Raw genomic sequence first — 65,155 nt, forward strand, 5'->3', positions numbered from 1 at the left:
TATTTCTATATTTTCTTCTAAGAGTGTTTTAGTTTTAGCTTTTACATTTTAATCTATGACTCACTTTGAGTTAATTTTGTGTATGGTGTGAGGTACCTTATTTGACTACTGACACTGGAATTCTTCTCACCTACTTCATTTATTGCACGTTGATATCCAGGTGTCCCACCACCTTTTGTTGAAACAACTAACTATTCTTTCCCCCATTGAATTATCTTGGCTTCTTTGTCAAAAATCAATTGGCCATGAAACGCAGGGTTTATTTCTGGACTCCTATTTCCATTCCACTGATTTATATGTCTATTCTCAAATGTCTTATTTCAGAAAAATATTTATTAACTATTATATACATATAGAAAAGAACATATATTGAAATGTATAATTTTTGCAAGTGAACACAATTGTGTAGCCAGCACTCAGATTTAGAAATATAACATAACTAGCACCCCACAGCCCCCCCTTGGACCCTTCCTAGTCGCTGGCCCCCAAAGGTAACCACTCTCCAGCCTGTATCACCACAGATTAGTTTTGTCTGTTTTTGAACTATTTGTAAATGGAATCATATAGTGTGCACTATTTCCTATCTGATTTTTTTCCTTCAACACTATGTGTGTGAGATTCATCTATGTTGTAGCATGTAGCAATAGTTTATTAGTAACTAATGTGATTTCTTGAAATTATATTATAAAATATGACATTTAATGATCTTCATAATTTAACAAACCAATAATTTTCAAATGACTAATGCATGGGAAAGATTCATTTAAAGTGCAAAATACACCAGTGGATTTTAATGTAACAATCTGAAAAGTTCATTGATATGGTTTCAGTTTCCACATTGCAACTAACCTTTAAGACATGACTACTTGTAGAGTTTTGTAGTACCAAAAAAGAATAGCCCCAAAGCTATTCAATTTCTCCATCCTTTTCCAGCTAGATATGTATGTCAGGAGAATTTTATCTTCATGTATTTCAACTGAAAACATATCACAACAGATTGAATGTAGAGGCAGATAAGAGGATATTGCCGGCTCATATTAAGTTGGCCATTAAACAGATTTATAGAAATGTAAAATAATGCCACTCTTTTCACTAATTTTTTTCCCTTGGAAAATATAGTGTTTTTGTTTTATAAAATACAATTTACGCTAATATTTAGGTAATAGGTTTTATTATTGTTATTTTAAGTGAATTACTAAATATTTAAACAGTTTCAGATTTAATTTCTAATAGAATAAATATTAATAGCCATAACTCAGAAAAACAAAAGCTCTTTGGGGTCATTCATGATTACTGAGAACATAACGGGGTGCTGAGACCAAGCAGTTTGAGAACCATTTGGTTTAGTGGGTAGTTAGGCATTTAACACAATAGCCTACAGGTAAGTACATAATTGTAAACCATGGTAAGTAATGTAAAAGAGAACAAGGTACTATGAGAGAGAACCAGGGAGACCTATTGGACGGGGAATGGTGTCAGAGAAGGCCCCTCTGAGGAAGTGGTTTTTAAGCAGAGATCTGAACAAGATAGGGGTGAAAATTATTGTGGGCAGAAGGAACAGTTTGTGTAAAGCCCCTGAACTGGGGATGTTTTGCCTTGGGGGGACCACAGAGATGAGAAGGAGGGTGACATGAGATGGATCTGGCACAAGATGAGTCAGGAACTGAATCTGATAGGTTCTTGTAAATCATGTCAAGATTTTGGCATTTGGTGTAAAGTGCATAAAAAAGTGCAGTGTGTGATATAAATTACTATAGTATGATCAGATTCAAAATTTTAAAGATAACTGATTGTTGCACTGAAAAAGGATTGGAAGGGGACAGAGAGAAGGTACGGGGAGCACGTGGATGGCTAATTTAAAAGTCCTGGTGAGAGATAGTGGTGCTTGCATCGGGAGGGTGGTGGTGCAGATGGAGCTATTTGGAGTTAACATTTCCAGTTCTTGCTGCCCCACTGGAGTGGAAGAGAGAGTAAGACTCCTGGGTTAGATCAATCCAACCCTCCATGCTTAGTAACAGCAATACTAATCATCCAAAGATTAAATATCCATTCCATCAATTTTATAATTGTTTACTTTTTCTGTGTGTTGTGAGTAAATTGCCCATATTTTCTTTGATAATTATGTTGGATAATGAGATTGAAAGAAGTCACTCTAATACCACCACCTTGTGGACAGTAGTGAAAAGATTTTTGTTTTTAATTGGGTTCAATAACTGAAAAAAAGAGAGGACCTTTCCCAGAAGGTTTACCAGTTATCAGCCGTCCCAAGTCCTTCTTGGAAGGAGATGGGATATGAATATATTCAACCGAATTAAAGTTAACCAGGATATCCTGAAAATAACTAGCTGGATTGAATAAATAAATAAACTTGATCTTCTCTGGTTGATTTTAACATAAAGAGTCATTGACTGAAAATATCATTCATTCATTCACCCATTCATTCATTCTAAAGAGACTCCCACAAGTGACAGAAGGTCTGGGCCTCACACAACCAGGAGCTTGAAAATGCCTTTTATTTAGATATCACCTGATGTCCACCTGCTGTATCTCTGGCTGCTCCTTCTCTGCCTCTTTTTCAGGCTCATCATATCTTACTTGACTGCTAACACTAGAATTCCCCAGGGCTCAGTTTCAGGCCCAGCTTTCTTCTTGCTTCGTACCTTCCTCAGACAATTTTATTCTAGACCATCGTGTTACTTAGCGTTAGTGAATCCCACACTTATTTCTCTGGTCCAGACCTCTCCTCTGAGCCCCAGATCCTTATTTCTAATCCACTGTTCTACCTCTCCATGTGAATGTTCATGTTGAAGACTGAACTTGTGATTTTCTTCCCTCCAAATCAGCCGTTCTTTAGTGTTTCCAAGTTCGGTGGAGGCACAACCTTCCACCAGTTTTCAAACCAGAAACTTGGAAGTCATTCCCGAGTCTCCCTTCCTCATCTCCCTCTTCCTACAATCAAACTCTTGCCCTTGTGTATGAGTATTTACCCCCCCAAGTGGCCCACTTTGGTCAACTTTCATTGCTACCGCTCTGTTCTGGTCCTCTCTTGCCTAGACCCCTGCTGTCGCCTTCTAACTAGTCTCAGCATCCGCTCTGGGCTCTCTGCACTGAGCCACATTTTTTTCCACAATGTAAACCTTACCAGGTGACTTAAAACATCCTAAGGTTGCCCACAGCTCCTCATCCACGCTGCCTTGTGGTGGGTCCTTACCTGCCCCTCCAGTTGCCTCTCGGCCACTCTCCACTTTGCTCTTTGCACTGCCGTCCACTGGCTTCTTTGTTCCTCAGGCTCATTCACCACAGGAATTTTCAGCGTCTCATCCTTCTTCGCCTCTCCTAGTGATCTCTCCTCAGCCTTCCTACCTCAGCTGAACAGTCTGTTCCTCAGAGATGCCTTTTCCTAAACTTCCCGGCCTTTATTAGCAGATATTAAACACCAGAAATCCCTCCCCTCTGAACACTTACCTCAGTTTGCAAGTTTATATTCATTAAAGTGGCTTTTTTGGTGAATGTCATTTCAGAAGAGCCTAAGCTCCATGAGAGTAGAGGGGCTATGGCTGGTTCTGTTCTCTGTATTTCTCCATCCGCGGCACAGTGCCTGGCACATAGGAGAGGTTTAAAAGTTCCATGACTGAATGAATGAATGAATGAATGAATGAATGAATGAACAGTGTGTCTCTAAAGCCCTGACAAAGCAATTACAACAGTCGACACTATATAGCCATAGTTTGTATTACTCACTTATAAATAAAGCCAGGTCCAGGTGTGACTGCAGGTTGCACGTAACCTGGGTAGTGTAATGCCAAACCCAGCCAGTGTGAGGTGAAAGGACTCTCAGGCCTGCCTGCTGCATGGCCTTGTCCCGCCTGGTCTTCTAACACTGATGAGCATGTACTTGAAAAATGTTACACACATCCTCTTTAAGAACAAACACAAATTTTGAGGGACAAACAAGTTCAAGTCAATCATTGAAAAAAAGAAAAGTATTTGCCATCTCCTCAAGGGCCTAGTGCCACTAAAGACATAGTCAGGTTAGGTAACTATTCAGAAAAATTATCTCTATCCTAAAGCAAATGCCTTTCTCCTGCTCTATGTTTCAGAAGCTTAAAGGACAATTAAAGTAATTTTTCTCAAAACACAGAAAGTTCAAAAGTGAACTGATGGTCCCAGGAATTTCTAGCTACTTTTAAATAATATGTTTTCACCTTAAAAACAAAACAAAACAAAACAAAAAAACTCAAGTATTACTGGGTGCTCTGTTTGTAAGATAAAATAAAAACTTATTTTCACTGAATATTGGCATACGAAGTGATTAATGCCTTTATATATCAAAATTATTATACCTTTATATATAAAGCATAAATAATCTTTCCTCTATTATTCTACTTATTTATAGATTTGTTCCAGGATTAACTTAAGACAGATTACAACAACCTATAAAATATGGCAAAATAATATAACATAAATAATTTAAAAATTCAAAGGAAAAACAAGGTAGGGACAGGAAATAAATTTAAAAATGAGGTCAGTTAAAAAAATGCCTTTGTAAGAACTAATCCACTGCCAGACAATGCTGCTGGTTGTCTACACAAGTCATCTTGCCCTTTTTCTTTCTACAGGGTCACATGTCCTGTGCTCAGTGATGACTGATCTAAGAGCGTCATGGACCCCTAGCTGGACCATCCCTAGTAGAAAGGGATGTCCTTGTGTGGGACATTTGCAGTGAGATCTCTCACTTGTGGCCGGGAGCTTTCTGGCTAAGGCACTTGCTATGGTTTCTCATGGGGCTCTGCGCTTCCCAGCAGTTCACTCCAAAAGAAACACTCAGATAGAAATAACTCAGTGCCCGTAAAACGAAAAACAGGGCGGCACCTCAGGAAAAGCACAATATTGCCAAGACTAAGACCAAATGAGATGAGGGTCTGTAGGGAGCCACTCATTTGTCCAATGTGTTTAAAATCCCGAATGAAAACACCAGTAATAAAGACACTGGAATCAGCGATCCAAGCCAAATTGGCTTTCTCTTTTGACATAATTTATTGTTCACCTTGAGGTTTCATTTTCTGTGTGCTCCTTATTAAAACAGTTTTCCTTGAGCCAAATGAAAATGCATTAACAAATTAACTTAGAAAATGGGTGCAGAAAAGTTGTTCTTTGTAAACTAAACTTTGGCTTGTGAAGACAAAGTTCTAAGTATGTGTGTTGGCAGACCAATGGGGCAGGGAGAAAAAAGGGTCTAGGTGGTTCCCATGTGCTTCTTTAGAAAGACTATATGTCTTCCTCTGTGTATTTGCTCAGCAAAAGTGGAGGCATTCAACAGGACAGGGAAAGATCACATTCTAAAAAGAATTGTTTCCCCTTTGAACAATGACATAAGCAATTTTATTTTTATATGTAATGTAGTTTTATCTAGGAATCAGACTCCTTTCTCAGTTTATCTGTCTACGTATTTATATCCAGCTTATAAAGAAAAGAAACAAACATAATAGCACTGCTATGACTACTTGAACCCACAATTCAGCTGCTAGAGCTGCCAGCCTACCAGGAATAGCCCCCGCTTCCATCCCAAACCTGAAGAAGCCCATTTACTATTTTAATGACAAGAACGTGCTAATGTGGGCACATGAAATGTGACCTTGGAAAGGAATGCTCTCCATACCAGGAAGTCTTTGAGAAGGCTTGAGTTCTTGCCATAACTAAAAATCTGATGATACATTAGCGATGACTTCATCCCCAAATGAAAGCCAGCTGCCCTCTTCCGTAATCCTCAGGGAGAATCACACCTAGAAAAGACTACTTTGGAAATAACATGCAGGAAAGAGACTTCCTTTTCTCTTTTGGATAAAATGAAGGAACCAGTCTATATGAGTACAGAGGGTATACCTTGCAGACCCTACTGGAAGGGCCTATGCTTCTCCACTGAAAGCAACTGCAGAGGGCTTAACAGAGACAAGTAAAAACAACAGGAACAGTAAAAAGGAGAAAAAATGGCTAATGGGGTTTTTCTGTGGGGCTCATGAATGACGAGTGTAGCGGTGACATGGTCTCCCCCAATGTAAGCTTTGCATTCCAGCAGTTCTGATCCTTCAGTCTTCATTGCACATCCTGGCTTTCTCTTTAGAAAAATGGGACGGTTCCATTCCAGTTGATGGAGGCCTCTCTCCACTTGGTTCTGATTACCATCTCCACTGGAGAGAACCACCTTCCTGGTCTGTGTTCGTCGGCACGTTGATTCCTTTCCCAGTGATGGGAGTGAGTATCTGAGGGAGGAACAGCTGGCATTTAGACCCCAGCCTGTGTACACCATCCCAGAGGAAGCCAGGAAGGAAGGTAAACAGGATGGGTGGGCAGGAGTTGGGCTTCGCAAGCTGTGTTCCTAGAACTGGTTAAGCAGAGAGGGATGGGATATAGAAACGGCCCATACAAAACAAATGTGTGGTAAGCTGGGTCTTTGTGTATTTTGGAACATGAATATTGATAAGTCATGTTCAGTATTATAATGCACGGTCCAACAGCATAACGTAACACATAGTGCCAGGTGTAGGTCACTGGATGATGGTGTCAGGAAAAACAGGAGAAGGGGGGAGCTATCACCTCTCAATGCTTCTAAAGGTACATTTGCATTTTGGGGTGAAGGGTGAGGTATTCTAGTGAGGTAGTCAAGAACTGGGGTCAAGGCCCGTACTTGTTCCAATATGATGTGTGATAAGGTACTTAACATCTCTCAGCCTCATTTACTTAATTAGTAACGAGTTACTGGCCACCTGAGTTTCCTCTATGTAAAAGTAGATATCATAGTATCTATCTCATGACTGTTGGGAGAATGTAATGAGATAATATATGCAAAGCTTTCAAAACAGCGCCCAGAACAGAATGTTTGGGATGCATGTAACCTAATTAAACAATGATGCTTTCCTCAAAGAAGACAGTCAAGTAGAAATGATAATATATTTTAAAGAACATATTGTCAATGTCCCACTAAATTAAATTTCCTAATATATAGTTCTCATTATTAAAGAAAAAGAATTAGGAGCTTCATAGATAAAACAGTCACTAAGCTACTTTTCCAGATTTAGTCAGAATAATGAAAAAGGCTTAATGCCAGGACTGGGATGCTAAATGCAGAGTCACACATCAAATCAACAAGGCTCCGTCGGTGAAGCCAAGGTATGGAGACAGACTTCCGGTCTCATCACTCTTGTTCCCTTGTCCAAAGGGCCAGTGTTTAAAGACCTCTTAAGGTTAGTCTTTTCTCCTTATGAGTTAAAAAATAAATGTGGTTGAAATTGAAATGAAATGACCCCTGTAGTTGTCTGCTTTTCCCATTGGACTGGACCCTCCTAAGGTTTGTAGGGACTGTGCCTTAGTTCATTGCTTTCTTGGTGTCAGGCACAGCGCCTGGCACTTAGTAGGCCCTCATAAATGCTTTTTGAACTAATCTGAACAGAAATGCACCATCAGTTTAGTTACTTATGTCAATGGATGATCATCTAATGTTCGATTGTGGGATTGAATTGGCCACTTGAAACCCCCTTTTCCCCAACCCCGTTTGTTTTTCCAGTTATTTCCTTAGGAATTAAATGCCTTGTGCTCAAAAATAAAAGACCCTGGAGAAGGCTTTTTGGAAATTTGACTACACCGTGTAGTTTTTCTCTAACCTAGAGGTTGTTTGTTCCTGTGTGCTACTTCTAATCCTCTGCTTTTATTTGCAGCACGTTTGGAATTCCCAGGTTACAGTCCTGGGGTTTTGACCCATGGGGTTCCTGAGTTGGTTTCATTTCAGAAATGAAGCCTAAGCATTTTCCTGCAGACCGAGCATGAATACCCACACAGCTGTTAAACGTCGCAGCCCATCTCTTGGAGCACCTTAAAGCACACAGCCCTCAGAGGCTGAAACGCTCACCTATTGTAAGATGCGCAGGCTTCTTCTGTGAGGGCTGGCCGCTGTAAAAGCACAGATCAAAGAGACGCTCCATTTTCCAGTCTGATAAGAGCTCCCTGTTTGTGCTAAAAAGGACACTGTAATTTCCACTGATGTTGCACAGCCAGATGGGTAATTTGGGAGTCTTCAGCCTGCTGCCCACCTGGCAGGGGGGAAAGGAGTGCAGGTGAACATACAGATGTCACCACATCACGGTAGATGCTGACACGTCATCATGATCACAGAGCAGCTCTGAGGCGTCTTGTTGCACTCATAGCCTGCAGAGCACTGTGTGTACAGTAAGATTTGAAACGAGAGCTTCATCGTGAATGAATTTACATTTATGAATGGGTGGTGTGGTGGTGATGCCGCATTTTTTCTCTTAATAGATTTTATTTAAAACATTTTTTTGAGGGTAGCCTCATGGAGAAGGTGGAACCACTTTCAGTTTGGCTTTGAACCAAGGTAGAGAATACATAGATAAACTGAAATATAAGTGGAGGGATGGAATAAGGGAACTTTAATTTCTCTTTTTTATAGACCAGTGTAATTCCCACTAGTATTGTGTACTATTTCCAAGATAGGACAATATTTTATTCAGCAGGTGTTTAGACTTCTGATAACACTAACCGTTTAGAATATAGAAAAAAGAATATTTAGGATATAGAAAAATGCAATATTTTGAATATAGGAAAAAGCTTCAGGGAAATGAGGGGAACACACATACACATATGTTCACATATCCTCATGTTAACATGTAGATCAATTGTGGAGATATACAAGATGTGATCAAAAAATACAGTGAATGTTTAAATTAAAAAAATTTATTACAGTAAAAGACACATTGCCATGAATCCCTCTCAAAATACTCTCCCTCGCTTTGAACACACTTATCCCATTGTTCTTGCCACTTTCTGAAGCAGCTCTGGAAGTCCTCTTTCGTGAGTGTCTTTAGTTGCACTTTCATGGCTGCCTCAATGTCCTAAGTCGATTCAAAACATTTACCTTTCACAGTCATTTTGACTTTGGGGAAGAGCCAGAAGTCGCACAGTGCCAGATCCAGTGAATAAAATGGATGAGAACACTCTGTAATGTTTTTATTTGACAGAAATTGCCGTACCAGAAGTGATGTGTGACACGGAGCCTTTCCACTGTGACCGAGAACTGTGGTGAATGCTGGTGCCGAGCGTCATCCAACGGAAAGGCAGGGATCTTCAATAAAGGAAAGGGTGCATCGAGCCTTAGTAACAGTGTGTGACAAGTTTCAACTTGTTTGGTGCAGTCAGTTGGGTGTGAGCTACGTTGAGAGAAGGTGTGTTTTAAAGTGTGCCGTAAATCATCCTCCATTATGACAATGCTCCGTGTCACACATCGCTTCTGGTACAGAAATTTCTGCCAAATAAAAACATTATGGTGTGTCCTCATCCACCTTATTCACCAGATCTGGCACCATGCAACTTCTGGCTCTTCCCCAAAGTCAAAATGATTCAGGACATTGAGGCAGCCATGACAGCACAATTAAAGACACTCACAAAAGAGGACTTCCAGAACTGCTTCAGAAAGTGGCAAGAACGATGGGATAAGTGTGTTCAAAGTGAGGGGAAGTATTTTGAGGGGGATTAATGACAATGTGTCTTTCACTGTAATACATTTCTTTTGTTTAAACATTCACCATATTGTTTGGTCATACCTCATACTTAGAGCCGAGTGTACCAGTTTCATATTACATATAATATTAAGTTTACTATTTTAACCAGCTGTTTTCTGCTTTTTTTCCAGGCAACTGTCAATGTGGCCTTGAATTATCATAGCTAGTGGATTAGCTTCACAAAAGCACCACTCTGGGAGGCTCTGAAGTAAAAGGGTTCTGCATACTTCAGTAGCCCCCAAGGGTATTATGGTATTATAGCACATTTCTATTAAAAATATCTACCACTTTGTTTAAAGAAGCAGAGAAACACATATTTTTTTAAACGATTGTCATCAGAACTCATTAATGTTAAAACCAATTTTTTCTACTTAAACAGATAAACATGAGCTACATGGGAAAAAACCCCATCATTTCCACTTGATGCCTGGGAGAGCAACTAGACTCTTCGCCTTGGTGTGTCTTACCATAATGGTAGGATCCCATTTTGTCTCTTTTCTTCTCGGTCCTCAGAGTTGTACTCTGGGTTCAGGAACAAATTTCTGTCTTATGGAAAATCCAGCTTTGAAAAATTATCACGCGTTTTGTAAATCCAAGCATGACAGGCTAACTTGACATTTTTATTTCTCAATAGTTCTCTTCAAATCTTGTTTTTATTTAGTTTAAATTCTTTGGTTATGGGTGAATCAGAGATGCTTTTGTCTTTAAGCTTTTCAGTTTTCACTACCATAGAAAAATTATATTATTGTGTTTGAAAGAAATGACCTCAGTTTTGGTTGATAGTTTAAAAAGATGTATGAGCCTAGCACCCCAACCTGCACTAGCTGACAGTGGGTGCAGGATTTTCTCATCTACTCACACTACAGTTAACCTCTCTGGCCTGAGTATAACATGAGCCTCTCACAAATCAAACGTGGGGCAAGTCGCCCACTGGCTGCATCTGAAATAAAACACAGAGGATGTGCCACTGAAGCAGCCGCATGTGCTTACGTTCCAGAATCCACCCCCAAGTTCAAAATAACATTGTAACCATGCATTAGTTATAACATAAGTGCTTCCTTAGGCCTTCTTGGATGGCATCTTCTATACTAAAATTATAGGTTCTCAAAATATGACATGGAATTATTAGGGTTGGAAAACTTGGATTAACTAATTGGAAATTGAGGGTGGTTTGTAGTAAAATGCCACTCATTTTAAGCTTCAGGTAGATATTCTGGCTGCTTTTAAACCAATGAAAGTTCCTGTAAAGTATGTCGAGGTTGAGGTAATAGAATATAGACACATATGATATTGTTTTACACACAATCTTTGTAATGCAGGCAAAATTCAACTGGCGCTCTGATAATATACTCTGCAAGGTGTGACACCACACTATTGTTACTATGCAACAGTTTTCTTTCCTGAACTCAAAGCTATTCCAGAATTTACTAGAATAGCAGGAAAATAAAGTACAGTCGACCCTCGTACAACACTGGGCAATTGATAATCCCTGTGTAATTTCTGACTTCCTCCAAACTTAAGTTGTCCCTCCGTATCTGTTGGGGATTGCTTCCAGGAACCCTGTGGGTACCAAAATTCACTGCTGCTTAGTCCCCTGTATAAAATAGTGTCGATTAATGCCTACTCAGCCCTCCACATCTGTGGACTCCCACCCGCAGATCGAAAACAGTACAGATATTTATTGAAAAATATCCACGCATGAGTGGACTGCACTGTTGAAACCAGTGTTGTTCGAGGGTCAACTGTCGTTACAAATACCACCACCTCCAACCCCCAGAGTGACCATCCAGAGACCCCACACTGAGCAGGCGGAGCCTCGCTGGCTTTGAGAGATTCTGGTGAAAAGGAAAATGTCATGCATGACTGTCCTGGTACTTTGGGCATTAAATCTCAGAGGAGAGCCTTATGATGATAGCTGAGAACACAGCAGGGTTAAAGTGAATCCTACAAAAAACAAACAAAGAACCCCACCCCATTGAATCCAGCCAAATATTGCACCTCCTTCTTTTCTTGGCAGACCACATAATCTGTTTGATTGGAATTTTTAGTTAAGAATTTGTATTGCTTTCAGGTAGACAGAGTTTATCAGCTATCTCCCCACCCCAGCAGGATTCTAAATATGTTTTATTGGTGAGATTCCACCAATGCAGAATTTGTTCATGCTGCCTCATGTTGCCATGGCAAAAAGGAAATTAAATTGTGATACAGTGGTGCTATAAATAAAATACCTTTCTTCTTAAGTTCACTCATTGTAATAAGCCCAGTAGGTTCGCATTACATGCAGCAATCAAATCTTTCATAACATGTATCATTTAAGCCAATGTATAGCTCCAAGGACAGGAAGAAGGATGGACAAATTCTAAACTCTGGAGAGCAAGAATTGAGTCCATGTAATTCCTTTTTTTTGATGCCATCTAGAACAATGGTGCTTAGAATGTGCCTTTGCGCAATGAGCTTGATATTGCAAGTCCCAAGGCCCCAGTCTGGTAATCTGCAAAGGAGGAAGGGGGTGGGAAACTTGTACTTTGTTTGCTGATTCCTGGAGATGATTTGCGTGCATAACTGTCAGTGGTCTGGTTCTCATCTCTGCCGCCTGGAACACAGAGTTGATGTAACTTCTCTCAGACAGTTTGCAGGTATGTTGGCATGTTTGCAGGATGCTCCCTCAGTGACTTACTGGGAGAGGGCTGTGGGTGCAGCTTCGCTTGGAACTTTCATGGTTGGCTTTCTTTCTAACGGTCTCTTTAAAGGGAACATGTAAAGAGGGAAGAGGGTACGACTGGTATACTCTGCCAGGGCTGCTGGGGGAGTAATTCCAGCAAGACTTAAATGGCTTTAGTCCCTTCTCAAAATCAGAGTTGATTTTTCTTCTCTGTGGCAGGTGTGAAGATAATGTGAACCTCCTCAGGCTTTCCAGATGGTGTTAGACTCAAACTGCTTTATGTTTTCACTTAGGTATGAGAACCTCACACTCAAACCTGTATCTTCAAATAGAAAAGTGACAGGAGGCTCCAAAAGACTGCCTCATCCTGTGGGTAGCTGGCCGTGTCCCGCAGGCACCGTCAGTCTGGTGGGCTCTGGGGGGCTTACTATGTCATCTAATGAGAACTCCATTTAAGAAAAAAAAATCTGCCCCACTGGGCTGTGACATTGGGACTGAAAGACGTGTGTTTTTGCAATCTCTGCAATTTTTATCCCAGAGTAAAAAGAGATGTACTTTGGAAAGACAGACAGCATTACACAATGAGTTTCACCTCAGCAGATTCTGTCAGGGAACATATTGGTTTTCTTTTCAGCTCAGCAACCTTTCTTATGTTAGGTTTTAATTGTCAGTGCATACATTTAGTCTTCCAATGTATAACAGGCATCCTAGGCAGGAGCCCCGAAATACCCATAACATGCTTATATATGCAGTTGGCATATTCATAGTTCGTATATGGAGTCCCCATGCCTTGGAGTAGAGAGGAAGAGAGTGACTGGGGTCTTCAACTCAGTGATACTTAAAATTATATCTGGCTCTCTTCTGAGCATGATTCTGCTCTGCCTGGTATTTCAGTTCTGTCATAAATTATTGTGAAATATTAGACTTCTGCATACACTGTAGTCCGATGGGTTCTGGTTAGCACATCTCTGAGTGCAACTGAGCTTGCCGCCTGGCAGACACCTGACAGATGCAGTCTGCCAAGCCAGCAGGTGAAGGAGGGAAGACACTTTAGAGAGTGTGTGCCCCAGGGACCTGCAGTTCACAATAAATTCAGACTCACAATTGCTCAAACCTAAAAGTCAATGGATAAGTCTCTAGCTTGTCGAGCACAGCTGTCATCCATTCTAAAGCCCAGAAATGATTCTGCCACCACCAAAATGTCATAGTGCAGCATCAGTGTATTTATTAGATTGGTGCAAAAGTCACTGTGGTTTAAAAGGTTAAAAAATAATAGCAAAAACCGCAATGACTTTTGCGCCAACCTAATATAATAGCTATTCAATTTTATAGAATGCAAGTCTACATCTATAAATGAATATTCAGATATGATAGATTATAAAAGCAACTCCAAGAATGGATGTTTGGTGTTTACCACGTTATCAGAAAACAAGCAACAATGACAATGACAGGCAGCATGGGTTTGAATGTAGACAGCTCTGGCTCATAACCCTGGCTCCGACACTTGGGCAAGGTGCCTACACTTTTCTCAAGTCTGGAATTTCTCCGCGCGAAATGAATGAGCAGACAGCAGACACTGGACTTAAACTAACACTGGTTATGACTTGGAGTGGAAGTGAGCCTTAAATGAGATAGGATATCATTGCAGGTGTCTCAGAGAGAGGCTGGCACGCAGCGCATACTCGCACACGTGGTGCTAGCATGACAGTGAATAAGGAAGCTTCACATACACTGTAAGACCCTATTTAACGCCGTCAGTAGGTTCTGAGACTTGAAGCAAAACGACATAGAATGCAACCAATTTTACCATGGACTAGTTGATATAAAACAAGGTATCCTATGGTATCTCATCAACATTGTAACAAAACGACGTTGAATGACATGATATTATCCGAGGGCCTGCTATACTTTCTTTAATTACCATTTTTAACAATGTTGAAAAAGTATAAAATTATACATATATACAGAGGGTGCCCAAAAAAATGTACACACATTTTAAGAAAGGAAAAAATGGTATTAAAATGAAGCTGATGGTAATCACTTTTAGCACCTCTTGTAATTGCGGAAGTCAAATGTGACTTGTATGCGTCTTTTGTTATCGGTATATATTATTACAATTTTAATATAGTTTTTTTCCTTTCTTAAAATGTGTGTACATTTTTTTGGCACTCTCTGTCTATATCGATTTTTAATAATATAGATGAGTTATGGATTGCTTTTTTCCCTAAAATAATGAGCTGATATAGAAAGAATAAAAAAGCACCTTCAGATAAAATAAACTTTATATGGATACATGTATACGTCTAACATATTCATCTATCTCAGCAGTTCAGTAAGAAAACTAACCGCCAGCCTATATTTGCTCTTTAATACATTTGTTCTGAAACCAAACTCCAGGCGCATGACAGAGACAACATAATGAACATTCTCAGGGTTTCAAACCATTAGTGCACAATTTCAGACAATTTTCTCTGAGGGCAGGATTCACAGGAGTCTCCCTGGGGATAGAACAGTGCGTCCAAGAAGGAAGGATGAAAAGCCACATTAGTCACTTTTCAAAAAGATAGAAGCATTGTGGATTTGATTTCTATGTCGATTTTAAAGCTAACCCGAGCAATTTGCATCCTTTGCCCTACTTTAACTTTGTGGGCAAGCATTACAGGGTGGTCCTGTTTTCTGGTACATTTTGTCCTCTTCCCAGCAGGAAAGCTCTTATTTTTTACCTTATGCCTCAGCCTCTTGACTGACTTAAAGCTCCTGGCAAACATCCACTTTGTTATTGGAGAATATTTTAAGATCTTCAGATAATTTTTGTTAGAGCATGATTTAGCAGCCCTATTGGTCTGAGCCGACTTGAGTAGAAAGAAATGTGATCTAGAGAAAATGATAGCACTGGATGCCTCTCAGGTTATTGCTCTCTCTCTCTCTCTCTCTCTCTCTCTCTCTCTCTCTCTCTCTCTCTCTCTCTCCCCGTCCTTTCCTCCCTCCCCACTCCCTCGCTCTCTTTTTGTGTGTGTGTGTGGCATAGTCTGTGATACAATCCCTTTTCTCAGAGCAACTTAGTAGCTATTTAGCAAACACCTGTTTAATTTTAATCTAAGGTAAATTCTGAAACTTGCCCCCAAAGCCTTGCACATGTTACAAAGGAACAGAAAGCTGTCAACCTTTCTGATAGTGAAAGAAGATACCCTTTCTTGTAATGTCAGTTGAAATAGCTAGTTTTCCAGTTCCACACAAAATGGATTTAACCATCCAAGCCTGACCAGATTGTTTCCCCTCTTTTTTTAGAGCAGTGGTTCAACCAGGGGCAATTTTGTCCCCCAGGACACATTTGGCAGTGTCTGGAGACGTTTTTGGTTGTCACACTAAGGGGCGGTCCTAGTGAGTGGAGGCCAGGGATGCTGCTACATGTCCCACAGTGCGCAGGACAGCCCCCACCACAAAGAATTATCCAGTCCAAATGTCAGTCGTGCTGAGGTTAAGCAGAAATTTCTAACCCTGGCTGCACATTACAGTCACTTGTGGGCTTTTAAAACTTCGGACGCCCAGGTGCTCCCCAGACCAAACAGAGTCATTGGGTAGGACTAGCTATACAATTTGTGAGGCCCAGTGCAAAATGAAAATGCAGGGGCTGTTGTTCAAAAACTATTAAGAATTTTAAGACAGCAAAGCAGAGCATTAAAGCGAGTGCAGGGCCTTCTAAGTGTGGGCCCTTTGGGGCCCAGGTCCTACATACAGGAGTTGGACACTATCCTGGGGGAGACCCGGGCATTGATAGTTTTAAAAGCTCTCCAAACGGGCCAAAGACTTTAACAAACACTTCACCAAAGGAGATATAGAGACGGCAAATAAGCATATGAAAAGATGTTCCACATCCTGTGCTATCAGGGAAACGCAAGTGAAACGACATTGACATGCCATGACACACCTATTAGGATGGCCCCAATCCAGAACTCTGACAACAGCACATGCTGGTGAGGATGTGAAGCAACAGGAACTCTCATCCATTCCCGGGGGGAACGAACGCAACGTGGTGCCGCCACTTTGGAAAGCCATTTGGCAGTTTCTTGCAAACTAAACACATTCTTAACATAGGATCCAGCAGTTATCCTCACCTCTTTTCACCAAAGGAGGTGAAAACTTATGTCCACACAAAAACCCGCACAAGAATGTTTGTAGCAGCTTTATTCACAATTGCCAAAACCTGGAGAAAACCAAGATGCCCTTTGTAGGTGAATGGCTAAATAAACCGTGGTACATCAATGGAATGTTATTTAGTCAATGGAATATTGTTCACAATATTCCAGGGCTATGGAATATTATTCAGGGCTATAAAGAAATGAGCCATTGAGTGTAAAAACACATGGAGGAAACTCAAATGCATATTACTAAGAGAAAGAAGCCAACCTGAGAAGTCTGCATACGATGCATAATATACATAGTATGTATAGCATACTATGTACATAGTATGATTCCAACCACATGACATTCTGGAAAAGGCACAACTATGGAGACAGTAAGAAGATTGGTGGTCGCCCAGGGTTGCGGGGAGGGAGGATTCAACAGGTGGGGCACAGAGGACTTTTAGGCAGTGAAACTACTCTGTATGTTGCTATAAATGTGGATACGTGTCATTATACATTAGAATGTACAACATAAAAGGTACGACACCGAGAGTGACCTATAATGTAAACAATGGGCCTTGGATAATAATGCTGTGTCAGCTGTCACAGGTGTACCATCTCGATGAGGGATGTTAATGACAGGGGGAGGGGTTCTACGGGAAATCTTTGTATCTCCCCTCAATTTTACAGTGAACTTAAAACTGCTCTAAAGAACAAAATCGACTAAGAGAACAAAACTCTCCTGGTGATTTCAATGTGCAGTCAGTATGGAGGTCACCGTTCTCTAGCATGTGCTGCCTGCATCTTTCCTAGAGCACTCAGTGTACGTGGCGGATTGGCCCATGGACTCGTCTGGCTCGTCTTTGTGTCGGACACAGAGCCTCACCATTAGGAGCTGCCAGATGAGTGTGGCTGAGTGAAGAAGCACTTTACCCTTATGCCAGGTCATCTATTATAAAGCCTTGTGTGTATAGGTCCCGTTTGCTTGCCAACAGGCTTCAGTGCTCATGACTTTGTTTGCTCTGCACGTCAGTCCCGTGGCTGCAAGACAGGTGTCAGGACGCTAATCAGTAGAGATGAGGAAACAGGCTCAGAGAGGGTCTGTGATTGGGCCAAGTCACACCTCTGTGAGTGGCGGGGCGAGGCCTCCTCACAAGTCTCCCGCTGTTCAGGCCAGGGCTGTTTCTAACATGCTACAGGAACGTCCTCCCTTTTATACCAAAGTGTGCCCAAGGGTGGCATGTGGCATGAAAGGCATCAGTGGCCCAAAGGGTGAACTTTATTTATTTAAATATGTATGAGGAAAAAACTAAATAGCATGTCAAGTCCAAGGCTTGTATTACTGCTGCAGAAAAGGTTAGATTCAAATTTTAAAAGTGAGTTGATTTAAAGAAACATATTAAGCAACTAATAGCAGAGGTGCTGTGGAGATATGACAAAGCTTGTGAATTACCTACTCAAATGACTGAAATATGAGAAACACTGTTTTAAATCTTTGTAGTTTATAATGAGGATATAGTGAAATAATATCGTGAAAGAGCTTTGTAATAGTAGACAAAGCACTAAAATTATTGTTGTGGTTTTTGTGTCCCCACTCCTTACCAATTGCCCCCAGTATATCCTGCCATTTTTCTCCAAACTGAGTCTTGGCACATTGCTGGGCTCTGATAGATACAGAATGCTAGACTGTGGACACCTACTGACCAGACATGGTGGAAAGAAAAGAAACATCTGTAAAACAAAATCTATAAATTTCCTATTTCTGACTTAGTTTTCCTTGTCATTATATGTATCAGATTCTAAGATGAATTCCCAAATTATCTGGAGTGATTAGGAACTTGATAGTAACGAATCCCAGTCTCTGTCCAGGGTATATTCAAAGTATTTCACATTTATACAGTAGAACTCTTTGCATCCATTAAATATGATGAAGGATATATAAATATATTTGTGTTTAATGAGAAAAGCAGGCTTCAGAAGAGTAAAACAAAACATATGTGTATTTGTATGAGAAAGAAAAGAAAAAGAGAAGGAGGCATTTTTAAAAGAATTAACCTGTGGGTAATGGAATTGGTGATGGGATCATTTTTTTACTTTTAGCTTATCTGTCACTTCTCATTTTTCTGTGACAGACCTAGATTTCAAACTCGAGGAATAACAAGCAAACTTTTAAGATACGTGTGCACACAAAATATTCAAATTCTAGCATAGAAACACACTATTGTCCGGATGCCATCACATGCATGATTTGTATGTATTGTGAGATGCTGATTGCATATAACACATTGTAGCTGGAGCCAACAGTAGGAGGAAAGATGGGTGAAACTATGGATGTAAAAGGACCTTGTAAATTGTGAAGCCCTGTGTACACAAAAGGAAGTTTGAGCTGGAGCAAGGAGAGGGAAGGCTAGGACAGGTGCTGAGCAGCAGGGGACTCGTTTGGTGTTGGTGGCTGGGAGAGGTTGCGAACCGAGAGGCCTGGAGGTTTTTGTCACCAAGGCCTCAAGGCCACTCCAGAGAAGTAGTTACTTTTCACAGAATCTACCTTGCCTTCCTGAGCTTTAGGATGAAAATTTTGGGAAATTTGACAGAAGCATTTTTGATTTGTGGTTTGAGATGAATACATTTGCTTCTTCATTCTCTCTCCTGTTTGTTTTTTTCCAGAATCTCATCTTACTTAATTCTCTGGTTGTGCTTTTCAACAGCACATTCTGCATTCTGGTTGTCAGAGGTTGTAAATCCCCTGAGCTGGAAAACTTTTTCAGAGGAGTTTCATGAGTGGGCTCCCCTTTTTTTTTCAGTGATTTTTTAAAAAAGTCTTTGGGTAATAGATGGACTATGTGCGTTCATTTGCATAAAGGATTGGGAAGATACCCACCAGCCGCTGACAGTGCTGATTTCTGAGAAGGGGGGGTCTGGAGCTGAGGGATAAAGGGACTTCCCCTTTATCTATATAGTTCAAGTTTTTTAAAAAAATTATTTGCACACTACAAGTGTTACCTGTACTCTACATAAAAACATATACAATAAAATATGAAGCAAGTAGAGTTGGCTATTTCAATTTAGACCTGAAAGTCTCCATGTACACATGTGTTTGGGGTGGGACGTGGGGAGGGTATGCAGGAAAGCAGTAAAGGCAAGCTCATATTTGAACTACCTGAATATAGAGACTTAAAAAAAAATGTCAAAATATTGACAGTCTGGTGGTGTGGTTGAGAATCAGAGCACACTCACCTGTGAAAGCCTGTCATCCTCGGAGGTGTCCTTACTCCACTGCAAATAGCCTATGTCACTGCGGGCCAGGACTCCGTGCAATAGTTCCTGAGACTTTCCGTTTTGACAGCCATTAAAGACATTTGGACTTGCTCTTCCAGTTAAAATCATGTTCACAACCGCCTAGATAACATATTTTTACAAATGTTTACATTTTAGGTAGCAATGACACAAGGACTTAATTTCTTTTTTCTTTTAATAATCATTTTAAAATGACCATTTCTACTGAAAAGAATGAAATCACACAATATATAATTCTGGAAAACATATGTCTTGAACATTTGGTAGTGTTAAAACAATAATTGATTGACTTCTTTTCTTGAGCCGCTCCCCATAACTTCCCACGTGTCCCACTGTGATCCTATTGCCTTTACATTCTTTTAAACTCTTTTAAACTTTGGTTTCCATAGTTGTGATTTAAGAAGCATGAAGCTAAGATGATTTTATGTACTTTTCTTTTAGCTATTAGGGATTTCTGCTGGGTCTTGGCAAGATGTTCCCTAATGTTTCTAGAACCTCAGGGATGTAGGGTCTCAGAGGTAAACTAGAAAGGACTGTAATGGAAATTGGAAGGTAGAAACTGATAACAAACTCAGGGTAGCATCTTAGTCTTTCACTTAAGATATAATGTATTTAATTAAAAAAAAAACAAAACTTAATTCAGATTCTACAATACAAAGTCAGTTGTCCAACCTACCTGCCTGCACAGAAAGCCTCCAGCGTTTGGTTGTAACAGATGAGCGGTGGAGACATCTAGGTCATTCTGAAGCCTGCAGAATGGGAGAAGCCATCAATATTTGGTCAGAGACCATGATGGCACCAGGAACCTGCAGCCTCTCCTCCCCTCAACCCCCGACACAAAGCAGCAGTCACATGGGCTCCCTCGCCACTGTCCCTCCCAAGTGCCTTGCGTGTTTCCTTCTCTCACTGGGGAAAGCTCGTGGGACTGGGGCTACATAGGTGACTGGGAAAGCTATGGACACAGTTGGGGGAAGCCTGTGATAAGTGGTGAGGGAGAAGGGAGAAGCTGCAGAACTCCCACATCAGAATTCTTGTGTGTGTGTGCTCTGATGCTGAGCTCAGGAGAGAAACTGCTCAGAGTGACAAGGGATGCTTGGCTTAGGGTGGTGACACATGGCCACTCCAGAGGGTGCTGGCTCAAGGCAAAGTTGAACAGACATTCAAACGGAAAATGCCAGCTTGGGGGTTAAGCCCATGTCTTGGCTATGGAAAGGCATCCTCTTCTGTTTCATCAGAGATCAGGGGGTGCGTTTCTACCCTGGCCAATATTAAAGTCAGATGAAATGTGGCTTCTGCTGTCACCCAGAGAAAGGTGCTGAGTGCTGCTATGAGAGCTGTGTTCTTGAAAGAACCTATTCACAGGACTGGAGGTCATCCTTTCTGTGATTAAGACTGAAAGACTTGGGTCAAACTGGGTGAGTTCCTTGGAGGCATCGGATAGAATTCAGGGCAGTGTTCCCTAAAGTATGGCATGACTCGAGGTGGTATAGAGAGGAGCATTTAAAATGTTTATAGAGATGTACTTAATACATGTTTTCTTTAGCACAGCAAATACACGATATAAAGGATATTAATGTTTAGGAAGAAGTTGATGTTTGAATGTGGGTTAATTTACAGAAAACTTGAGCAAATAATAATGTAGACCATAAAAATGTGATGGTGATATACAAAAGACAAGTTTCAGAAACATGGCTTTAGGGCTTCTAATTCTTCCCTTCTGGGGGCTCTCTATCTTTCTCTGATTCTCAAAAGCTGACTTTTCTTTCAGAGCCCAGAAGAAAGTCCATTTCCTCTAAGAAGCCTTCCTTGACTACCCTATCTGCTGGGGACCCTTCCCCCTCTGGAATCTGCTAAGTCTCATTGTCTTTATACCTCATTTGGTACATCAAGTACCACCTAGGACTCACCCCCTAGCTCTGTGTGCACCTCTTGTCTTTCTCAGATTAGAACCTGCAGGAGGTCATAGAACCTGCATATCTTCTTTTATTTGTGTTTCCCACAGTGCCAAGGACAGAGCTTTATACATCACAGAGACAAAATAAGTATTTGTGGATGTATTTTATTGTGCATGTAAATAGTAAAATATTTTATCTGAAAATTGTACCAATAAGCTTTGCTGTTGTTTGCCAATATTTATAACTACAAGAAGAAGAAACCGACTACTGGAACAAAAAGGCAGATTCAAACTTTCTTGATGACACCTATTACTATGGCCAAACTGACTACAGAAAAAGATGTATCAACAGCAGAGCATCCACTAGGACAAAAAGTGCACTCATGCTTCCAATAGGACATTAAAATATTTCCCAACGTGGTTTATGTGACCCAGAGCTATAGGAAATACATGCCCAAATATTTATAGAATTTACCTTTCAAATGTTCTGGAGAAGATCAGGCTGTAAAGAAACAGGATGACGCCATGGCTTGCTTCCCCTTTGAACTGTATGGAAAACAAAAGAAAAGCATGTTTGCCTGAAAGCAGTGCAGCTATGCATGAATTCAAGGATTTGCAGCCTGAGAGGTTTATTTTCCAGCTGCTGGAAGGACAGCTGGAGCTGTCTCTGTTTCCTTAGATCTAGCTTCACTCAAATGCATTCTCCTTCCCTATTTCAGGCCTGCCACTGGTATCACCATTCTCTTGATTCTCAACCTATGTTTCTTTCCTCCACGTCTATCTATCTATCTCTGACTTCTCTTCCACTCATGGCTAAGACATGGTGTATCTTTCCTCTTCATTTTTCCGGCATCTATCCTAGCCCAGACCCCACTGCTGCTCTTGGCTGGGCCCCCTTACTCAGCCTCTCCTCAGTCAGTGCGTTCTTCCTGGTTGGCCCATTAAACTTAGGGGGCGCAGAGACGCTTTCTAGAAATAGCTTTGGAGTCATACAGACCTAGGTTCCGAACCAGTTCTACTGCTTATTAACTCTTATCGACTGTCTTCTTTGAGTTTCAATCTCCTCATCTGCAATTGCAGGTAATACCCTTTCCCCAGGTTGATTGCAAAAGTGGAATGACACCGTGCACAATACCTACCTGGGTTCTTGGAACAGGCTAGATCCTCAGTAAAATTAGTATCTGTCCCTCTCTGAGGTACTTCTCCTCTGTTTTCTTGGTTAGGTTACTTTTCTACTCAGAACTTTCTGAAGGTGCCCTGGGATCTCCAGGATTAAATCCAAATTAACCAACAACCATTCAGGGCTTCGCATTGGTTTGCCTTATCTTAGTTTTCTGTCAGTACTCTACCTGCTGAAAGGAAGCTCCTTGGTTGACTTTCAAGGTGCCCAGGGCTAACACCTCTCCTCTAGGAGCATTGTATCAGGAAAGATGCTAAAATGCATTTATGGATTCATTTGTCCTCTTTGCTATCTCTGACGTGGCAGGAGCAGGACTCTCAGGTGGGAAACCAAATTCCTATGCCATAGGAACCAGTGCCAGACAAATTCCAGTGCCATAGGAGCCAGACAGGAGCCCAAACAGGTGTACTGCAGGGTGTGAGAGAAATGGGAAGAGCTAGGACCTGAGGCAAACTGAAAAACTCTTGTGTATTAGTGTCCTGTCACTGCAGTAGCAAATTACCAGAGACTTGGGAGCTTAAAACAACATGGTTTCATTATCCTGCAGTTCTGGAGGTTACAAGTCCACCATGGGTGTCGCTGGGCTTAATCCAAACTGCTGGCAAGTGTGTGTTCCTTCTGGAGTCTTTATAGGACGCTCTGTTTCCTTGCCTTTTCCAGCTACTATTAGGTTGGTGCAAAAGTAATTGCGGTTTTTGCAGTAGTTTTAATCTTTTAAACCACAATTATTTTTGCACCAACCTAATAGAAGCTGTCCTCGTTCCTTGGCGTGTGATCCCACATCACAAAGCCTCTTCTCCCCCTGCTTCCGGTATCTCGTCTCTTTCTGACTCTCCCGCCATCCTATTTCCCTTAGAAAGCCCCTATGATTAGTCGAGCCCACCAGGATAATCTCCCCACGTCAAAATCTTTAACTTAATCACATCTGCCAAGTCCCTTTGACCAGTTAGGTGCCATCACTCAGCCTGTCTGTCACAAGTTGTCTAATGGGAATCACTTTCAGCTAGTTGAGGACACGCCAAGTTATATATAGGTCTAGGGCAGCCAGCTTTTCTCATTTTGAGGGGAAAAGCTAAATATCCAGGTTTTTATGTGGAATTTCCTGATTGGTTTTGACTGTCACAGACTCAAAAACAAACAAACAAACAAACACCGTGTGGGTCGTAGGCTGCTGTAACAAATTACCAGAAATTTGAATGGCTTAAAACAACAGGAATTTATTGTCTCACAGTTCTGGGGGCCAGCGGTCTGAAATCAAGGTGTCAGAAGAGGGCCGTGCTCTCCCTGCAGCCCCTAGGGCAGTGTCTTTCCTTGACCTTCTGAGCTTTTGGTGGCTGCCGGCAATCCCTGGGGACCCTTGGTTTGGGAGCTGCATCGCCCCAGTCTCTGCCTTCATTGTCACATGCTGTTCTTCCTGCAGGTCTGGGTCTCTGTCCAAGTTTCCTCCCTCTTATGAGAATACCAGGCACTGGATTAGGACACACCCAAACCAGCATGACTTTATCTTAACTTGATTGCTTCTGCAACGAGCCTATTTCCAAGTCAGAGCACATTCACAGGTGCTGGGGGTTAGAACTTGAAGATATCTTTTTGGGGGGATGCAATTTGATCTATAACAGTAGGTCGACTGCTTACATATAGCAGCCCTCTGACCTCTACCTTGAGACCTCTGCTTTAAGATGGGACACAGGACTGGTACATTCTGATGGTGAATGGGGTTTGGGAAAGGTCTGAACCAGAGCTGATCACAGTGTGCAACCCCTGGTCGGGCAGTGCCCTTTATGATGTGTATGCATCGAGTCCCCCGTCGTTCAGGAAACGGTGCCAATCCTTCCCCAGTGTGGCTACGGTCCAGGTCAGCGTGGGTCTACTCGACACAGGTAGCTCTTGGGCCAAACCCACATGTGCTGTCCATCTGCTTCTGCTTAGGGCCTTTCTGACTTCTGCTAACTCTCCTCTTAGTCTTTGACGGGGGAAGCATGTGTGTAGATTCCCCTCTGATCCTCTGATTCTCAACTTTTAAGAATCCCTTACAGATGTGAGGGTCCTTCCTATTGAATCGGACTCTCCCAGGTCTGAGTTGAAGAGATGGAAGACAGAGAGGGAAGGGTTTGCCTCTTTTAGCTGGAAGGGTCATTTCTTCCATGGTTCCTCTCTATCTGTGTAACCTCATTAAACATCTCCCACACACAGCAAAGAGTCTGTGAGCAGGCTTCTAGCGTAACATTTCATCACCAGTATGTAAAATCTGTCATACAGGTTTTATTAGTTTCATATTACTGTTATAACAAATTGCCATAAATTCAGTAGCTTAAGTAATACAGACTTATTATCTCATAGTTCTGGAGATCAGAAGTCTGCGAGAGGACTTACTGGGCTAAAATCAAGATGTCAGCAGACCTGCCTTCCTTCTGGAGGCTTTAGGGGAGAATCTTTTCCTTTCTCTTTCCAGTTTCTTGTGGCCCTGCCCACATTCCTTGGTTCATGGATCTCCATCTTCAAAGCCATAACAGTGGTGACACTCTTCTCACATCATATCCCTCTTCCCCTCTCTTCCGCCTTCCTCTTCCACATTTAAGGACCCTTGTGATTACATTGGGCCACCTGCATGATCCAACATCATCTGCTTAGCAACGTTAAGCCATGAATGTAACACTCACAGGTTCCATGGGGTAAGGTATGGACAGCTTTGGGGGGATGGTTCTTTTGCCTATGACATTGGCCCATGAGATGATGGGAGAGGCAGGCCAAGGGAACCAAGTTTAACCAAGAATATACAGTCAGTGTGGCTGAGGACTCATGGCCAAGTTTTCTGCCTCTGTGGCCTTTGAAAGGAATGGAGCACTGAGTTTCATGGATCACATTTCCCCTTCCATATAATCCAAAATTGTATGGCTTCATGGTTACCCTGCTACTTATCCTCTACTTTCACATTGTAGAGTCCTGATTCTTTAGAAAATCAATTTTCATTCTTTTCTCCACAGAGGAATCTCTAAAAAAGCACTTTCCATTTTCAACCATTACTGTGCACTACTTAGTCCCCTCCCCACCTGGGGGTGGGGAAGAATCACTTCAGGGGAAGACATTGTGTGGAAGGTGCTGGTAGAAGAGGTGAAACAGAGCCACCTTTTTCAGACCGGAAATCATTTCATTAGAGTCAGTGTGAATGGTCATTTTGGCAATTTAGACTACTGCCTTAGTTGTCTACCATTTTTGTGTTTCATGCATTAGATAAGGGCAAACTTCCTTAACATTTTCTCTTCCCACAAAAGAAATCTTGGTATGTGACCTCTATAGTATTATTCCCTGGGTTTGATTAGCCAGGAAGAAGGCAGCATTTGTGAGTAGAGAGGGAGAGGCGGGCTTCTCTTTCTCTCGTTCTGCCCTTTCTTCGCCCTCAAAATGACCTGGTTTTCTTAACAAGCATCATGAAAAATACACCTTATAAAAGAAAGGCGATTCCTGTAAGATCAGTTCAACATAAAGGAATTATCTCAACACTTAAACACTTACACATTGTAAATGATCATAGATGAATTTCTCAGTGGCTTCTTTCTTTAAAAATTCAAACAGCTGGAGCTATAAATCAGGCATAGAAGATAAAAATGAAAAGGAAGATGAAAGTTACATCTATAAGATGTCAACTCACTGTTACCACCTCAAGGAAGATTTTTTTGTTTCATTGCAAAATCACATGGCTCAATACGGACGTATTATCTTACCCAAGGCCATGTAAAACATACGTGGTAAAACTGGGTGGCGCTCAGCCTCACTTTTAAATCAATACGATATCTTGAGCGGTAAAAACCATAAACAGGTTGTTTTTTCCAGAATAGGTAGAATTTAGCTATGTTTAAGACAGTGGGCATGGAAATGCAGTTTATGATTAGTTCAGGTATGAGATATTCTTGATCATGGTCAATTTTGGGAGGAGACATTTGTAGTAGGATTTTCCATTTTGGCTGCTTGGATCACTTCCAGCCCTTGGTTCTCGCCTCTTTGGAAGGTGCCTTTGATCACATTAGATCCTTACAGGACCACTGATAGGGCTTCCCCTCCAGTTAGTGCTCACTCGGGCTTCATCGGCCCTTTATTGGGCAAGATGTGTAGGAATGCACTCACCCGCTCCGTGAAATCGTCTCTAGAGTGGTCAGGAGTCGAGGCGACGTAAGTCTCCTCAGTGACGAGACAGAGGGTGGCCTTCTGAGCTTCTCCTGCAGCCCACAGGATGTCAGCGAGCACGGCAGCGAGGGCCCTCTCCTGCTCTTGCTTGCTTATCGCAACTAAACTACAAAGCAGGACATGGGAGAACAACATTGGAATAGACTGTCATCTAGCCGAATGCTGGGGCCTCCACTTTTATGACTCCTTCTGAACACACGGTTCCTTCCTCAACCTACCCTGTGAGAATGTTATGGGGGCCTTGCCCTCTCTGCTGTCCCTGGACCTGGCATCCTTACAGCAGTGTATGATTTTCTTGGTGATCTCAGCCATTCCTACTCTGTGGATTATATTAATGTCCCCATTGAGTCCCACCCCTGCCCCCTTCCCTGAATGTCAGCAGGGATTGATCCAAGCTCTTTAACCCAATCACACAGGCCCTTTCCACGTGCAACCCCGAACAATCCTTCCAGTTTTATCTCCCTGGTTTCCGTTTTGCAAACCCTCTGCCCCAGATTGACCAGTCAGTCCCTTGAACTTATTTTCCACATTCTACCTCCATGCCTTTTCTCATGCACTTGTCCGTCTGTCCTGTGCACGTCACACCTGTCTTTTCTGGCTGATGGCATCCCGGCATCACTGGGGCCCTACTTCAAGGTGACCTTCCTCACCTGTAGCCTACACTCCCCGGCACGCACTACGCCCGGCCTTCTCCTGAGAGCTTCACACATCTCCGCTCTTCCATCCTCACAACAGCCTGTGAGCTAGATGCTCTTATCACTCCCATTTTAAAGTGAAGAAAGTAAGACAGACAAGTTGAATAATTTGCTGCTGGTCATTCATCTTTAAAGTGACAGAGCAGGGATTTGAATGCAGGCAGCCTAGCTCGTGAGTCCCTAAGCTTACGCGGCACACTCTCCTCGGGCGATAATCCCAGTCGGTCATTGCGCCCAGGAAATGGGAACCAGTCTTTATGTGGTAGACCTTCACTGTGCTTGTTTTCCCTGTATTTAGCATTGACACATTGATTTGTAGAATCCATCTAATTCCGTGGGGATACAGAAATGAGTATCAAGGAGCCTCATACTCCAAGACCTTAGTACAAGGCAGATGAGAATAAATCAAAGTGCTGTGAGAATAGAGAGAGAACTTGCGGCTGGGAATGTTCCGGAAGGCTTCAGAGGGCAGGTCTATCACAGCGGTTACTCACTACCATGTATTTAGTATTTGCCACATGCCAGGGACTGTGCTGAATGCTTTACATTCTTGTAGCAAATACTGTATGTGTTCCATCTCCATTCCCAGGGATCCCTTTTCTTTGCTGGTGGACGTGTCCCCTGGCTGCTTCAGGTACTGCTGCTACTGGCTCCTACTTTTCAGTTTTCTCTGAAGAACTGGAGCCAACTGGTCCAGAAGTCACTAGGACTTATGTCCCTTCCTGAAGGACGGCCTGCAGCCATGCCTGACCCAGGTGGGAGGTACTAAGGCCTTGCTCCCTTGTTGGAAGATGGGGTAATGACACCCCCGAGTTCCCCCAGATCTGGCTGAGGCTAGCCTTCTCCAAAACCCACTTTCTTCCTTAGCTTCTCTTTCTCTATCCTGCTTCCCTCACTCTCTCACAGGTTTCTCCTGGGGGCATTCTCCTCACAAACCACTTGTGTAAAGAATTCCCATCTCTGGCTCTACTTCTGAGGAAACTGGCAATTCATGATCTTAGAATATATTATACGTTTAGATTCAGTTTGGGGTGATAACTTATCCTGCCTGAGGGCAGACAGATGCCTTTTACTTATTTATATTTTCTCTAATACCAAGCATAGAGTTTTGCACAGGGGTTTGTTAACATCTAAGATTAAAGTAATTTGAACTGATTTTTCAAGTAGATAACTACCAAATACTGTACTTTTGTTAGCCTCATGAAATAGAAAGATTAATCCTTCATTTAGCAGGTTTTTCATCTCCCTTTTGTTCCTCCATGGAATTGCTAGGTTGGGGCTTCCCATAAAATATTGTCAAGAGAGCCCCCCGAGACCTGTTTCTTAATTTTCCCTGACAGGGTGGTCTGCAGCAGAGCATAAAAACCGTCAACATTATTCTGCAACTGAACTTTGAGAGTGAGTCCAGGAGAGCCGTCCTCAGTCACGAAATCCAGCCCGTCTGGGAAAACAATACCCACTTCTACCTTATGAACAAGTCCCCTTCCTGAGGAGATCCGAGGGATTCTCCCTTGTAATTATTTAGCATATAAAGGTTCTCATGAAATGAATAGCTCTTTCTCTGAGGCCTCTTACCGGTGGAAGTTACAGTCTTTTCCCTCCCTTGTAAACAACAAGTATTTGATGATGAATCCTTGTACAGCCATCTGGATACTTCGGGCACCTCCCTGAAAAGGGAAAGATGAATGGTGAGGCAGGAAAAGGCTGGGAGCAGGGCTTACGATTGCAATGGAACCTCTCGGGGCTAACATTACACAAGAGAACTCCTGCAAATGGATGTCATGATCTATTCTTCTCTGCAGTCTTTTCAACTCCCCCGCCCCCACCTCGTACAGCATATGAGGCTCAGCAAGGGACACTGAGCTGCACACGTGCCATCCCTCCCTGTGGGCCCTGGCTGGCTAGAACCTGCAGTGACCAGCTTCTTGTGGAGCCCCGAGACTGGCACCTGGGGGTACCTGTCCTCCTCCACCATGCCCTGGCTTCATATCGAACGTTCAGATTTGCAGGAGGTAAGAAACTAGATGGCTAGCTCTCGAAATTCTGTGTGACTGGTGATCAATGACATGAATTATTGAGGTTTTAAACACACTAGAAGAAACTCTTAGATCTTCTCCTGCCTCTAAATCCTCAGGGATATTTAGGACTTGGAGAGAAGAGCCAGGAAAACTAGCATTTAGAAGGTGGGGGTGGGGCAGGAGGAGAAAAAGGAGTTTGAGTCTTTGTTGCAACCCTGACAGTATGTTATAAACACTCTGTTGTCATTTAAGGGTAAATTTTAAATTACCAAGATGTTTCTACAAGTGCTTATAATGAAAACGTACATTCACATGGATGAGGACGGAAGGAAACATGGGTAGAGAATATGGGATTAGGATTTTTAAAAATTATCGCCTGCTGTTACCTTTCCCACTTCCAAAGCGAAAGCCAGGTCAGAAAAAGGATCATGGAACCTGAAACAGGCCTTTTTCCATTCCTGGCTGAAGACATGGACAGTATTTCCAAAGAGGCTCTCCCGCAGCTTCTGCAGAGGGGACATAAAATAGACAGTTCAAACGAAGACCACTCTTCCTGCACACCTTCCGCATTAAGCAACCTGCAGTAAGGTGGTGAAATGATGCAGGCGGCCTGTGCTCTTCCCCCACGCAGGTTTATGTGCGATTCCATGTCACTCCTTTACTGGTAACGGCTTGTGCAAAAGAGTCACATCGGCTCCCTAGGGTATTTTATTGCGAAGGCTGAGTGTCAGCCCCACGCCTTGTCCCTATCTGATTTTTGTCCCTTGTTGTCTAGCTCACCTTTCATTGCTAGCCATCTCCTTTACTCCCCTGTAGCCCACGACGGCTGCTACTCTGTCCCTATTTCCATGACGTGCTCCGGAAAAAAGGAATAGACTCGACTGGGTATAGGAGTGGTTTAACTGATATTAAACAAGCATTCTCTATTCTCTTACCGCAGAATCTTGAAGGTTTTCTGGGATACTCTACAACGTGTTGAGATTGGAGACAATCTTTTAGAGTTTCTTAGAAAAATGGGAACGAGTCTTTAAAAATCAAACTCATCAATAGTAACGAATCCATTCATAATCAGAGACGTATTTAATCATTCAGCATGTGCTAGGTCCTGTGTGGGATATAGGTATGTAGAAAGTCAAATACCCCACAACTATGTGCAAGAAGAATGTGTGAAGTGCTATAATTCAAGGACAAAGCGCTGTGAGAGAACAGAGGAAGGAGAGAGAACTTTTGACTGAAGGATTCAGGAAGGCTTCATGGAAAAAGTGGCATTTGAACTAGGCTGGCAAATGGCATAGCGTTTATTGAGCATTTGCTATGCCCCAGGCACTGGGCTAAGTGGTTTACGTTCATTATGTAACTGTAATTCTTTGAGGCCGGTACTGTTATTGTCCTCCTTTTACAGAGAGGTGTTTGCCTAAGGTCGCCCGGCTAGTGGAAGCTCAGCGGGGATTTGTGCCCGTTCCAGCACCCCTGCTCTGCCTCCCCAGCTCCAAGCCTGTATGTGCCATCCTATGACTGCTGTCATCTTTATGTGCCAATCATTATTTAATTAATGTTTTTCAGGAGCTTGGGCCACTCTTTTGTAACTTAGAAAACATTTATTTGAAAGGGACATTTCATATCACCTCCCTAAATGGGAATCAAAACCACCTGCCACACATGATTTAAAAAATAATGGAAATAAAATGATGCTGTTGAATTATGGCTAGATACTGTTGCTGGTAAAATTCTGAGTGCGCTCACACGCTTTTGAATTAAGACAGGAGGTGAGAAGTGTTAAAGAGGTGTGAACGCGTTCTACCCGGAGTCTTTCTCCCTGGCATGCCAGACTGGATAAGGGGCTAACTTTCCCAGGGGGTGACTCAGGTGATTTATTAAGTTACTTAGCAACATGTCCCTAAAAGCACCCCCATGCTCTAGCAGAGGCACATATCCCACTCTCTGGGACAGAGCACAGAGGGCCTACTGCCGGTCAGTCATGCAAAGAGAAAGATTTAGGGTGCCCAGGGACGGGGAGCAGCTCAGTGGGCCTGGAACACTGTGTGTGTGTGTGTGTGTGTACACGCGCATGCGCGCGCACGCTGGGGCCATGGAGCAGGAAGAAAATGGAATCTGGGACTGGAAAGTGCCTTGGGACTGATCCTACCATGTGGAGCCAGCAGAAGCGTGTAGACAAAAGGAACATGGAGTCCAATTGCTCCGGTGCCATGGTACCTCCTCCCAGCTGTGGACGGAGCGGGCCCTTGTGTTTCTAAGGACAGATGCGTTCCCTGGTGGTCTAGTGGTCAGGATTCGGCGCTCTCTCTAAGGACAGATGCAGGAGAAGCATGCTTCTGGAATTGTCTTCCCCTCATCGGACCAGGGTCTGGTTCCATAGCTGGAGTTTATTTACTGGCCATCTCTGCTCCCACCCTCAAAAGAGAAGATTGGCTTTACAGGAAATAGAAGAAGGTGCATTTCATTGTGAACAAGGGCCCGGAATTGGACCTGTCCGGAGGGAAAATGACCTGTCTGGAGTCTTAGGGCAATGACAAATCAGGAGAGGGAGCAGACAGGCACAGAGGCTGCTCTCGGAAAACAGACGTGGTGTGTACCATGGCCACCACCCAGGACATCCCCAGGAGAGGACTGAAAATGACAGAAAGCGTTTCCCTGACATCAAGGCTGCCCAGCACAGAAGAAAGGCTGAACACTCCCGACTCCAGTGTTGAGAAGCTCCAGTGATTATCCTTTTTAACCACATGAACCTGAGCAGCTTGCCCAGCCTCTCTAAGACGTTATTTGCTTATCCTTCAAGGGGGAGAATCCTTGCTCGGTCCACATCATGGCTATCCTGGAAAGAGAAGTACGGAAAAGGGCTTTGGGACCATTTGGTAAATGCTGCATAAATGCAGAGTGTTATTGCCTTTTTGAAAACACAGCCTGTCTACACTGGCACATCTTGTGTTGTAGGGGAAGAAAAACCTAACACAGATGGGAAGAGACCAGAGATGGGCAGGAAAAAGGGAGGAGAAGCCGCGCATGAAGGAGAGATTAAGACGGCTGAGATTGAGAAGACAGCATACAAATTCAATCAGAAAAATTCTGCAAGCAAATATCCCATCTCCTGTTTGTGTTGCCGACAGCCACCTCCAACCAAGGGAGTGTCACCATCCAGATGCACCTCAGGGAGGCCTAGCACAGAGGGGCGGCAGGCCCCACCGGCCAATGTGACAGCAAAGATGACTCATCTTACTATGTGACCTTGACTTTCAGATCGCATAGAACGTGTAACAAGATTGACCTGACACATTCAATGATTAGCATATGTTGTTGTGCTGCCTGGTAACTAGACACAAATGGTAAATGGTCCTAATAAATGACTGTAATGATCGTTATTATTTAATACAATCAAGCACGGTTTATAATTTTTCTCTTTTCACTTTGTTAGTTTTCCAGGATTATAATGACTACCTCTTTTCTGGTTGCTGTGATGATAATAATGATGACAATTACACAAACACAGACACACAACTGAGGTCCTGGGTCATTCTTCCCAACAGGGGTAATTACCTTACCCCACCTGCTTTGTCTCTTGTCCCTGCGCTTAGCGTTTCCCGGTGACCACATGGCCCATCCAGCACTCTTCTACCCCACCCTCACCACCTAGCTTGAAGTATAATAGTTCCCTTTGAAGTGTCTTCCTTAATCTTTTCTTGCCTTAAAAATTAGTGGACCATCATGGAATCAGAGATTTAGAATTGTGAGCCCTGAGAAGACATTTCTCTCCTAGCCCATCAAGTAGAGAGGTAGGCTCTTGGCTGGAGTGTGGTCACCATGGATTTGTCAGCTTCTGGAGTGGTGCCTGGTACATAGCAGCTCGCAATAAGTATTTGTTGAATTTAAAAAAGAAAATCTAATTCAGCCCTTCAATCTTACAGCTAAAGGACTTGAAGCCCAGAGCAGTTAAGTGGTAAGTCCAAGGTCACGTACTTAGTAAATGGCAGTGCCAGGACCCAAATCAACTTGCACTGGTCAGGATCCCAGCAGGACATGGGTGGCACTCTCAAGTCAGGATAAATAACTTAAGGAAAGTTTACTACAAGGACTGTTTACCAAGATGTGGGCTATATATGGGGAACCACAATTGCTACAGCCAGAAGTTGTCATGTCTCCTAGACCTGAAAGGGCGGGGAAGGTGTGGTGACCTGAACCAGGAAGGAGAAAGTCCTGGGGAAAGGACTGCATCAGAGAGGGATCCAGCCAGCTATGCACAACCTGACTTCATTGCCTTCCCTTTCTCCAGTCTCCCGCCAGGGTTCCCATTGGTCAGACTCAATAGGAAGCCAGAGGAGGAGGGAGCCCTATTGATGGAGTCCCCCCAGGTCAGTCTCCTGGGCAGAAAGCAGGGTGGAGAAGGTAGAGGGCATATCTGAAAGGGCACACGAGTGATATCCACTACCCCATACTAAGTTGCCTCTCTAGGGATTGCCTGGAGCAGTGTATTAATGAACTAAGTAAACATCTCCTGAGGCTCATCTATCAGCCAGACCTTAAGCTGGGGATACCGGGATGTGCTTCCTGCTCCCCGGAGCCACCCCATTGCCTGTTATCCTCTATTACAGCTTCATAGGGGTCTCCCCCAGAATATTTGGATCTCCCAGTTTTACATTGTTAATATGATCATGCTGAGTGGTATTGCAAATACCCCAGGGATTTGTTTATTGGTTGCTGATGAAAGAGGATCTGGGACTACAGGGGTGTGTTCCGGGCTGGTCCTGGAGAAGGACAACGGGAAACTGCCGCTGGAGGGAGGGAAGACACCTGGGTGAGGCTGGTGGAAGAGCACAGAATCTGACACTCACCTGGTCCAGTCTCACCTGGGCCAGCAGCCTTGACGGCACACATTATAAGATGTTAGCTTGTGGGGAGGAAGAAGTCTAGTATTGGAAATAGGGCAACAAAAAGGTGAGAAGCAGGAGAGCTGGGGAGAGCAAGGGTATGTGGGGTGCTTCACCTGTCCCCTACTTTCTCAGCAGATTCCCAGCAAAAGGTGTGTGCCAATGTCAGGAAATCCGTCCCATCTCTATTTCAAACAGAAAGGGGGAAGAGAACAGCGGAATAACAAAATACATTTGTGAGTATTAGGATGCAATAGCTCTGATAATTTGCCAGGTGGCTGCACTGCCGAAACGTCGATTAGAATTGGTCAAGCTTCTGAACCGCCTCCTGGAACATGTATTCAGATTCCCAAGGCTCATCATCTTGAACCCCTAGGGTGTGTTTAATTAATGCTACTGCTGTGTAAAGGACACACAGTCATCTGGCCCACATAATGGGAATAAGACCAAATTCTTTTCTTTTTTTTTTTTTTTTTAAGAAAAATCAATTACCTCTACTCTGGGACTTCCTTAATACTCCATCAACGCATTTCAGGCTACAGTGTTCGGATGCTTTTGTCTCCCAGCCTTTTCCAAAGGGAGAGAATTACCTTGGAAAAGTCATTGGGGAGGTCTCCAATTGCATCACGTTTGTGTCTGTAGAGAAGTGGGCGAATTCAGACCCAGGCTCTGCTGCCTCTACAATACAGAGAGAGACTAGAAGACTTTGGAAACATCTGTGAATGCTTTCTTCAATTTTTTAAAATTTCTATGTGTGCATTTAAAAAATAGATTGTACATTCACATGGTTCAAAATCCAGAGAGTACAAAAAGGTAGGTGAGGAAAGATTTCTTGGTATTGGCGAATACCAAGACAGAATCTTAGTTTTCTCTCTTTGTCACACAAAAGGTAGCCTGTTTCCAGACACGTCTAAATTGTAAGGTGACATTCTCCATAGAAGTTTACTTCAGAGATAAATAATGAATTTTTATTAGAGATTTGTCATTAAAAACATTACCTGTCCAGTAAAATAGCGACAGGTGCTCCGACTTTGGTCCTGCAGCACAGTGTGGCCGTATAACCACGGAGACTGGGGACTCCTCACCTGTGTTCACTACCCAGAAGGTACCTAAGACACAAGTGAAGGTCCCGTCCGGGGCTGTGGGGCCAATGAGCAAAGTGCAGCATCTTATGAGAGCCCACTGTCCCATTTTCCTGTGCCAGCTGGCATTTGAGCAAAAGAGGGATGGTTTCTGAGGCGGAAAGATTTTTGACAATGCGAAAGAGCAGGTGGCCCTCCCAGTACATTTGTACTGCAAATGTGACAGTAGAGAGTTGCTCAGTGAAGCCTATGAGGAGGATATGTGTGATCAAGAAAGAATTTGGGGGGCTATAGTCCCTGATGATACTCTATCTGGGGAGCTTAAGGAAAGGCTCTATTGAGAGTAGGAAATACTGCATCAGGACCCACTGGGCCTCTGTGCCACAAAAAGCAGATGGAGACCGTGGTTTCCCCAGAGGGGCTTCCGGTTCCCTGACCCCTCAGCAGGGACCCGGTGTGTGGAGCACAGACTGAGCAGCCGTAAGCACACGGTGGGCCTAACAGCAAGGAAGTGTTGTGGGTCTTTGCCCAGGTGACCAGGCTGGCCCCGGGTGGTTTCTGTACACACAGCCCAGGGGTAGGGCAGCATGTCCTCTTATTCTTAGGACCGCAGAAGAGACTTTAGAATGTAGTGTGAAGGTTGGGCTGGCGGATGAAGTGAATGTGGGAGCTGTATTAGAGGGCAGTGTAATTGGAGGGATCTCTCACCCTAGCCGGTACTGTTTGCCTGGCTCAACCCTGGCTAAGCCTCCCCAGTTCCCAGGCTTGCCTCTTTGAATAAAACAGCTGATCCTTTGGACATTTGCCGAGGCCTTGCCTCCAGCCGTGGCCTGCTTGATCCAATGAGATGCTGCTGATTTTGCCTCCTGGCTGGGTCTCTGCCTCAGCCCCGTGCCCTCACCCTGGTCAAGTTTTGAATTGAGCAAATGGACCCTGGAACCAGAAGCTTCCAGATCTACTTGGGTCCTCAAATATCAGGCGTTTTTCAAATCTGTATGTTAGTTGGCAGCCCCAGAAAACCTTTCTTTCCTGAGATCAGCTCCTTGCATCTACATTGTTTTCCCTGTTTGCAGGCGTCTGACCTACCTTATATAGTGAATTATTTGAATTTAACTCCCTTACTCCTTCAAATTTAACTATTGTAAACTGAGGAAGTGAACAAAGAGAGACTCTCGGAGTTTGGGAGGAAAAGACTGTAACGTCACCAGTGTCCTTGAAAAATCCCATAAATAAATCATTTAAATTATATTCTCCTTTTACCAATAACAACCATCTGTAGTCTTATCTTCAATAATACTCTCACATGACAGCAGATAAGATTCTCCAGCCTTGTTGTTTGGGGAAGATTACGTTTCGTTTCATGTTTAATTGACAAGCTATACTTACCGTGGCCATTGCTAGGGAGATAGGAAAGCCGCCTGATTTTGAAGAGATGATAGAGGGGTTGGAAATAGAACAAAGGCTACTAGATGGCAAATGTCTTTGTCCTTTGGGCTGAGGTATTCCTGTTCCATCTTCACTTTCATCAGCAGATATACAATTGCCTTCACGATTCTGTGTAAAATGCCACCACCAAAAAACAAAGCAAACAGAGAGAGCTGTGGTGACCTTTCCCCCACTTTTCTTTCTTTCTCTCTGAAATATTTCTTTCCAGAAATGTTATCGCCCTTTTAAAGATGTCTGAAAATTGTGATAAGTAGCAATAAAAGAGGCAGAAAAATCCCAGTGTCTGTGTCAAAGGGGTTTCTCGTAAGTTTTGTGACTTGAAGAGGTTAAATGTAACTATGGAAACATAATTAATGCTATCAAGACCTTGACTTGAAATTATGTTTAGAGAAGAATGTAAATGTCACTGTCTCTTGTTTTGAGAAGACAGCATTTTATAAACAGTGAATGAATCTTTCAGGTCTGTATGAGGTATTTTTCATTATGTTGTTAACTGGCCAATAAATAAAGTCAGGTTACCTCCTTTTAATTCTCTCAGATTCCTGTTCCCCAATAAGTGAGTATAATAATTTTCTTTTAAAAATCCACACTCCCCATCTTTAAGAAAAAAAAATCTATTTTTACTTTTCTTGACTGATTTTATGACATTTTAATATAAGTTAGTATCAACTCTTCTTCCAATTTACTTAACTTCTATACTAATGTCATGAAACAAATCTGCCCTATTGGTAGCTGAAACATGAAGGAACGTGCCGTCTTAGTTTTTCTGGATCACTAGAGGCGAAAGATGCTTTCTTATCTCAGAAACACAGCATCCAAGTCACAGACTACTGATGGGATAAAAAGCATTTTGTAAATCAAAGGGAAAATCTTTACATTTGTGGCAGTAGGTTTCCCCCACCTGTGTAAGGCATAACCTGACATTTATTTATTTTTTTCCTTTCAAAGATTGTTTTATCGTTTGAGTATTCTATTCCCCCAAATGGTAGCTATCTCCATTTAATACTTTTAGCGCTGAAATAGAAGCATTATCTCTCTGATTTTAATTTAGACTATCTATGGTTAAGAGAGATTTAGCACAAATAAAGCTTTTGATCACAGGTTACCTGGGGCAAGATGCTTTAGTGTTATGTTGTTAAAATATTAATAATGCAATTGTTTGATCCATATCATATACTACTGAAAATCACCTTAATATTTTGAGCTGTGTTTGTTCAATGATTGAATTAGTGCCTGAAATACAAAGTCTATTTCAGGTGACATGAGATACAAACATCTTTTATCTCATATTGTATTACAGATTTTAAAATACCTTTTTAACACCAGAATTCAGTCATCTTTCCCTTATTTAAAAATGGTGAAGGAAAACGACTTCTCAAAAGCTGAATAACGATAAGTATTTTCTTTTTTTTCCTTTTTTTAAGGTAAGTATTTTCAAAACTACTTTTCTTCAGGGACACTGAAGCACTTGGTCGTCAGAATATATAGCATTACTTCACCAGTGTAGGAACTCTAGATTCTAATACTACTTTTTTCTAAAATAATAACCATATGGTGCTTTTAAGGATGAAAAGTAGCCCTTAAAAGTAGGAAGAGATCTTTATAAAAAAAGAAAGCACAAGAAAAGATCTTCAACAGGCTTTCTGATTTTGTTTTCCCACACTAAATGCCGGGTGCCTGAGTGACAGGACATTGTGTGCATAGAATAAATGCTCATGATGCAGCTACTGTGGTTGTTTGAAGAAGCAACTAGAGCAAAAACACACTGGCTTCGAGAAAAATAATTACCTGAGGAGCTGGATTATTGCTTCCCAACCTATAAACGAAAAAAGAAAACATCGAGAAAATTACTCACTCTATTCAGGTCTCAGACCCTCAAACCTCCTCATCCCAAACCTTGCTCGAGAAGTCTCTTTCTGCAAATAGTTCTACCTGAAGCATTTTCAATGTAAACCTATGATGGAGACTTCTCATGTAGCAAGGGGAAAGCTCATGAAATACCTAAAATCCCTCATTCTAGAGAAATGAGAAAACGAGAACACCTTACCCGTGATAGCTAAAGATTTCCCTCCATTTGTCAAGAAATGAAATTTTCCTAGTTATCTCTTCCAAATCCATCTCTTGGGAGCTTTGTTCCTGGTTCGAGACCTCCATAGCCATTTAGAAAATGTAAGTAATTGGAAGAAGGAAGTTGTTAAGTGGGAGAGAGAGGTCTGGCAGTGGAGAAGTGCCGTGGCCGGCACAGATGGCCGGGTGAAGAACGCCACCCCTACTTTTGACCAGCGAGCAGATCACACCACACAATTGCTGCCCTGGGCTCTCTGTGATCCCCCGCTGTCAGATCATGATTAAACTTTTATCAGAGGTGGCATACTTTGTGTATTTTTGTTCACTGTACAGATGCCATGAATATTTAATTCAAGACACAGATTTACAAACAAAAGGATTGCAATTATCTGTATCAAAGCAACTGGGATAATTTAATTGATGATCGATACATGCTGGTGGAATGTAATAGTACCTTGTGCTGTAGTGCCTCCAGAAGTGTTTGTGAACAGAATTACGTAGCCAAAGCAGTAAAAGCCACCCTGTTGATATCAGAAAGCTGTATCAACTACTACTGGGTAAGACGCAAACCAAGAAAGAAACTGGCCAACAGATATTTGATGTAGATTTTAGTACACAGAAATTTGCATACAGTTTGAAGAAGGGCTGGCTTGATGGGTTTCAGAGAGGAATTTAAAAGTACGTCTCTTCTGGTTGCTGAATGAATTATAGCTGTAATAACTGGCATAATAAAGAATGCTGATGGTTGTGATGGTTAATTTTATATGTCAACTTGCAAGGCTCTGGTACCCAGTTTTTTGTCAAATACCAGTCCAGATGTTGCTGTGAAGGTATTTTTTTTAGATGGGATTAATATTTAAATAGATTTTGAGTAAATTGGGTTATCCTTAATAACTTGAGTGAGCTTCATCCAATCAGTTGAAAGTCCTAAGAGAAAAGACTAAGGTACCCAGAGGAAAGAAGGAATTCTGCCATCTAACTGCTTTCAGACTCAAGCTGCAGCATTAACTCTTCCCTGGTCTCCAGCCTGCCAGCCTGCCCTGTATAGTTCAGATTTGCCAGCCCCGCAATCATGTAAGCCGATTCCTTAAAATAAATGACAGAGAGAGAGAGTACAATGGTGTTTGTCAAAAACGAACTCCTTACCAGTAAAAGCGTTCTTGTCTCTTCTGTCTTGGTTGAATACTAAAGTTGAACCTCTTCAGCAGGAGGCCTTTTTCTCTATAAACATTTCTGATCACAAGTTTTGTAAAATCCCGGGAATGCTAAGAGGTCAAGGTAATGAGGCTATTTGGATTTCCTATGACTACAGTGGTCAGGGCTGAGGAGACTGGTTGTATAGAATATTACAAAGACCTTGAAACACAACAAGTCACTACCTAAACCAGAGGTGGATTTAGGTGTCTACGATTTCGCTTGGGTTTCCAGTTTCTTAAACTAATTATTGGTGGTTGTTTAACCATTTCCTATTCACAGGTCCCATAAACTTCCATCAGCTTTAGTATTTTTGTAGTAAACATAAAAGGCATTAAAAATCCTTTCTTATTTCCCTCTTTGAACCATAAAACCTCCTTTAAAAAAAAATCTTTATTGTTTTCCTCTTTATCATTTTATAGTTTTAATGGTGGTGTCAGGATTTAATATTTATTGGGCACCCCAGTATGAAAAAAATTCCTATTTAGAAAGTCATATTAAAAAATAAGTTCTGGATCTGTCATTTACTTTATTTATCAACCCCAAACCAAGAAAGGGGAATCGCTAAAGAAACTATTTTTTTTTAAGAATCATTATTCAACATGTGAATTTGGGCTATTGTAACTGCACATGAACTTCATGTCTTTAGCATGCATTCTGCTTTGATCCAAGCTGGCTTTGTTTAGCCTGACAGGACTATGACTCACTCACGTTCTTTCCTCCTACCTGATCCTTCTACCTGTACGTATGCTGTGTCCACTCCTTTTAATCATTAAGCTCTTAGGACATTAGGTTCTGGTCAGCGTCAAACTCACCTAAGAATAAAGCTTCAGCTCTATCAGCCATGACCAGGGATACAATAACCAAACCTCAAACTAGAGTAAGGTTTTAGTCAAACAAAGACAACACCTTGGCCTCAGTTATTTCAGATCCAGAGTCATGAAAGGAGAACAGCCCCACTGGCCGCACCCCCTGGGAACCTGACCAAACAGTGCTGTGACTGACACCAGGACCTGAAGCCATGACGGATTGCCCCTGCCTCAGCCCCAACCGATCAGGAGAGCCCATGACCCCAACTCCATAGCAACCATGATTACTGATTTTACCCTTATATAATTGAGCCACTGGAGGCCATCGGAGAGCCAGGTGTTTGAGAGCACTAACTCACCTGTGTCTCTGGACTTGGCGCCAACTCCTTATATAAACCTTTACTTTCTTTGCAGCAAACTCCTGCTCGTATTTTCTTTTGGCTTAGAGGCAACCGGTCCCCTTTGAATCTGCGGTAACACCATGTCGGTGTCCTAATTTACAGAGAATTCTGTAAAGGTAGAAGCATAAATCCCAATGATTTGGTTACTTACCAATAAACTGTTCTGTTGGGTTCAGAAAGCATATTTTGAGTATTTCCCATGTGCTAGGCATTTGGAGACGCCAAAGCGAATAAGATGTGGTTCCTGCTCGTCTAGTGGAGGAAACAGACACACGCAGAGGGGGAAATGCTGTGAGGACAGTGGCTTGGGGAATGGGAGCGAGCTGTGGGAGCCCAAGGGGTGGGCAGAGAGCAGGCTGGTAAAGAGCATGGCCTCTGGGCCCAAATTGCTTAGTTTGAATCATGGTTTCACCTCTTACTAGCTGTATGGCCTTGGACAAGTTATTTAATCCCTCTGTGCCTCAGTTTATTCATCTGTGAAATGGGGATAATTTCATATCTTTACTATAGAGACTTCTAATCTATGAAAATGGCATATCACTCCACTTATTTGACCTTATTTATCTTCCCATTGTTTAATACTCAGAAGTGGAATTCCTGAATCAAACAATATGGTCATTTAAAGACCTTTGGTACATACTGCCAAATAGCATCGTTGTTCTTGAGCATCCCTGGACCAGCATCTCTATTCCTTTTATTCCCAAATTGGAATTCATGGTCTCATGCTTTTCAACAAAGAAAGTGCTGTCTTTACTTCCCTACCTTTCTCTTTTCAGTTAGATGTTGATAAGTGTTCTACAAAAGGAAAGAGCTGGTCTCTGAAATATACCAAGAGTTAAGCATGTGATTCTCCCACATCCAGAGGAAACCACCACTTTCTTGTCCAAAGACTTAGAGCAGGAGGCCTGGCTGTAAGATGTGGGGTGGAAAGAAATGATGGTATTAGAGAATCCTGGGCCAGATCTGGAGAAACAGGACAAGGGGCGGATACAGCAATGTGTAGACTCTGCGATTGCCCTCTTCAGTCTTTTTAATGTCCTTGCCCCCAACGCATGGCATGTGAACTCACCTGAAACTCTGGTCCCAAGACTGCCCCTGATGCATCAAAAGATTGGGGCAGAATATGGGGTCTTAGGCCGCACAGGCCTGCTGCAGCAAAAGGAAAGAACAAGTACAAAGCAGGGGCCATGGGGAGGAGAGTTTTCCAGTCACGCGGGGGAGGGGAGGAGAAGTATTGCAGAAATCATTCACCTATAACGGAAATGCACTGTGTAAGTGCAAAACTCTGAATCCATTTGCTTACTTTGTTGATTATTTTGAAAAATAATACCAATGATTTCACGAGAAAAGCTAATATGTATTCCAAACTTGGAAATTAGTATGTAAATTTTTTTTTTTTTAATATTTTATTGGGGAGGGGTAACAGGACTTTATTGGGGAACAGTGTGTACTTCCAGGCCTTTTTTCCAAGTCAAGTTGTTGTCCTTTCAATCTTAGTTGTGGAGGGTGCCGTTCAGCTTCAAGTTGTCCTTTCAGTCTTAGTTGTGGAGGGCACAGCTCAGCTCCAGGTCTAGTTGCCGTTGTTAGTTGCAGGGGGCGCAGCCCACCATCCCTTGCGGGAGTAGAACCGGCTACCTTGTTTTTGAAAGGACTTGCTCCGATCAACTGAACCATCTGGAAGCTCAGCGGCAGCTCAGCTCAAGGTGCTGTGTTCAATCTTAGTTGCAGGTGGCAAAGCCCACCATCCCTTGCGGGACTCCAGGAGTTGAACCGGCAACCTTGTGGTTGAAAGCCCACTGGCCCATGTGGGAATTGAACCAGCAGTCTTTGGAGTTAGGAGCACGGAGCTCCAACTGCCTGAGCCACCGGGCTGGCCCAGTATGTAAAATTTTAATGTTATTAACATTTGCTATAGTTTCCCAGAAAGCTACAACTCATCTTTATAATCATTTACTCAATTTAGTTTCACAGTCAGATTTGAAAACCTTGGGCTTGCAAGCATTTTGACTAGCTTGCAAAATTATCCCCAACCTTTTTTCTTGCTGTTTTCCTATGATGATTCATAAACAGACATCCGGAAGCAGAATTTTAGAGCTTTCATTTTTTTTTTCAAACAAAATCTCGTTAGTGTTTAATTAACCTTACCCCTGGAAAGCTCTTCTTTAGGATTAAGTTAAATCCTTTATGCTTTAATTATCATTCATTTTCTTTAGTTTCCACTTTCTGTGGAGATGGAAATTTCCTGATTATATTCCTTCCTAAAAGAATTCTACCAATCCACTGGAAACTAGAAGATGGCTGATATAGTCTCCTTTTGTTCTTTGGTGGTGTGGAGTGGAGGAGAAAGAGAGTGTCAGACCCAGGGTCAAATCCCAGGGCCTCCCAAAGACTGTGTAACCTTGGAAAAGTTATTTAGTCTCTCCGAGCTTCACTTTCCATATCTCCTTTGACTTACCTCATAGAATAATAATGAACATGACTTACCATGTTTCCCCAAAAATAAGACCTAGCCCGACAATCAACTCTAATGCGTCTTTTGGAGCAAAAGTTAATGTAAGATCTGGTCTTATTTTACTATAATATAAGACCGGGTATAATATCATATCATATCATATCATATCATATAATACTGGGTATGATATGATATAATGTAATATAATACCGAGTTTTATATTAATTTTTGCTCCAAAAGATGCATTAGAACTAATTGTCTGGCTAGGTTTTATTTTTTGGGAAAACATGGTACGTGAAAATTTCTAACCTATAGCCAATGTTTTCTTACCTCTAAGATGCGAAAAATTCTCCTTTAAGGCATGGTCGGTTAGCTCAGTTGGTTAGAGCGTGGTGCTAATAACACCAAGGTTGCGAGTTCGATAGCCGTATGGGCCACTGTTAACTGCATCCTCCTTAAAAAACAAAACAAAATTATTTTTCCCTGCCTTTATGTATGTTAGGAGTAGCAGCCTGAGTCAGGGATAGAGCTGGAAGTCAAAAGTATTAAAGTGAGAAGAGTGGGGTACTCGTCCTGACTCAGTCCCCCAGTCACTGGTCATGTGGCCTTTGACTGGTCACTTGGTCACCGTATGAGTCTTAGTCCTCATCTAAGAGGCCCAAAGACCGGTGTGGTATAATGGGAAATATGTGTTTGGTCTTTGTCCCCAGTTCCTGGCATAGAACTAAAACTCTTGGAGTTTCCTGAGTGACAAGGGTGACAGGACTCTCTTTTGTTCTAAGGAGGCTTGGCTGGGCCCCTCGATGGCTTCAGAATGAGGACTGGCCACCAGAAAGACTAAGCCTTGAGGACAGGCCTGAAACTTTCAGCCCCAGCCCCCAGCTTTGGGGAAGGGAGAGGGCTAGCGATTGAGTGAATCACCAATGGCCAATGGTTTGATCAATCATTTCTAGTAGTGAAACCTACAGAAAAACCCTAAACAATGGAAACGGGGGCACTTTCAAGTTAGTGAACACATCCATGTGCCAGGAGGATGGCACCTCCCAGCTCCACTGGGGGCGGAGACTCTTATTCTCGGGACCCTTCTGGAACTCACCTTCTTCATCAGGCTGTTTGCTTGTATTCTTTGTCATAAAACATTATGCATAAGTAAAGTGGAGTTCTGTGAGCATTCTAGCAAATTATTAACTTGAGAAGGGGATTGTGGGAACCTCTACTTTAGATAGCTGGTTGGTCACAAGTATCAATAACATTTCATTTGGCGTCAGAAAGAACCTGAGAACCAGCATTTACAGCACATGGCCTAGAGTCAGATTGTTTGGGTGGGAATCTGCTTCTCTACTGTATTAGTTATCTGTTGCTGCATAAGAAATTACCATAGACAGCTGCTTAAAACAACACCTATTTATTATGTCAAAGTTTCCATAGGTCAGGAGTGGAGGCATGGTTTAGCTGGGTCCTCTGCTCAGAGTCTCAAAGCTGCCATCAAGGTGTAGGCCAGGCCTTGAGTTCTTATTCAGACTAGGGTCCTCTTCTAAGCTCACATAGTACTTGGCAGAATTTATTTTCTTGTGACTAGAGATCTTGTTTCTTTAAGACCAGCAGAAAAAGTGGAGTCTCTGCTTCTTTAATTCTCTAATCTTGGGGGAAGCCTAAGATCTCTTATAAAGAACTCATGTGATTAGTTCAGGCCCATCCAGGATAATCTTCCTTTTGATAAACTGAGAGTCAAACTGATTAGGGATCTTAATTACATCTGCAAAATCCCTTCACTTTTGCTATTTAAGGTACCATAATCGTGGGAGTGATATCCTATCACCTTTACCATATTCTATTGGCTTCTACATGTGGTCTTTTTCTTGTCGTGTGAGTTTTGGCAGATTGTGTCTCTCAAGTACCGTATTTTGCCATGTATAATGCATACTTTTTTGCCCAAATTTGTTGGGGGGGAAATTAGGGTGCGCCTTATACATGGGTAGTACTACTTCCATATCTATATAAATGTTTTCAGTTCTTTTATTTATGCTTGTGAGTTAAAAGTATAACTCTAGAAATCAATAACGATATCCGTAAGCAAAATAATACCCTGGAATAAGATAATCTGCTTTGTTGAACTTACGACAAACTTGCAACCAAAGAATTGTTGGCCTTCTATGATGCATAAATATCGTAAATTTGTTACCGGTACATAAAATTTCTTGTACCTTGTATCTGTTCTTGTGTTTTGTAATAATTTGTCACATAAAATTTCTTGTACCATAATATGTTAAAAAATAAATGCTAAAACTCCTTTATAATACAAAAAAACAAGTACTTAAATGCAAACAAATAAAAATTTAAATTAAAAAAAATGAAAGATTTTTTTCCCTGAAAGTTTGGGCCAAAAACGTGGGTGCGCATTACACATGGCAAAATACTTAATTCGTCAATTTCATTTAGGTTATCAATTTTGTGAGGGTAGAGTTGTTCATAGTGTACCTTTTTTATCCTTTTAATGTCCATGGGATCTGTAGTGATGTCCCCTCTTTTATTTATATTAGTCATTTGTACCCTCTCTCTTTTTTGTCTTAGTTAGCCTAGCTAGAGGCTTATTGATTTAATGATCTTTTAGAAAAACAGTTTTTGGTTTTGTTGATTTTTCTCTGTTGATTTCCTGTTTTTAATTTCATCTCTAATTTTTATTATTTTCTTCATCTTATTTTGGATTTAATTTGCTATTCTGTTTTCTAGTTTCCTGAGGTGGAAACTTAGATTTTTGATTTTCGATCTTTCCTCTTTACTAATGTATGTATTCAGTGCTATAAATTTCCCTCTAAGCACTCCTTTTGCTGCATTCCACAAATTTTGATAAATTGTGTTCCATTTTCATTTAGTTCAAAATATTTTAAAATTTATCTTGAGATTTCTACTTTGACCTGTGTGTTATTTAGAAGTATGTTGTTTAATCTCCCCATATTTGGTTTTTTTTTTCCAGTTATCTTTCTGTTATTGATTTGTGGTTTAATTCCATTGTAGTCCAATGTAGCAGGCATTATGTGATTTCTATTCTTTTAAATTTGTTAAGTTTTGTAATGACTCTAAGAGGTCAACAGGTCAACTGGACAGGTATGTTTTAGGGGCCAGAATATGGGCCCCAACCTAACATCTTACAGTATTTTAGGTGTGTTTTATGCCCCAGAATGTGGTCTACCTTGGTGAATGTTCCATGCGAGCTTGAGAAGGATGTGTATTCTGCTGCTGTTGGATAAAGCAGTCTATAGATGTCCACTATATTCAGTTGGTTGGTGGTGTTGTTAAGTTTGACTATGTCTGACGGTTTTCTGCCTGTTGGACATGGCCGTTTCTGAGACAGGTGTATTGAAGTATCCAACTATGATAGTGGATTCATCTATTTTTCCTTGCAGTTCTATCTGTTTTTGTCTCACAAAGTTTGATGCTCTGTTGTTAGGCACATACACACTAAGAATGATGTCTTCTTGGAGAATTGACCCCTTTATCATTATGTAACGTCCTTCTTTATATGATATTCTGTTGATAAGAAGCAAGTCACAGGTCCCACCAGCATGCAAGGGGCAGGTATTACACAGAAGCATGATTTGTTGGGAGGGTCACCTGAGGGTGTGTCCACCACATCTGGGTACTGGCAGTGATCTGGAGCCAATCATTTCACCTCTCTGTGCCTCAGTTTCCACTCGTGTAAAATGGGGATAATAATTTTAACCATCTTATTGGGTCATAATGAGGGATCGTTAATTAATACCTAAAAAGCATTTAGGACAGAGTGGCACATAGCAGGTGTTTATGGCTTTTAGCTGTTTCTCCCCAAAATAGGGGCAACTCCTGCCTGGTTGCCCTCTTAGAGTTGTTACAAAACTTAGGGGGATGAGAGGTCTCTGTTAAAGGTGCCACATAAATGGGGTGGATTATTGTTTTAGAGCTTGTCTTCCTCATTCTTTTAACAAATGTCTCTTTTTGACTACTTTCCTATGATTGTGCAATGACACGTCGTTGTCTGTTTGCATTTGTGCATGAAAGGAAGGGAAGGCTCTCCCTCAATGCGTCGTGTTGATGTTTCACCTCTGCCTGCTTTGTATTTTCTGCCTTGTTTTAGGGGCTGCTGAGACAACAGAAAGTTCATAGGGCATTGAGTAAGGAGACATGGGTTCACTGAATCTGCTGCGTGATCTTACAGAAGTCACTGACCCTCTTTGAGCCTCCGAAGTTTAAAAAAGGGGTGGTGGTGGTGGTGGGCCACAGTAGATAATCTTCAGATCACCCTTCAGTACTTACTTTCTCTGCTTTTGGCCTAATTTGTCAACTGTACCTGACTCCACGTGGAATCTCTGACTCAGGCCCATGAAGCTTCAGCTACTTAAAGGCTGTTTGTGCTTTGGTGTCATGCTCTGTGCTCTTTCCCTGGACTTCAGATCACCCAATTTTCGATGGAACCAAGAGAGCCCCTCAGAGACTCATTCTGCAGAATTCATCCTCAGGAACCTAATTGTAGGAACCAGAAGCAAAGTACTGCTAACGAAGTCAAAAGGCAGGCAAAATTAACAGATGCTCCCAGTAATGAACTAGGTGCAGAAAGGTTTGTCATAATGACTGCCTCCGTAAAGTATAAATAGGAATGTTTCCCTTCTCTCCCGGCTCCCCTCACGCCATCTGTTATTTGTGTCACGCAGTCAGTAATTGCTGTATGTGACCTTTGTTGTCGGTGACAGGGGTAACACTGTACATTGCCACTTCCTTGCTTTCTTCCATCTCCTGGCAGCTGTGGCTACAAGGTTTGTGTCTATCCTAAGATGGCAGATCAGGGTTTCCCTGGCTCTTGTAACTAAATATAAACAAATCACTCACCCTCCCTGTTGGGAAATAAGTTATAAATAACAACTTGGAGCAATTTTCCATCAGAGAGGCTGTGGTTACTAGGAAACTGGGCACCGCAGTCAGGCTGTCTGTTGTTATTATGTATCCATATGGCGTCGAGTATAAGCTCTGGTTTTCTGTCTTTGGCCTTTCAAATGGTTGAGTGTACTGTTCTTGCATACTAAAGTATTCTACTCTTTTGTGCATTTTAAGGGATGCAGACTTGGGTTCTAATTTGACCTCTGCCATCAACTTGCTGTGTGACTTCGGGTGAATTAATTCACCTCTCTGGCCCTCAGTTTAATTCTCGGTAAAAGAGACGTGAAGGTTGGGCTAGATCAGGGATTGGCAAATTATAGCCCAAAGGCAACAAATCCGGTCTGCCATCTGTGTATGTATGACCAGCAAGCTAAGAATGGTTTTTACATTTTTAAATGGTTGAAAATAAAATAAAATAATAACGATATTTCATGACACAACATATATACTATTTCATAGTATAATATAGCAGTGTATACATATAAGATATAATATGTAATAATATATTATAGTATTTCACAGAAGTTATATGAAATTCAAGTTGGTATCCATAAATAAAATTGCATTGGAACACAACCACACTTACTTGTTTACATGCTGTCTATGATTGCTTTTCTACTCAACGGCAGAATTGAATAGTTGTGACAGAGACTGTATGGCTTGCCAAGCCTAAAAAAATTACTATCTGGCCTTTTACAGGAAATGTTTGTTGCCTCCTGACCTAGGTGATCCCTTAGGTCCCCGAAATACCATTTTACAAATTGACTAATTCTCAGAAACGCTCTTTTTAAAATTTATTTTTATTTTTTATTGGGGACTATTGGGGAACAGTGTGTTTCTCCAGGGCCCACCAGCTCCAAGTCATTGTTCTGCAGTCTCGTGGAAGGAGCAGCTCAGCTCCAAGTCCAGTTGCCGTTTTCAAGGAGCGCAGCCCACCATCCCATGCAGGAATTGAACTGCAACCTTGTTGTTGGGAGCTGGTGCTCTAACTAGCTGAGCCACCTGGCCGCCCTTCAGAATTGCTCTTTTGCAACCTGGGAAAGAAATTCTAGGCTTTAGGCAAACCAGGCCTGGACTACTCCTAGAGGAAATGTGGTACTTCCAATGAGTTCTGGATGATAGGTGGCCTAAAAAGGACTAGAAATGTCTTGGCCCAAGATGGGATTGGGTGCTGGACTCTGGCCCTGCCAAGGCCTGGGGACCAGGGTAATGAGCCACAGGCTTGCCTGGAGAACCGGACCCTGCAGTGATTCTAGGCTGAAGCCCCTGCAGGTCTAATGGAGAAATGAGGTATTAGGATGTCCCTGCTGTGACACAGAGACTCCAAGCTAACAGTGGCTTAAACAAGCCAGAAGCTCATTGGTCTTTCTCATAAAAGTCCCCATAACCTATGTATTAAACGAGACAGATCAACTGATTTCAATGTATTGAATTTATTTGGATCCTGCAAAAAAAATTTATGAGCTAATTAGGGAAATTTCAACACTGTGTATTTGATAACAATAATAAAGAATTATTGATTTTTTTTTAGTTGTGATAATGATATTGTGATCATGTTTTTAAAAAGAGTACTTATCCTGGGATGTATGCAAAATATTTACTGATGAAGTAATGTGATATCTGTGGCATGCCTCGAAATAATCCTTTGGGAGGATTAGATGTGGATGAGGCCATATAAGTAAAATTATTCAGGAATTTGTAGTTGAAGATGTGCAATAGGAATGTAGGGGTTCATTATATTATTTTTTCATCATGTATATATTTGAAATTATCTGTAATAAAAAGTTAAAAATATTTAATGTTCACAAGTAGTAATTAAAAATTTTCATTTTAAAGAAATTTGGTCTATGAAAAATTTCACACAAAAGCCAAAAGTATATAATTACAGTCACTGTAGCTGGGTTTATAATAGATATATCTGGAAAGAAAGTTTCCCTATGAGTAAAGAAAAAAAATCCCTGAAGAGGAATAATTATGTTGAAAGTTCCAAGCATTTATAATTTTAAGCTGATGGAATATACTTTATTAATAATTTTACTATTAATATATAATCATTTAAACTGTTAAAGTAGATAAAAAAGACATGGAAATTACCACTAATTCTCTAGCCAAATACACCACATTTTCTTTTGTATTTTTAGCCTATGCATCAATCACAGAAACATGTAGCCTTTACTAGTGCCTACTATGATACTGTGCGTGATGCATGGCATTTTATTATTTCTTCAGTATAACCATTATAAAATTACTTCTTGGACTTGACAATAAGTCTGGCTCGGCAGTGATTGAGTGGTAGCTTCTCAGTTATCAGGAAGCCAGGCTTCTTCCATTGGTGGCTCTGCCATCCTCATACTTGGCTTGCATCTCATGGTCCCATATGGCTGTGTCACCTCCTGACATTAACTCTGCATTCCAGAGGGTTGGCAGGAGGAAAGGGTAAAGGACGTGCCATTTAAGAGTGTGACATGGATTTTGCACATCTCACTTCTGCTCACATCCCATAGGCCAGAGTCTTGTGGCCACTAGTGGGCAGGGAGGTTGGAAATGTAGCCCTTAGCGGGGCAGCCATTCATTCTACTAAGAATGTTTTTACTACATTGTAAGGGGAGAATAGCTATTGGGGGACAATGCATAGCCTGTCTGGGGTGCCTTATGGATATCTTTATGTGTAGATTCCAGGACTCTCCCTCTTCGTCTGAGTCTATTTCTTGCTTTTCTCTCTCCTCCATCTGTGTTCTGGTCCCTCCTCCCCTTTTCCCCGCCTTATTGTAAACAGCTTAGTTGGGGAGCACACGTGGCCACATTTCCTCAGTCCTGATCCAGACACCCACTGACCCATTATTCACGAGTTCCTACCCACACGGTTACTCATCTCACCCACACCCACACCCACGTCACATACTTGGTTTTGTAGCTCAGAAGACAGGGGTGTAAGTCCTGCTTCCTGTACGTGGCCTCTCTGTGACTGGGTAAGTTCACTAAGCTTTGTAAGCCTCATCTTCCTCACCCGGAAAAGGGTATCATTGCATCACAGGAAAGAGTTCCTGCTTAGCTTACCGTATGTGATAACTGAGGATGCGAAGAGTTCTGGGCTTTATAAAGGATAAAGCCACTTCTTGGAAGTCATGTGTGGAGGGAGCCCTGGTGTACTGCACTTCCCCGAATCTGACCTCACTGCCCTTCTCATAGAGGGCTCCAGTGTCTGTGCCTGAGCCCCTCCCTCCTGATTGATTCAGGCATAGAATCTTGTCTCAAAAAGGCTTGATTGTTTATTTTGGGAATATGCATTTGGACTCAAGGGTCATGTGATGAGGACCGAATCCTATTAGAGGTTGAGGTCTGTGGGGCCTGTCCATGCTGCTGGAGTCTTTCCTGAGTCCTGGAGGTCAAACAGCCCTTGTATTCTGTGAGATACCTTTGTCCTTCAATAAATTCCATTTTGATCCACTTTGTTAGTTTCTTTTCCCTACAAGAACCTCAACTAAGCAATTCTATTATTGGCAAATTTGGCAAAGTTTAACTTTTGGTGCCCTTGTCTTATAAATGTGTGCCCTTTCATCCTCTCGAAGTGAAAGGTAAATTGTGGTTTCTTACTGTTTCCATGTTCTTTTCCGATCAAAATTAGCCATTAGAAAAGGCTCCAACAGCAATCACTGACACTGTAAAAAATGTGAATTTGTAGATATATACCTCTCCAGGATGACCATGTAAGCCTTTATTCTTAATTACATAATAAAACATACTTTTCCCAATAAAAGAATTTTATGTATCAGAAAAGAAATGAAGAAGTGAATGTTATGGGAGGAGGTTTCGACCTTCTCCACCTCCGCCTGACACCGTACCTAGTTTGCTTGTGTGCATGTCCACATGTGTGCATTTCCAGATTTGCACACGTCCACACCACACTCTGTGCAATCACAGGTGAGCTTACCAATTCGAGATTTGGAGATGGGAGACCAGATACTTAGCTGGTTATTTCTCCTTGTCCCTTGAGACACCTCTCAAGCATTTAGACCTCTTGCTGTGGGTCCCACCTCTGAGGCTCCAGTCCTACATTCTGTCTTCTCACTCCTCACTCACTTCAGAGCATTTGGGTGGCTTGTCTGTGGTGTAAGAGGTAAAATTCTCGCCAGACACTTGTTAACAAATGTCAAGAGAGATTTTATTCAAGCTATTGCGGTAGGGGAGAGAGACTTCAGTATAGAACTGAACTCAACTCCGAAGACAGCTCTTCTTTACTTCTTATATTTGATCAATCACTGAATCCTGACTATTCTCTACTTCTTATATTTGATCAATCACTGAATCCTGATTATTCTCTACTTCTTATGTTTGATCAATCACTGAATCCTGATTATTCTCTACTTCTTATATTTGATCAATCACTGAATCCTGACTATTCTCTACTTCTTATATTTGATCAATCACTAAATCCTGACTATTTTGCTTCATAAACATTTTTGTATCCCTCCACAGCCTGAGTCAGACTCTTATTATCTCCTGGGTGAGATGCTACAAAATGCATGTCCTCGATGGTGACCCAGTCTCTGTTCTTATCCCCCCTCCATAAGCCCCAGGATAGTGTTCTTCTGTTGTGTAAATCTAATTACACCATTTCCTTTCAATGTTCTGCTGGAGAAACTCCCAGCACGCAGGCTCCCTCGCGGGGATCGGCGTGCTTCCTCCATGCAGCCTCCACAGTTGGCCTCCCCAGGACACTGAACACCTCTCGGGGCTAGGGCCGGGGCCGACCTGCTAGGTAATCGAAATCAGCCTTGCATATGCCTCCCTCTGGCCCTGTCAGCTTGCTAAGCCAACCCTGTCCTCCTTACCTTTCACAGGTGCCAGGATGATACCTCAGCTGGAGGCAGTGATTAATTCTACTTAGACTCGGGAGTATTTGCAACTCACAAGGTGCTGAAGATAGAGCTTTGAACTTTCTGAGCAGGGAGCAGATTTGGAAAGCCCCCAAGGTGCCCTGCACAGAAACTCAATTTCCAAAGTGAGCCATTTAAAAACTATGATGTAAACCTTTCACTGCTTAAAGAAAATGGGAAGTAGTACTAAGATAAGAAAAGATGAAAAAAAAGGGAAGAAGAAATCTCTAAGATTAGATGACTAAGGAATATCAGTGGCTTAAAATAATGACTATCCACCTTCTTGTCTCCTTGGTCTGTGGTGGGTCCTGCATAAAACAGACTCCCAGATGTGCATGGGGCGGGGCCACCAGGTTCTGGAGGCCCAGGTCGCCTCTGCTCGCCCCTGCATGGCCGAAGTCGGGGCTCCCAATGACACACCGCCCCAGCTAGCGGTACTGTGCTCTCATGGCAACACTGGATTCCTTGTAATCCTGCATAGGCTGTTTTAGCCATCAGGAATTGTAAAGATCTTTCGGGTGCTTCATCTTTCATATAGTGGATAATCCAGCTGTGGATTAGATCTTGAATCCACAGAACATGGGCTGGAGACCCTTCTAGATGCATTGACAAAACATTTACAAGAGCTGATAAGCATGAGGCTTCTCCTTTTGGGTTGGAGAAGGACATTTTGAAGCTGGGTACTTGGAGAGGAGAGGAGGGACTTGTGACAGAAGACAATGTAAGCATGTGGCATTTGTGTCATGCTCAGCCTGTGGATCTGCTTTTGAGCCTTCTTTCTCTCCTTCTTCCTTCCTTCCTTTCTTCCTTCCTTCCTTCCTTCCTTCCTTCCTTCCTTCCTTCCTTCCTTCCTTCCTTCTTTCTTTCCTTCCTTTCTTATTTGAACCTGGTCGCTTCATTGCTTTTGAGCTTTCTTGTGAGATATGTTTGACATCCCAGACACAAACAAGGCTAGTTGAGAACACAGTTGAGAGAGTGTGCAGCAGAGTTTGAGAGGAGCTCTTCTCCATCCCCGCCCCCACTCTGTCATAGCCCTTGGTGCCTTCTGGGACCTTAGGGTGGGAGAACGTCCCTCAGGGAACAACACCTTTGCCTTGGGAAAGCAGTCCCCTCGTAGAGGCCTCAGACTCAGGTAAGCTGTGAGCCGCCTTAGTGTGGACAGACTTGTTCCTGAGGAAACAGGAAGCCTTTGAAACTCCCAGAATGAAGTGGGAGGGATTAGGGGAGAGGGCAGGGGTGGGGAGGCAATGCCTTGGTTCTCAATTTGGCAGGGAGCTGTCTACTAACAGCCATCGAAAACTGGAAATTAGATCAAATATGATTGCGATTTATGTTCGTGTACTGAGCAATGCTGAGGATATTGAGATTAGTTTCAGGCAAGTAAGCAAAGGTCAGGAAACGTTAGGTGATGCCCTACCATCACAGAATGGATGAGAGGGAGTTGGGGCTTGAACCCAGTCTCTTTCCCACTTCCACAAGCTGGTTCAACTTGAATTCACTTATTGAGAAGATGATCTGTGTTTTAGTGGCAGCATAGTTTCTGTGATTTTAAGAAACTGATTTAAGTTCTAAGAGCAGTCGGCCATGCCCTGTACTTCCCTTTCCTGTAGGGTGCCTGGTTGAAGCTTAATCAATATCTTATAAGTGATTTGATTCACTCATTAGAACCAGCATTAGCATCTTCTCTTGCGTGTTGTAGGCAGCTATTGGCTGAGGATGGAGAAGATGTGTCAGCACAACAGAATTTATGTCTCAAAATAGTCACCCCCTTCAAAGGAAGGAGTGAAAGCCCCATTACGTTTATGGTTAGATGAAAACTGCGGAGAAGGGACATGCGAGATGGTAGGCTGGGGACTGAGTTTAGGGACTTCGGCAAAGATTAGAAGCAGTCAGTTCTCTGCGACAGAAAGAAGGATTGAAAATTGGCCATATCATTCAACAAACATTTATCGAGTGCTTAGCACGTCAGGCATTGTTCTAGGAACCGGGGATTCAGCAGGGGACAAAACAGAATTGATTTAAAGTGAAAGCGTTTTGAGGATCAGGTTATATTTTGTTTGTATCTCTTCTTATGACCTTTTGTCCAAGGATGATGGAAAGACTTAGATGTGAAAAATTTATATCCCATCCTGTTCTAAAAACCTAAAGCAACTTAGCATATAATTCATGAGAAGATTATAAAATAGAAGAGATAGGTAAATAAGTTTTAAAAAATTTGAAAAGCATAGGAACCCAAAATCAAGCCAGGAATAAAGCTAATTACTAGGATATAATATGCACCTTTAAAATCCTAGACACCACGCGTGGCTTTAGGCTTTTTGGTGACTAAATTACAGTAAGTGATGGTACCATAGAAACAAACAAACAAGCAAGCAACAGTGCTTTTGACGAAAGACAATGCCTCCTAATACTAAGACCAGAAATACACTTCTCTAGTCCTCCAAAAAATAAGATACTCTGTGGTTGTGCTATGGGACTACACCACAAGCAAAACACCCTTCAAATGAGTCTAGGACAGCGGTCACCTTGAATCCGATGGCTGAGACTTTGTGAGTTCATATCACATCTCCAGGCGGTGACCAGGGGCAAGGACGTCCATGGGAAGTCCGTCCCTGCAGTCCCATTGGGCAGAGACATCAAACACATGCTGAAGGTGTGGCATTGATCTTGCCTGTATCTCATGAGATAAAGAACTTTAATGTGATTCACAGAATAGCTAGAAGCACCGGAGGAAGGAGATAAGAAGTCTTGATGTCAGCTTCTTGCCCAGGAGTATATGTTTGTAAACATGATTTCAGCTCTGGCCAATTTGCTCCCCCAGCTCCTCATATACCTGTGAGTCTGGCCATAGGTGTGCTCTGATGTGGGTGAGAGAAGACCAGAGGAAGGATGCAAACATTCTGCCGTGTTAGAATAGAATGAATAAGTCTAGAAATGAAACTACTTTGCCTATTCAGTAGAAATCATCTAGAGTGTCTTTTTTTTTTTTTTTTTTTTTTTTTTTTTTTTTTTTTTTTTAGGAAGTACTATTCAGTCAACAGGGATATCTGTGAATTAGATACACACACAAAAAGTAAAGCTGTGACTCCATGTCTTTCTTTCAGTGTATCTCAATGTCTTTCTCTTTAGAAAACAATAAAATTGTGAAGGAAATTTGGTCAGTCATTATAAGGCTAGAAACTAGACCAAATGACCCAGTCGGAGTACAGATTAATATGTAGGATACAGAATTACAATTTTTTCAATCAACCCTGATGGGTAGTTATGAGGGTACCTACTAAATTCACATTTTCTGTGATAACTCCTCTATCCCTCCCTCCCCACACCATGCATCCTCTGTACCGAGCCACTCCCAGTACCCGTAAGTCATCCATCCTTCACTTCACATGTATGGAGCAGGGGTGGGCATCTGACCAAGGACAGCTGGGCCAGAGGCTGAGCTTCACTCTTCTGATCATTCTGATTCTCTCTCTCTCTCTCTCTCTCTCTCTCTCTCTCTCTCTCTCTCTCTCCTGCTCTTACTCTCTCACTCTTTGCTTAAGACGTTTCAAGTGGGTTTTTGTGTGTCATATGAAATTCACCCCCACCAAGTTATTAAGTAAAATAGGAAGCTTTTCTTTCCTTTGAGGTAAAGGATAGAGGGTTAATCGATATGACAAATGTATTTCACATTTTTATACATTTATGTATTAAAAAGGAAAGAGCAAGCATATTTTGTGGCGGGGCAGCTATGAAGTTTGTTAAAAAGTAATAAGAAAGAAAACTCTGAAGCAGGGAGTTTCCAGTTTAGTGTTAACGTGTGTGGTGAGCTAATACTTTGCAGGTTCCTTCTGCCGTGCTTTCCTGCCCACTATGCTCATTTCACTTCTTCCTCTGCACTGCAGGGACCTCTGTCCAGTCTAGGCAGCTACACATAAGCTTTGGGGAGAAGGGCCGACTACGGTGAACTTAAAAAGTGATGTTAAATTCAGTCGTCACTCACCTGGGTGTAAATCAGTCAGACACACTCTTACAGAACAAGTTTTCTTTTGTCTCCAAACTAACTAGAAAATTCCTAGGGCTGGGATTAGGCAGGAGAGGCAGAAGATGTACTCCTTGATTAAACCTAGAATCTCTGCTGGAGCAAGTACCATCTTTTATCAGCCCCAGAGAAAATTGGGAAAACTGAGTCAGTGTCAAGTTGTCCTCCAGGTAAAGCCCAAGCTGACAGCAGAGAGTAGTTCTGCCATCAACCAACCTGCAGGAGGGACACTGTTCTGGGCCCCAGGACGTTTCTTTTAAATCAAAGTATAGTTGACACATAGCATTGGATTAGTTTCAACATAGGGATTCGACGTTTGTACACCTTATGACGTGATCCCCATGGAAGCCTAGTAACCATCTGACACAGTACGAAACTGTTACGATATTACTGACTGTATTCCCTCGTCTGCCCAAGACTTTTCTCAGGCCTTGTCTGACCCAGAACTGTGGAAGATTCCCTCAGGAGAGGGAAGTGGGGGGACATGGTATTGTGGAAGGGGAAATGGCTGCTTGAATAAGCACAACACAGGGAACACCCCCAAACCTGAACAGTGATAGAAGGCTCTCTCCTGGCTCTTTCAGATGAAAAGCTCTACTTTGCATTATTTAATTCAGCACACAGTGTTTGCAGCATTTTGTGAAAATTGAGGCTCTCGGATAATTGTTGATTTGGGGGGTAATTTATGTAGTTAAGGAAGCTCATCTGATTACTTTGGGTTTTCTTACTAGGAAACTTTTAAAACTGTCTTTAATAATAAATCGAAGATAGAAGACCCAAGATGGCAGAGTAGATAAACAATCTACGTGCCTCACCCCATGACCATATTAAAATTAAAACTAAATTATAGAACAATGAACCTGGAGAACTATCTAAAGTCTAGCTGAATGGAAGTTTTATAACTAAGGATATAAAGAAGAAGCCACATCAAGACTGGTAGGAGGGACACAGAGGTGGAACAGGCCAGCCCCACACATCTGTGTGGTGGTTGCAAATTGGGAGGCATATCTTAGCTGCAGAGATTCCCCCAGAGTAGTGAGAGACCCAGCCCCACACTGGGCTCCCTAATACTCTCCCCAGAGTACCAGTGCCAGGAAGAGGAGCCCCTACAACATCTGGCTGTGAAAAACAGTAGGGAGTCCGACCATCTGGGTGGGATGGAAGGCTTCAGGCAACCCAGATGTCCTCTTAAAGGGACTGCACACAGACTCACTCGCTCGCAGGTACTAACCCTGGCATCTGGTGGAGGAACAGTGACTCAGGAGCATCAGAGACATAGGGGTAGAGACTGAGTTGTGTAGTTTTGGGGCAAGGACTGGAGAGACAGTTGCCATTTTCCCTGTGTGGATTCATTTGCTTCGTAGGGAGGAGAAGAGAGAAAGCAAGAGATTGAGAACCTATTTGAAGAAATAATGACTGAAAATTTTCCTAACCTGGTGAAGGAAATAGACATACAAGCCCAGGAAGCTCAGAGAGTCCCAAACAAAATTAACCCAAAGAGGCCCACACCAAGACACATTATAATTAAAATGCCAAAGGTTGAAGACAAAGAGAGAATCTTAAAAGCAGCAAGAGAAAAGCAGTTAGTTACCTACAGGAAACCCAGATGTCTTCTTAAAGGGAGCTCCCATAAGACTATCAGCTCAATTCTCCACGGAAATTTTGCAGGTCAGAGGGATTGGTACAAAATATTCAAAGTAATGAAAGGCAAGGACCTATAATCAAGAGTACTCTACCCAGCAAGGCTGTCATTTAAAATAGAAAGATAGATAAAGGGCTCCCCAGACAAGAAAAAGCTAAAGGAGTTCATCACCACCAAACCAGTATTACAAGGAATCTTAGAGAGATTTCTTTAAGATGAAAAAAAAGATAAAAAATATGAATAATAAAATAGCAATAACTACATATCTATCAAGAATTACTTTCAAGGTAAATGGATTAAATGCTCCAATCAATAGACATATGGTAGCTGAATAGATAAGAAAACAAGACCCTTATGTGTGCTGCCTATAAGACTCTCACTTCAGATTGAGAGACACACTCAGACTGAAAGTAAAGGGATGGAAAAAGTTATTTCATGAAAATGGAAACAAACAAACAAAAATCTGGGGTAGAAATATTTACACTAGAAAAAATAGACTTTAAAATAAAGGCTATAACAAGAGACAAAAAAGGACCCAGTAATCTCACTTCTGGGCATTTATCTGAAAGAACCCAAAACACTACTTCAAGGGGACATGTGCATCTATATGTTCATTGCAGCACCGTTTACAATGACCAAGATGTGGGGGCAGCCTCGGTGTCTGTCGATGGATCAATGGATAGAGAGGAGGTGGTACATATACAGAATGGAATATTGTTTGGGCAGGGAAGGGAAAGATCTCTTGTAATCTGTGGCAGCATGGATGGACCTGGAGGGTATTGTGCTGAGTGGAATATGTCAGTCAGAGAAAGACAGATGCAATGTGATTTCACGTATATGTGGAATCTAAAGAGTAGACAAAAAAAAAAAAACAACCAGAAACATACTCTTAGATACAGAGAACATTTTGATCGTTGTCAGAAGGGAGGGGTTGGGGGGATGAGCAAAAAAGGGGAAGGGATTAAGAAGTATAAATTGATTGTTATAAAGTAGTCAGGAATGTAAAGTATAGCATAAGGAACATAGTCAATAATATTGTAATAACTAGGTATGGTGTCAAATGGATACTAGATTTATTGAGTTTATAGATGGGAGGGGACTTGGGGGACAGAGTAAAGAAAGTGAAGGGATTAAGAAGTACAAATTGGCAGTCACAAAATAGTCATGGGGATGTAAACTAAAGCATAGGGAATATGGTCACTAATATGGTAATAACTATGTATAGTTCCAGGTGGGTACTAGACTAAGTCAGGGAGATCACTTCTTAAATTATATAAATGTCTAACCACTATGCTGTACACTTGAAATTAATATAAAATAATATTGAATGTCAAACGTAATTGAAAAATTTAGAAAGGAGGAGGAGATGAAGGAAAATAAGAGGTCGAATCTCCAGGTATTAAACAAATAAGCCATGTAGATGTAATGTACAGCATGGGGAATATAGTCAGTAATAATATGATAGCGTGGTACGGTGTCCGATGGTTGCTGGACTTATCATGGTGATCACTTCTTTAGGTAGATAAATGTTGAATAACTACTGTGTACACATGAAACTAGTATAATATTGTATGTTAGCTATATTTTAATAAAAATGTTTTTAAAATAAAAATAAAACCAGAAAAAAAGTAAATTGAACCTTTAAAAGGAAAATAAGAAGGGAGAGTCTTAAAGGATATTCTCTCAACCAAAGATCAAGAAAAGATCAAGAAAAAAACAAAGATCAAGAAAAAACAAATCTTTTACTCTTTTTACATTCCCTTCCCCTAATCTTCAGTGCCTTATGCACAGCTAGATCCATTGTAGATGCAAGATAAAACCTTGTTGAATGAATAAGAAAGGGTTTATTGTCATTTGGAAAGAATGCCGAAGGATACCAGCATAAGAAAAGAGTTTATTTAGTCTTTAGATATTTATGTAGAAAACTCACTCTCTGGTTCATTTGAGTGGGTGGTGGGTAATGTGGTCAGAGAACCACAACTTCAAGAACAGTGGCACAGACAACATCTCACTGTTGATAGTGGAGGGTGCACTTAGCCTCCGGCTACACCTCAAGAGACCTAGAGAAGTGTTTCACTGGCATGAAACAGGAGAGCTATCATGGAGAAGAGGGCCTTGTTGGCTGGGCCTTGTTGGCTAGGCTAAGATAGGCTAAGCTGCAGTAACAAATATCCACCCAAACTCAGTGGCTCTACAGAAAGTTCATTTACCACTCTTGACACATTCCAGTGTAGGTCATGAAGCCTGCCTCTAATTTGCAGTCTCGTCATCTGGAACCTATGACCTCCATGGCTGCAGTACTGGGAAAGATAGAGCTGGAGGGATTTTCTTTTTTTTAATAAATTTTATTGGGGGATATCGGGGAACAGTGTGTTTCTCCAGGGCCCATCAGCTCCAAGTGGTTGTCCTTCAATCTAGGTGTGGAGGGCGCAGCTCAGCTCCAAATCCAGTTGCCATTTTCAATCTTTAGTTGCAGGGAGTGCTGCCCACCATCCTATGTGGGAATTGAACCAGCAACCTTGTTGTTGAGAGCTCGTGCTCTAACCACCTGAGCCATCAGGCTGCCCCTAGAGCTGGAGTGTTGCATGGGATGTTCTTCAGGGCCAGGCCTGACAGTGGCATGGGTCACTTCAGCCTACATTCCACCAGTCTAGACTCACTTACATGGGCCTGCATGCAAAGGAGGCTGGAAAATGTAGTTTAGTTGTGTGCCTAAGAAGAGAACACCTAAATGGCAGCAAATAACAGGGTGTATACCAGCTTCTCTTGGGGTCTCTGGCCGGGGATGTGCAACAGACACTGTCCTTCCCTATGTTAAGGCACATTCTTCATTAAACTTGGTTACATGGAAGGATAGCAATTGAAGTACAAATCAGAGAGTTGTGGCATCCTGAAATCCATACCACTGAGCTAGAAATGCTACACTATTTTGCCTAGGTAAAGTCCATGGCAAATTGGAACCTGAGGAAATTGCCATGACAAGTGAGCAGCTTGCGTGCACTGAGATTGCATGCTTCTGGTAGCGCATGGGCTTGAATGACTTGAGGGCCAGGCCACCTCCTCACCCACCAGACTGGATGAATGAACAAGGGCTTTTAGAAGTGCCTGAGCCTCGCTCTTCTCTAGAATTATATTCATGGTCCACAGGGGCAAGAGTGGACTTTTGCCAAGTGAGGGACACCTCTACCTTGCAACTCATTCTGTTCACTTTCACAGTGGGTCGAAATCTTTCAGACCAAGATTCTAGCAAAGAAACACAATCCTTTAAAACACTTGCCTTTAGTATCGGGTGGCTTTCACAACACCATAACTATTCTCACCTCCCACCCCTGCCCCCGGGTCTCTACAACCATTGTCTAATACTGTCCTTTAGGCCCTGCAGGGGACATTCTCTGAAGATTTCTTACTTGGGTCTTCCAGTCAGTGTCAGGCTCGTCCAGACTTTCCAAATAGCCCAGTGAGGTCTGGGTTGTGACACAGCAGGTGTGAATGGTTACATAAGTAGGGAGGTGGGTGGGTGGGGGAGTCACAAAGTCTGTAAATCAAAGTATAAGTTTATGGAGTTTACAACAGCATTTTGATTAGCAGGAGAGCTTTTCCCGAGGGGGAATTTCATCCCAGAATCCAGGGCCCCAACCTACCCAGTGTTTCTCTCTGCCTGTTAGTTTCAAGGAACAGGTACCTTTTTCTCTAAACTGGCCAGCATGACTCTGTCCTTTGTCACTTGGAGGTGGGGGCTTATCTGTCCTGAACCATGAACCGTTGTCTCAGTGAAAGGAGTTGAGAGTGGGCGTCTTGCCAGATCAAAAACACCGAGCAACCAAACAACACAGGCTCCAAACATCTAAATAAAAGACATCAGGGCCAGCAAGGCAGCTACGAGGAAAACAGGGCAGGAGATTTCTGGTCAAGATGGCGACGTAGCTTATTGCAGATTTTTTCACTGTCCTCTGACTTGCCAGATGTTACTGTCAAGCCCAATCAGATCAAATAAAAAATATTTATTGAACACCTAAACAAAAAAAAGAAGGAAGGAAAAGAAAAACGGGGCGGGGAGCTTGGGACTGGTCTTGAAACAGCATTTCTATAACAACCACACTGTTTTCACCTATACTGGACCTTTTACCTACAGTGGATCTTATCGGAAGGGGAGATGTTGAGGAAAATTGAGAGAGATGCTAAAGCTCCCTTCCTCCCACCTCCAGACCCCCCCTTGACTCCTGTTCAGGTTTTGATAGGTAAATGGTTGGGACCAACACCCGTTCTCGTGGCAAGCCGTGCTCACCTTGAAGCTGATGCACCATAATGAGGCCAGTGTTGTGCCCCTCTTCCCTCCGCCAGAGTTGAGAGGGAGCTGCTGCGTCTCCCCTGCAAAAGGGCAGAGGGAGACGAGAGGAAGTGTCCTAGTGTTGTGTAACGTGTGAGCCAACCGGCTAAACTGATAACCTCGGACACTTGTGAAGTGATGTGGGAGCAGCAGCTGTGGAGGAGCGGATGGGACCACGAGAGCCACAGACCTTTGCAAACTGTAAAGTGCCTTTCTCCTTCTCATTGGAAGCCGCCCTGTCCGCACAGTTTAGTTCTGAAGCTTCTCCTATTCCGGTGAACGCATCTTGCAAGCTCACTGCAGGGTTGACCCTGGAGGACTTCAGACAGCTTGCACAGCTTCTTGACAGTCTGTCCCATGACGTAATAAACACTGAGAATTCTTGGTGGTGCTCAGGGTGTCTACTGACCACTTGGAACCAACAGAGCGCCCAACCATGGCCTTGTGTTTGCCACTCCAGAGCCAGCAGGGGGCCCTGTGTCCCCATGAGAATGTGAGAATGCTGGCTGCCACCTGGGAGGGAGGTCGGACACAGCATGATGAATCTTATTCCCTGGCCTTTGATCCCCACAGAGAGAGCTGCAAAAAGACGTCCTGGCCAGATCTCTCCTCAGACGGTTACTCTTAGGCCATTGGGGACCACACATTTCATCTGCGAGAAAGAGGGAAAAGCTTAAGCGCACTCGTCTGAGGGCCCAGATTGTATCCCGTTTTATTTTTGTGTGCGTCACAATTTCCAGAGATCGACAGCCCAGCCTCTACTTTCCATAGAGGGAATAGAACTGTTAGTTTGCCTGTTAGGTTCTCATTAGATTTTCAGCTGCTGCTGGAAGTTTTCTCTTTTTATAGAACAGAGAACAATGAGAGACTTGTTTTCTAAAGAAGAAAGCTTGGTGTTAGAAGTTTTTCAAACCTCTGAGGAGGGGGGGAGAGAGAGAGAGAGAGAGAGAGAGAGAGAGAGAGAGAGAGAGAGAGAGAGAGAGGCGCCTGGCCTTCTGAGCCCTTGGGCCAATTACCCAAGTAGTGGCTGGTCCTTGGGCTTTCCTGCCTGCTTCTAGCTATGGATGCTTGTGTATTTAACCATTTCAGCTGAAGACTTCCATAAATGGGCTCTAACTCATTACCTCATTACCAAACCAAACATCCCTTTCATCACTAGACTGACTTGTGGTCTTCTAGAAGCTCTCCAGGTGTATTTCCTGAACGAAGGTGGAGGAACTAACATCTGGAAGCTAAGGGTATCTGTTCTCATGTCAGCCTGTGGGCTGCAAATCACCCCCAGAGCAAATTATTTCTCAGTTATACGAACAGTCATTCGTTTCTTGTAAGTTTTTCCAAAGAGGGAAAAGTACGTTTTTTTTTGAAAAATGAGCCCTTTCAAAACTCTGTGAGGGCTAAGTACCGAGCAGCTGTGGCAAGTGGCCTGGTGGT

At 42.3% G+C, this 65,155-nt stretch overlaps 1 protein-coding gene across 1 annotated transcript; it reads right to left on the bottom strand.

Moving 5' to 3' along the window:
- Positions 1-5,147: 5,147 nt before the first annotated feature.
- MINDY4B (MINDY family member 4B) lies at positions 5,148-39,287 on the bottom strand. The gene is made up of 12 exons (XM_033134826.1): positions 39,074-39,287; positions 38,815-38,842; positions 36,967-37,134; positions 30,005-30,124; positions 29,176-29,267; positions 26,846-27,011; positions 26,237-26,302; positions 22,019-22,089; positions 20,326-20,398; positions 19,590-19,751; positions 7,904-8,084; positions 5,148-6,260 (listed from the first exon to the last, which is right to left on the bottom strand). Exons 1-12 carry the CDS (start codon positions 39,184-39,186, stop codon positions 6,118-6,120), a joined length of 1,383 nt encoding a protein of 460 aa, XP_032990717.1. The 5' UTR covers positions 39,187-39,287; the 3' UTR covers positions 5,148-6,117.
- Between the last annotated feature and the right edge of the window lie 25,868 nt (positions 39,288-65,155).

This window comes from Rhinolophus ferrumequinum, chromosome 2, assembly GCF_004115265.2.
Source record: "Rhinolophus ferrumequinum isolate MPI-CBG mRhiFer1 chromosome 2, mRhiFer1_v1.p, whole genome shotgun sequence".
NCBI classification, from domain to species: Eukaryota; Metazoa; Chordata; class Mammalia; order Chiroptera; family Rhinolophidae; genus Rhinolophus; species Rhinolophus ferrumequinum.

Coding starts and splice junctions, on each gene's coding strand:
- MINDY4B (XM_033134826.1), bottom strand. CDS start 39,186: ATGGCTATGGAGGTCTCGAACCAGGAACAAAGCTCCCAAGAGATGGAT. Junction 37,135..38,814: donor GCAATAATCCAGCTCCTCAG/GTAATTATTTTT, acceptor CATTTTACACAG/AATCGTGAAGGCAATTGTAT. Junction 19,752..20,325: donor GAGGCTTTCTGTGCAGGCAG/GTAGGTTGGACA, acceptor TATGTTATCTAG/GCGGTTGTGAACATGATTTT.